This window comes from Oreochromis aureus, linkage group 7, assembly GCF_013358895.1.
Source record: "Oreochromis aureus strain Israel breed Guangdong linkage group 7, ZZ_aureus, whole genome shotgun sequence".
Classification (NCBI taxonomy): domain Eukaryota; kingdom Metazoa; phylum Chordata; class Actinopteri; order Cichliformes; family Cichlidae; genus Oreochromis; species Oreochromis aureus.
Window position 1 is genome coordinate 42,420,520 of NC_052948.1, and position 72,089 is coordinate 42,492,608.

The 72,089-nt window shown below is 39.0% G+C and overlaps 3 protein-coding genes across 4 annotated transcripts in view; 1 reads left to right on the top strand and 2 right to left on the bottom strand.

Annotated features, from left to right (window-relative positions):
* Positions 1 to 356, bottom strand: part of gnaz (guanine nucleotide binding protein (G protein), alpha z polypeptide) — a 42,071-nt gene extending 41,715 nt beyond the window's left edge. For both annotated transcript variants that reach the window (XM_039615040.1, XM_039615039.1), the window contains exon 1: positions 1 to 356. This exon is cut by the window's left edge. The gene's annotated coding sequence lies outside the window, so the exon portion shown is untranslated.
* An 11,312-nt stretch (positions 357 to 11,668) lies between these two features.
* On the top strand, positions 11,669 to 56,640 carry sppl3 (signal peptide peptidase 3). The gene is made up of 11 exons (XM_031742512.2): positions 11,669 to 12,261; positions 33,363 to 33,440; positions 38,891 to 38,982; positions 39,168 to 39,287; positions 39,508 to 39,586; positions 41,793 to 41,905; positions 43,349 to 43,455; positions 46,460 to 46,623; positions 47,772 to 47,962; positions 48,122 to 48,231; positions 53,433 to 56,640. The coding sequence occupies exons 1-11, from the start codon at positions 12,236 to 12,238 to the stop codon at positions 53,502 to 53,504; spliced, it is 1,152 nt and encodes a 383-aa protein (XP_031598372.1). The 5' UTR covers positions 11,669 to 12,235; the 3' UTR covers positions 53,505 to 56,640.
* Positions 56,641 to 71,822: 15,182 nt separating this feature from the next.
* Positions 71,823 to 72,089, bottom strand: part of nt5c2l1 (5'-nucleotidase, cytosolic II, like 1) — a 12,069-nt gene continuing 11,802 nt past the window's right edge. Inside the window, exon 17 of the mRNA XM_031742433.2 lies at positions 71,823 to 72,089. This exon is cut by the window's right edge and continues 1,855 nt beyond it. The gene's annotated coding sequence lies outside the window, so the exon portion shown is untranslated.

A 72,089-nucleotide genomic window follows, 5' to 3' on the forward strand; every position in this document is an offset into this window, starting at 1 on the left:
TAACTCATCCACTCCCCATTCTCATTGTTTCTTCAGATATCCAAATCTGGATCTGGAGATATCAAATCCTCTGTAAGCAAATAACCAGCAGTTGCCCAAATACAAAGGCAACCTGATCAGTACTCGGTAATTAAACCACCAACCTTTCAGTCAAGTTCTTGTCCTCCACAGTTTAACCCTACTTCTGTTTCTTCTGCCATGTCCCAGTTACAATGATTTGTCAGTCCTCAATGTTTCAGTTGGTTTACCATACCAATCCTCGCTGCACAGGATGATGAGATACCTTCTAGTTTTCTTGCATCACTATTACAGGGTCCCCTACTGAGTTGTTGTGATCAGCTTTTAAATTCTCTAGTTGCAGGCTCCACTCAGTCTCTTATTTCCATTTCCTCTGGGCAGAGTTCTACTTTAAGGCCATAATCATCTACATCTCATGCCTTGCAGAAGCAGCCAGTACTACGACCACCTACTAGTAGAGCACGTGTATACAGCTTGAATGACGTAATCCTTCTAATCGTGGCAGCTCTTTGCAGGCCCACACTTATTTACTAAAGATGAACATGCAGTGCAGAAGCAGCCAGGATATTGCAGATGGCACTGCAGTGCGGGATATTGCAGATGGCACTAAGTAACTTACTTGACCCTAATGAGACAGCACTTTAAATATCAAGCTAAGTGACTAGCTCTTGCCTTTTCTATTGCTTCTCCTCATAAATTCAAACTATTAAAGGCAGATATTCTTTATCTCCTTTTATCTCTCCATTCTTTTTCAGAGTAGGTGAAGGTCATGCTCTTGATAACTTTTCTTTGTTGTGTACAAACTCTTCTTCTAGGCACCAAGGGTGATCAAGGGCGTCCAGAACTACCCTATGGCTGCGATGTTGTTCGTCTCCTTGAAAAGGCACCTGCATAACACACTAGTCACTTTAAACGGCATCTCTATAGGAAACGGCGAAATAAAATATGACTTACCATTTTTCTCATCTTGGTTGGAAACTGTGTCAACCAAGAAAAGAGATTTAAACCAATCCTCATTACTATAACTCCATACTTCCCCCTTAAACAATTCTACGTGGAGCAAATAAACTTTGTGTTTTAGTGCAGCCTTCAGAGCCTTTTGCAATGTGTACAAAAAAGAGCAACTTGTGCATATTGTTACTTCTCTGAACACCACATTAGAAAATGTCCTAGGTTCACTGATGTGTGAAAAGATAAAAAGATGAAGTGAATAAAGGAAAACAAACATTGTCCGTGCTGTGCTACGACTCACCAGGCTGCTTCAGAGAACACCTACAAGTCCCGTGAGAGGTAAATCAGAGATCTAACAATGTTGCTAGCCTTATAGTGCAGATATTGTATTTTGATATATCAAGTAACCGTGACAGCATCAAAGTTGTGAAACGTTTCTGCATAATAGCAAAAGAACCCTTGAAACATGTGCTGTTCTTGTAGTATGTCCACCTAAATGGGAAAGCTGAAAGTTGTCACTCTTTTCTATTCACCAAGAAGTCGAAACCATTCAAGGTTCTTTAAGTTTCCTGATCGCTCCTGTTCTAAACCTAGATAAAGCATTCATGGTGAAAACCTTAACTGCAGGCCAACTAGCACTTTCAGACCTCACATATCTTGTATTGTCTCTTCATAGAAAATAAAAGCATCTTCAGAGCATCCCATTATCATCTATTAAGGCCTCTCTACTGCTTCTCATAGGCTTTGACCATACCCACCTTATTACTCCTGTTGCTCCAGTCAGATGTATTATCTTATGTCTTATGAGTCTCAAAACAAAAACAAAAAAAACCCTATCAAATCCAACCAGGACCCACAAGAGAAGCCTTAGAAGTTCAAGTTGGCAGTTACCATTATGCCACTCCCCTTGCGAGGCCAGCAACCCCCCCACACACACACACACACACACACAAACACACACACCTCCAGAAAGGTGTGAAGAGACTAGTACAGATTTCACATATCTTGTATTGTCTGTACTTGAGTATATATTTTTCTGACAACTTGTTACTTTGACTTCCTACATTTTTTTGCACAACTATCTTTACTTTTTACTCCTCACACTTTCAAAATAGGCTTGTTACCTTTGGTTTAACGCATCAAACATCAAACTAGTTTGAGCCTAAATGGAGGGAACAATAATACAGTACTATTGGTGTATCCATCACGGAGGCTTATCGATGAAACAACACATACTTTTATAGCATTTGTGGTTCTATAATCAGGGCTCTAAACGATCAGGAACTGCTCTTTTGGTGCAAATGTAGCTAGTGCTACAAAAGAGAAGTGAGCATAAAAGGAGTACTGTTGAGCTATCAGCTCAACAAAAATCAGTAAACACAGCAGCTGCTGTATTTACCAGAATGAGAGACAACTTCACTCAAAGATGGAGAAAGATGAAAAAGACTGGCCAGGAGAGGAAGAAGAGAGGTTATATTGAAAGGTATACTGATAAACTGAAAATTCAAAGCTTCCATGTAATGTTATAATTGTTTAAATCAGATATTGGCTTTGTAAATGATATGAAGTTATGGGTTTGTTTGTTTTTTTCACTGAAGTATAATTATTTTAAATTGCTTAAAGGTTGCATGAAATGCACGGTCTGAGTTAGGTTACATTAAGTGCAAAGATGAATTTTTATTTAAGCTGACAATGCTTAGATTCATTTGCTGAATTCAACCTTTATACCAACGTTATATGGTCCATTATAAAGTTAGTATAAACAGCATACTGTCAATGTAGGGAATGGAAATCAGCCAAGACACCAAATCCACAAAGAGCAATAAACCTGAAATCAGCAGCAGCAGCACAGTTCACATGAGCTCTCAGAAATTGTTGTGTTATGATTCTTTTCGATCGTCCAAATCCACTTTAAGCCCCAACTGTTCTCAATATTCTTTTTAAGCGTGGAGGCAAACGCGAAAAAAGTTTTTCAAGTTTTTTCCATTTTCAAGTGTTAATATTATTTCATTATTATATTAATATAGAACAAGGTTTATTTTGCTTTGTGCAAAGATAGCTGGTGTCCTTCAAAGCGCTACTTTCTTACTTGGAGTGCATTTCAGGGCCTGCACCTTTTTCACATTTGAGTAAAGAAGTTGAATCAGTTTTTCAACTTTTACCGGGGAAAGTTTTTAACACAAGTATTTGTATATGCATTTAGGTAAAGAATGTGCCACTGCTGCATGCCCTCTCTCTTATTTGTATTTCCAATCAAAGGAATCTTGTCTACAGACTGTTGTGAACCCTAGCTGATTGTTTATCCTAGATTAGTGACTGGATCTCCAACAATTACCTTTAAATTTCAACAAGCCTGAGGCCATGATTGTATCTCCTCATGAACTATATCCTTAAAATCAGTCAAGCACTCACTTCCTTTTTTTCAACTGCCCAATGTTCATAATCTTTATGCATTATCAGACTCCACACATATAAAAAAAACATTTCATGTCTCTGTCTTTCATTAAATGAACACTTTGAAATTGCAACAAATGCAAATCGCCTCTTTGACTGGAGTGGGACAAAAATTATAATTCTTTTGTCATCACACTTATATTGCAATGCCCTGTTTACTGGCTTAGATGAATCATCGGTCTCTCACCTCCAAGCTACACAAAATGCCCTTCCAGACTATTAACAATAAGTTCTAGTAACTGAGCTCACCTCCAACCTATTTTATACTTGTTATTGGCTCACAATTTATTTTAGAATAGATTTTTAAATTATTGTAATCGCATAAGGAGTATAAACAGACAAGACTATTTATCTCCTTATTAAACACACTGCTGCTCATTCTTTGTGATGCTAAGAATTTTTTTGTTGTTCCACATATGAGATTACAGACTCTGGGAAGACAGAGCCTTTCAACTGGTGGCACCAAGGATCGGGAGTAAACTCCCTCTGGATTCTTTTAAAGAGCAGCTAAAACCTTTTTTGTTAAACCAGACTTAAATGATAATACCCCATCCCATCTTTCATCTAGATGCTTGGTTAGCTGTGGGACTTCAGAGGCAGCTGACAAGTACTAGCAGCCCAAGCAGAGTACGGTTGTGGTTGGACGTGGTTAAACAACTGCACAGTGGCAGGGCCCCTGGGGATAGGATTTGCCCTAAGTTCCTGGGTGTTTTAGAGCTGTCCTGGCTGACACATCTCTCCAACGTTGCATGGAGGTCTACGAGACTGCCTCTGGATTGGCATGCTGGGGTGGTGGTTCCCATCTTTAAGAAGATGGGACCCGGGGATGTGCTCCAGCTACAGGGGGAATCACAGTCTTCAGCTTCCATGGGAAAAGTCTATGCCAAGGTGCTGGAGAGGAGAGTCCATTCGTTAGTCAAACCTTGGATTCAGGAGGAACAATGCAGTTTTCTTCCTGGTTGTGGAACACTGGACCAGCTCTCTATCCTCCCGAGGTTACTTAAGGGTGCGTGGGAGTTTGGCTAAGGGGTCTACAAGTGCTTTGTGGACTTTCAGAAGGTATTATGGGTCATTCTATCCCTGTATAACCATAAAAAGAGTTTGGTTCATATTGCCAGCAATAGGTCAGACTTGTTTCCGGGGGGTGTTGGAATCCACCAGGGTTGCCCTTTGTCACTGATTCTGTTCATAGTTTTAATGGATAGAATATCTATTCCGGGTATGTCCTACTGGGAAAAGGCAAACCCAGGACTCGCTGGAGAGGATATATTTCTTGGCAATGTCTCAGCTCAATATGAGTTGGAGGAGGTGTCTGGGGTGAGGGAGACCTGGGTTTCTCTGCTGACTGCTGCTCCCACAACCTAAATCCAGAGAAGTGGCAGAAAATGGATGGATGGAGGTGCTTTATAAATAAACTCTACTTACTAATAAATCAGTTTCCAATCCTAGAGTACACTGAATATGGGGTTAAGCTAACCCCTAAAGTGGATCACAGCACTAAAGAAGCATAATACAGTTCTCCTCTAACCAATGCTAACTAATGCTGGTAAAGATGATACAAATGGACAAGAGACAAATCCTTGTCAAATCTTATCAGCCCAAACAGATGAACCAGTGGCCCACCACACCTATCAGGTGGCTGCTCCAAAGTTCAATCCACTGAACCTGGCAATGATGAAACAGAGTTGGACAAGTCCTGTAGAGTAATAAATCTGCTAGTGGTCCAAGTTTCAACACTTGGATATCACCACCAAATCTCTTCATTCCTAACAGTAAAAATCTTCCAATTAACCCAAGAGCAGAATAACAAACTCCCCGAACACAAATGGCCAGCTTTAAAATTCTGGATCCCAAAGGAAGTGTGAGTCGCTTGCCTTAGTGTCTTATCCTGGCTCTGATCTCTTTGATCAGCGACACTGGCATCATGGACGAATACTAGTAGATCATTTGTAGGAACAGTTTATCAAATTTCTACATCAGGCCTATAGCCTGTCTGCCCTCCCTGAAGATATTTCCAATTATGGTTTCTTTAAACATTTTTCTTTCTAAAAAAATGGGAGTGTAATAAACTTTTCTATGTACCCTTTTCCTATACACGCCTCACCACCCTTGCCTCACTTCCTCTCCTCATTTTTCTCATTTCCGATTGGCTCTTGTGTTTCTTTATTTCTTAATGGAGCTCATCCGACACACATAATTTAAAAAAGGCACTCCCTTAACTTCCACATTGAATGATGGCTGAGTTATTTTGTCTCTTTCAGAGCTCAGCATGTTGTGCTTGTGTTCCCTTTGTTTAAACTACCTTTAATAAACCAACAATATTGGAGAACTCATTGATGAATGTGCTCTTTGCATTGTGACCAGATGTCCATGCTGATAATAATAAAAAGAAGAAGAGTGCATTTTCATAATATTTTCTCTCTCATTGTTTCATTTCTCATGAAATAGTTATCTCTTGTCATTATCTTGAATCTAGAAGTTTTCTTACATGGTAATGGGTGTCAGGAGCTGCTCCGAGGCCTGCACTAGGAAACAAGTTCTACATAGCTGGGATGTCTTTACCTTAAATGGCTTTATTTATACTCTAACGTTGGTAATCAGGCAAATGGTATCAACTTGATAATTCAGCCTGAGGTTTTTTCTACCTAGATGTGAGCATGTTAATATTAAATACGTTTCTTAGTAGCAGAATGATATTTATTTTAAATGAGTAGCTCAAAGTATAATATTAGAAGAATACAAAAAGCATACAAAAAAAATCATAAAAAGTATATAGGAAAAAAAAAAAAAAACAAACGGTACAGCTACTGCACCCTAAGATGTACACTAGCCTTGTATTATTAAAAGGCACTGTATTAATGTGTTTGCACTTTAATCACTGTGGTCAGTGAGACTTCACTGTAAGCTGACAGACCTCTAAGTAACACATGTGAGACTGCGATTCCAAATTCAGTTTTTAATTAAGTTAGCAGTCTATGTTGTTTAATGCGCTGAAATCACGGCCTTCTTCTTTGAGCTGCAGACCTGGAGATCTTAAATAATCGAAGAGCATGGAAAGTATTTTCAAAAAAGCTAAACAAACAAACAAACAAACAAACAAACAAACAAAACAAAACAAAACACATCTCCATATTAAGGATTATAAAACAATACAACAGAAAAGAAAAAAAACTTGTCACATCCTTACACAACCAGTTCCTGTGACCTTCTGGGAATAGTGGGAACACTAATATACGGGGAATTTATCGGTTAGTGGGTGTTGACATTGTACAGTCCTCCCATCTTGAACATAACCTGATCAAGAGCAGATAAGGCCTGTAGGAAAAGTTACCATGGCAATCTAAGGTGTGATGTAAAACGTGAACCACATTAATTAAACTGATAACCCCACAGTCAAACCTTGTGTTACCTGATAAGTCCCAGTTCTTGTTGGTACAGGCCCATAGTGTCCAAAGGTTTAACTGTTTATGCAACAACAGTGTTAAACCTAATGCTCAGCAATCGTACAGCGTGTTCTGTGACAGCAGGAGTTAAACTGCAGAAAGGTAAATTACCATGAAGCTTTGCGGTTGAGCGCAGCTGCTGGGCTCTCGTGAGCCGGTGCAATCTCCTGCTGCGTTGAAGTCCCAAAGGTAATTACCAGTTTCACCATTTACAAATACAGTTCTTTGAAGTTGTAAACAGGGGGATCTTCTCATCAGTAACCTACAATTCCCACATGACATCAATGCAGCATCGTAGGTCCGACCAATAAAGTGCTGTGAAATAATTAGCGACAGGACGGGGCACTTCAGGGACCAATCAGATCTCAGTTCTCATTGCCCCCGCCCGTAGACCTGCCCATTATTTACCACTAACTTTCAAGGCAATTCTTAGAAATTGATATAATTATAAGCATTTTCTTGGAATTTTGTCACTAATAGCAACCCCTTTTTTTCCAGGAAGCTTTTGACTACACCTGATTTCAAGGAACACAGAGATTTTTATCACATGAACTGCACAAAGCAAGATCTGTTTGACGTCTGTCTCAGTAAATAAGCGCGCCATGGTTACGGGCGCCAAAATACATAATTTAAGAGTTCTGACATATCTACAGTTACTGTAACTATTGTGCTTGGGATTGCAAAGGTTATTTAATATCACTTCACATTAATTCGCTGAAAGGCTGAGTGTTACAAGGTTAGCTCATAGTTCCTTCCTGCCGCTGTCATTCCTGATCTGAAAGCGAAACCACTCCAGCTGGTGTCAAAAAAAAAACATCCTCTCAAACTAAACCAGCAAGTGTTTTCTAAGAAATGAAGGCTAAACTAGCTCTCACGAAAGACTGAGGTAATCTCGTGTTTTACTTCACAGGGAAGTTAAATGTAGGCTGGTCGATTGTGCCCTAGAATTTCATCTGATTTTTTTTTTTAATACTGATTCTGTGACTATGTGTCTCTCGGCATGAGAACAGATTGTACATAATCTGTAAGAAAAGCAGCTCTTTATGGACTTTGGTAATCCCAGCACTCATCGGCAAGAGGGAGTCCCACTGCCCCAGTTATGACCCCTCATGGTATTTGTATCTAAAGCACAACCTCCTTTGCTTAAAAGTCTTCTATTTTCAAGCCTGGTTATCTTATTTTCCTCTGATGAATATATGTACAGTCAAGACTAAGTATTTTGACAGCTTGAATGTGGATGTTACAAATAAGCAAGAACTAAATAGGAGATTTTTAAGGCATAGTTTAGAGGTTCAGAAGTAATTATACTGATCTGCATGAAGCTCAAACAAAATTATCATCTTATCATCACATCTATTAAAAGGTGTCTGCGGTCATGCATAAACTAGACAAATGAGCAGACGCCCATACTCTCTCAAGCGTTCTCTGCAGCTTCTTTCAGTCTATGTTGTTGTAAGGTGTTAGGATTCAGCCACTTCACATCGTACATGTGTACCTAATATTCAAAATGGAATTAGGTGTCCACACTGGCATAACCACAATCCTCAACTTCCTCATCACATAGGGAAAAATACTGATAACAACAAGTTAGCTTTCCAAGACACACTAATAAAAATGAACAAGCCACACACAGATTTGGTTTACTTCAAATAAATGTTGTTTAAGTCAAACTGAATGTTAGACAAATGAAAATATAGAAAAAGTCAAACATGAAAGTCTCTCAGTTAGAAATGACCAAACATCAAATCCAAATGCAAATTCTTAGCGATAGAATCAAACAAAGACAAGGAAATTTGAAGCTTTCAGTAGAAAGTATGTACATCTGCATGAGTGAATGTATTCAGATGAGGGGAACACTTTGTATGGACTTGAGAGTGTCAGTGAATGTTTCCAGCAGTTCGTTTGAGAAGAGTAAGTGTGTATTTGTCAGGGTTGTAATGCCCAAGAACTTTAGAGGATGAGAAACATTAACGTGAAACAAGGACCCACAAGACAAAGAGGTCACTGCTGTTTCCCAGCAGGTCAGACAGGTAGTTTTATCCAAAATTGCTCCAGGAATCAGCTCATTTTCCTCTTTGTCTGTGTGCCAGGAAAATTCAGACAAGTCTGTGAGCTCTCTGTAACACTTACTGGTTTGGTTACAGTTTCTGAGTACTTCTGCTGCTTTTTCTTTCCCTATCTCTCAGTCTGGTTAACCTTCCTCCCTTCCCATCGTCAAAATGGAAAGGGTTGTTCTGGAAAGATATTCTTTGCTGCTTGCTTGGCATTGTTGTCGCAACACTTCTGTCAGCAGTAAAATTATCAATGAAATTAATGTCAGTGTGCCGGTTTTATTGGCAGCTGTAGATGCTCACTCTGTTACTGAACCAACAACATTTTTGACAGATTGCTTTATGATCTGGGCCATAAGCCGTTCCCCTTTCTTTTCTTTCATCAATCTATCATTCTCTTATATTAAATCTGGTGAATTACACATTCATGTGTCTTGTCTTGTTAGATAAGGTCAAGACCTTGTTTATATGCTTATTATTATAATATAATGTAGTTTTGTTTCCATGCACTCATCTGAATACAGTTTGAAGTATAGCTATGGAAAATTTCTAGTGAATATCAGACCCCTGCCATGACCCTCCTAATGCCAGGAAATTTCAGCACGACTGCTCGTGACAGTGTATTTCAAAAAAAGATAATATCCACAAGATATATCAAATATATTGAGTCATTGCCTAATTCTTCTTTCATCCCCATCAAACCAACATTTCCACCGTAGCACAAGAAATCTACTGAGCAGATTACCATTAAATTTCCTCACCACGCCCATGATACCTAAAGAATACGCCAGTTCTATTTTGGGCATCTGTCCTTTAAGACCCCATCTCATCAATTTGTACATTTTGTGTGGCCTTTGATGCCCCTCCTGGGGACTAAGTCCTTAATGGTTTTGGTGACCCCCTCTGACCTTTCCTCTCTTACCACCATCTGGCCAAAATATCCACTTGAGGGCTTCAAAGTCTAAAGGGCCGATTGTCATTCAGTTTACTAATCTATGCTATCCAGAGGATAAAAGGCAAAATTTGCATTCTTTTGTGCACCTTTGGTCAAAAACGCATCTTTATCAGATTGGCGTATTGACTGTTAGAAACTCTCACAAAGCCTTTGTGTCATTCTCAAAGCAACAAACCCTGGCTTTAATGATACAGCGGTCTTTTAGATATGTTGTGTACTGATAAGGCTTTTTAAAAGGACAAACAGTCTATAGATGCATCACTGCAATTGTGAGTGAAGAGAAAAAAATAAAGTGTTGAGAAACCTGGCTAGAGGAGAAATCATGTAAAAAAAAACAAAATTCCAGAAATTCACAAAAATCTGCACAAAAGCAGATAAAATTCGTTCAGTAACTGCAAATCAAACAAAAATAACAGCCAAGGGTTAAAGAAAAGACCCAGTGTTCATCCTTTATACAAGACTTTGTGGCTTTGTGTACAATTATAAGGTTTTGTGTACAATTATAAAGCCTGGACCAAAGTCAGAGACCGGCGGACAATGCCATCACTAGAGCCATACATTTAGCAGGACTAATAGTAATAATAATTTTGTGGTCTTTGGGTGCCACTTGGGCATTAGTCCAGTTGGGTATTGCAGTGTTTTTGTTCCCATAAAATCTCCATTCCATGTTCACAGAGGGAATCAATAATCTATTAGTGGGTAGGCTGCGGTATCACTACTGGGAAAGGACAATGGAAGGCAGCAATATGAAGTTACACAATGGCACCCGACATTTACTGCCGCATGACCGATATAAAACACTTAGAAATTAAAGCTGAGCCAGTCTTAACTTTTCTTTCATTGCTCCACTGGTGCAGGCAAGCATCAACCAAACATATGCTTCCATTGTTTGCAGACTCACACTGGATTTATACTTCTATGTTAAGTCTCTGCTGTAGTTACATTGTAATTGCCAAACCTATGTGGTAACCTGACGTTTACGTCCCTAGAAATGTAACTAGATGTTGCCATCGACACAGAAGCAGTGACATAAATGCTGGAAATGGTGTTGGCCACAGAACTATAAATTAAGCTATAGATAAGTCCACCCATGAATAACGTCACTGAGTGTTTGAGCAGAGATCTTGTAACTTGATCAAGCCTGATACATGTTGACGTTTATTTCACCTGCAAAATCCTAATCCTCATATAAGTTCATGTTCTTACCACTAAAAGGGGAATGACAGTGAATGCCCTACTATGGTCATTACATCGAGTAGCCAGAGGGGGCGACACAACAAATGGATTTATTTATGTAATCATCATCAATTAAAACATAAAAACATAAAACCAAAAAACAGGTGGGCCTTATATATATGTATATATATATTTGACTTGATTATTTCTATAAATATTGCTCTGTTGCACCCCCTTTAATTTATATTTTGATAAAGGGCATCTATGGGGTGACTCACATTTTCAATCAACACATTGTCCTGATAACTGTACAATATTTCTCTTATCGGTTTTAGGTCCTTTAAAAAATCACCAAATGAGTCGCTTTATGCAAAATAATAGTTTTTAATTCTTTTTAGAGTCTTAAAACAAATGTATTTTTTATAAGTATACACACGTGTTCAATTTAATTTGTTCTGAAAAAGTTTTTTTTAATTGTTAATTAAATTTAATTTCTTTTTGTCATAATACTAAAGTAAATTGGTTAAATATTCATGCACGGCCCGTTTTTTCTGTACTTTGTATGTCACATAATTCAGCAATTAACTGCAACAACTCGTTGCCTTTCACGATCGCTGTGTATATGATAGGCTGCACTGCTGCCGAGAGGGGAAACCATTACAAACGTTTTCGATGCATGAAAGCGTTTCCGTGCACGTCCTATTTGTAAACCTCTTCACTAGGGCGATTTTGCGCGCTCCCGTGGACTCGCCATAGAAAACAAAGCTGAACGTCTTCCATAACAGCTAGGGGTGCAGACTTGAGGAATACCCGAATTTAGTCTGCATACAGCGAGCTGAATATGGATTTACTGTGGGTGTAGCATCGTTGGAGACCGAGCCTTCTTGGCTGGGGTGACTGCAGGACATTAGCGAAACCACCGAAAATAACAGCTGTCTTTTTTTCTCGGGGTGCTTTGTCTTGTCCACCTAACGATAGCAAACCATCACTCGTTTCAATCGCAAGATATTCAGCTAGTTCTTACTAGCTGCTGCCGGGATGTATCATCATGTTGTCCCCGAAAAGTAACTGCTAAGAAGTCGGATTGTGAAAGAAACGCAAGAAAACATCTCCCGGGTCCCAACGGGTTGTCACCGGGACCTGAATCTGTGTTAGCCACAGTCGCGGAACCCACTGTTTTTGGCGATATGGCGGAGCAAGGCTACTCATCCTGGTGAGTGCGTACTGGCATTGCGCTACCGACTGGTAGCAGCTACCTAACGTTAGCCGCTGTTGCTATTGCCAAACCAGATTGCAATAGGTCATTAAACCAACGAACCGTATTTCTGTCAGTACACAGAAACCGTTGTCCCTTCACATCGACACTTTCACATGCATTTATCATTGTCTTCAGAGCAAAAGGTCACACATCCAGATATTTTTCCTTTAGCTTGTGTGTTTTTTTTTTTTGTTTTTTTTTTTGCTAAACCGCTAACTTGGGCTAGCCGTAGCTAACGAGCAGCCCCAGCTGATGGCATGCTAACGTTGTCCAGCATCGGTTAAATCCAATGGTGGCTGTTGTAAGGAAATGCTAACGAGTTAGCTGCCCTGCTAATGGCTAAAGCACAATGGGATGGTCATTTTGCGAATTTTTCGTTGGCTTTTTGGAGTACGGCTTGCTTTGGTGGTAAACGCAGTTGTGCACAATAAACGCAGCATTTCATGACAGTGTTAAAAGGCTTAGTTTCTTGTCCGTGCCAATAAATTAGCGCTAGCTGGGATTCGTCGTCGACCTGCTGCTCACACAATAACAAAGGTTCGTCTGTAGCTAAGCTAGCATCGGTGTCATGTCACAAAAATGCAGTTTTTCCATACAGTGACAAGCGATGGGCGGTCACAGATGGCACCATCAGGTCTCGAGGTATAGAAATCATAAATAACTATAGTGTCATGGTGAATTTGTGGTCGGCGAATTGCACGAAATCATTCAGAGATGATGTGATAAGTGAAATGCGTTGTCTTCAAAAAAGACCTCTTTTTTATGGCCTAGTTAATGTATAGTAGGTAGGTAGGGTTATACTTGTCTGATCTATGAGCTAAAGATTAAGTGTTTGTGTCATGTCTACTACAAGATCCTTTTGAGTTTAAGAAGGCCCAGTCAACCGGGTCTTCCCTAAGATAGTCCGTTCATTGAATTGTACGAGTGGACTGTGTTTATTTCATAGACTAACCTTTATTTAATGTCACACTTTCTGTGAACCTTCTCCCTCTGAAAATCCCAGTATTCATGCTCTTTTAAAAATAATCCCAATTGAATATCTTTCAGCAGTTTTAGATCAGTGAACAAAAGCCTTTCCCGGTACAGAGATATCTGTAAATGCAGATAAAACAAAGTTTTTCCTAACGTTTTTGCCTGCAGGGTGCCACTGTGTGCATGTAGCTTCTATAATCGGTCTATCGAAAAACTGTTTGTGTGGTAAATTTTTTGTATGAAAAGTCAAAATCGTAAAATGTTTAGTGTGAGGCCAAAGAAATAAATCATTATATATATTTTTTTAATACACTATTTTTATGACTGTATCCAATCCACAGGCTTTTACATTGAAACTTGATATTTCAAAGAGTTGTCATTCATTTTGTGTGCAGTGCGATTGGATCGCAGAATGCAAAATAGTATCCAAAAAACAAGCTTCATGATCCTGTTTGACTTGTCAACAACTGTGATATATCAGAAGATAGGAGAAGCACCGGTAAGGATTAATTAACATGGTAACCCTAATTTATGTGACATAGCAGCAATAAAGCCCACTGCAGATTGAGATGGATTTACACCTGGATGAGATCAGATCAAAGCACAGGCAAAACTACCTCCAGATGTGGTTAAGTCAATAGATTGATTCGTAACACAGCATATAATGTGCATTTACTCTTTTGTGCTAAATGGGGCTAACATTGAAATATGTCTTCACAATATTACAGCCCCCATCATTTTTCTTTTTTAATTAAATTTATAGAACTGAGATCATCTCTGCCTGGGAGGGGAGGAGGGTTAACTTTATGTTTGATTATTTATTTATTTATTTATTTAAAAAAAGGTATGAATAGAAACATTCAAGCATGCCGTATATGCCCCAAACAGCTGTTCTGACTTTGACACACAGTCTGCAGTAATGTGGGTGGATAACACTCCATCAACCTCACAGCCCAACAGCTTCATAGGGCTGATCTTTTTTGCTTCCATGTTTGAATATGAATTTTCATAATAATAAATAAAATATATATAGATAACAGGAGCACTGTTATCTATATTGTTCCGCAAACACAAACAAATGAATTGGGGTTATTTTATGCGCACTCCCACACATGACCATTTTGCATGTGTCAGTTTTAAATATGCTGATATTAAAATTATAGCAAGGCAGATTAAATTAAGTAGAAGCTAGTGATGATGATTTAATATGTTACTGGCAAAACAACCTGTAACAATCATCTTGATTGGTAAGCTATCTGGGATTGCTCTGAACATATTTATTATCATCTGTCCCCAGGCCTTGCTTTAATAGTGTTAATGTATTGTTCATGCTCGACTTTTTCACACTTGTTGAACTTGGCTTAGTACAAAGAGAATCTGAAAAACAGATAACCTCCATCCAAGAGAGTAAAAAAGAGGAATCAGAGACATTATACTGGTTGAAATTTATCCAGAACAGAAAAGATAGTTATGGAATTTTAACTTAGAGTAAAGAAATGTATATAAAACCTTGCTTCTGGGCGAAATCTGTACCTTATTTAATTATCATTTAGTCAAAGTCAAATTTATTTATATAGCACATTTAAAACAAATTTTGACCAAGGGGCTGTACAGTTAAGATAATCAAAACAAATAAAAACATAGGGAGACATGATAAAAGCTTAGAAAAAGAATAATAAAATTGGAGGATTTGAGTAAGAAGTAGGGCTGGGCTATATCATGCCGTTCACGGTAATACCGGTGTAATTTTGGGCAACGATAGAAAAATGAAATATCGCGATAGAATATGGGTAAAACGCGCATGCACAGTGCCTGTGTTTACATACGCACATGGTGGCGACGCAGAATGAGAAGAGCGAAAGTGGATCGTTAAATGAAACGGATGAACCAGAATTGGTTTGTAAAAATGCTGCAACTTCAGTGGTGTGGAACTGGTTTAGCTTTCGTCCATCTGATACACAACAAAGCGCTATTTTTGGTAGAGCATGCTAGCGGGCCGTCGTTATTACCGTGCTTTTTGGAAAATACGGCACACTTAAAATCAATCCTTTGATTTTTCTGAAAATCGACAGTGCCCCTTATAATCCCGTGTGCCTTATGTATGAATTCTGGTTGTGTTTACTGACCTTGAAACGATTTTATGTGGTACACGGCGCTCGAAAATCTGTCAAATGTTTCAGTACGACTTTGCTAAGCTACGAACCCGCACCGCTTGATGGATTGTCGAACATTACGGCAGGAGCCTCATGGAGTGATACGCATACTGTGCTTCAACATAATATTACCGTATTGTGTGTGTATAAGTTTTAAGTTTTGTGGATATTATACATGGTTATGCTGAGGATATGTCGGCCAATTTCCACTGGAAATGCCTTTTGGTTAACTGTCAGCAAGGAATTTGCATTTGCACTGTTAAATTTTTATATAACTTTAATGCACATAAAAAACAGCTGCTTGTTTAAGTGAAAATACATTGATGGGGTTTTTTGCACTAATAAAGTTGTGGAGTTGTAAAGTATTTTGTCTAGTGTCAATTATATCGTCAGTTATATCGTTATCGCAAATTTTCAAATGTATATCGTGATAAATATTTTTGGTCATATCGCCCTGCTCTAGTAAGAAGTAAGAGAAATGAAAGTAATACAAACTCATTCTGATTTAAAAACCGTGGAGTAAAAGTGTGTTTTCAGATGGGTTTTAAAAATTTTTTTTTTTTTAATTTCATTTAGTTAATTTGTGAATGCAGTTATGTCTCAATTGCCACTGAAGTTGGAGTTCATTTAGACACTTGCTTTAAACTAACTCCCCAAACAAGTGCCCAAAAGCTTTACCCAGATGCCTGCTCAGTTGCAAGACTTTCTTCTAGAAGGACTTTAGGGAAATTCAGCCACTTCAAAATTCTCTCTGGTCTAATTTGCATGTACATGAGTATCTTTTCTTCCTCTTTTTTTTTTTCTCAAAAATAACCACACAGATCCACACAGGCAGTTTATAGAGGGGGGAAAAAGAAAACCCACAGAAACACAACAGAAGCACTGATAAGAACATGCCAAGTGGACAAACCACAAAGCCATGTCGGCCAATCAGAACCACAGGCTGTGTGACGTCAAAAACTGTCAACCCTGCAAATGCCTTTTCTGAATTTCTTGACCCTTGATTTCCAAAAGACCAGTTTCAGTGACCTAAAACTGCGTGTGTGGCTAAAAGGATGGAGAAGTCCATGGAGAAGGAAAATCTGTTTTGTTTTTTAAACCCGTAGTGTCAACAAGGCTTTGCACATTTTGTGACTTAATGTTTTTGTGTTAAGCATGACTAAAGAGCTGTTTGATATAAGGATTCCTACTTAGAGGTGTATTTATTGTAATATTTATGATTTAACTCAACCTGCTCAAAAAAATTAGTCTAAATGGGGCTTGGATGCATAGTCGCTTGTGTTGATTTGCAAGCTCAGCAGAAAAACTTTAGACCGTGACTATCTATTGTGCTTGAAATAGCTTAAATGTCACTGAGGAGCTTCAGAGATGAAGAATGAGTAAATGTGGAATTATAGCTGAATCTCAGAGCTTGTGTGCTTGCACTGAATTTTCTTTTTGCTTTGCAGCCAACCTGAGATTTATTTTAATTACTACAGTGTGCACAGCCAACCATCAGGGCAGAATATCACAGTGTTTGTAGACATAAGCTGTTTTCAAACACAAATTTAGGACAGTTTTGGAACAATCTGGTTGGGATATTATCTGCTTTTCTCACTTGTAGTGAACAGCAGGAAATAATTCGCAAACCCATTCGCAGTGTGCTGGAAATGTTAGATTTGCTGCAGTATTAGGTGCTTTGTTCATACATCGCATATACTCCTGAAGCTGACAGGTTTAAAAAAAAAAAAAAAAAACAACCCAAAAACCAAACATCTGATCCAGTTGCATGGGATATTTGCATTCTGCCCTCCTCTTCTATCAGATTACAACTAGAAAAACTAAGAGTACATGCATGAAAATGGCTTCATCTTTTCTACATTTTTATTGATGCTATCTAGTAAGTAAGTGATGTTTTCTCTTCATATCAGCATCATCAGCATGTTAATATAGTTTAATATTGCACTAGATGATCTGCAGTAGTTTCTGTAGTTCAGTTTTAAATCATCCTGTTACAGTAGAGTAAATGACGCCACTTTTGTCCTCACCTCAGTACCCGTTTGTCAGAAGAGCAGCAGCTAGGCTAACCCCAGTGCAGCTACCTTGCACACTGAGCCACTGAGTGCAATGTGTTCCCAGTAACTTTCAGAAGACACCAGTAAGCACTACTGTTTTAAATCACATGCCTAAGTTTATTAATAGTGTTGACAAAGAGCAGATATTTGAAGACTGATCTCTCACCGCAATTTGTAGAGACATTTGTTAAATGTGCACTTAGAGTTTCTGTTGTGCGCAGCTAATTTTGTATCAAGTATATTGCTGTCCAGAGCAAATGACAGTGAGCCCCTTTCAACCGCACAATAACCAGTTGACCAATCTTTCTGAAGAGTCTTCATTTGTTGCCGCTATCAACTCTCACAATAGCAGCAATTTACTTTACAGTTAGTTTGATTACTAACCACTGGTAGTTGTTTTCTTCTAGTTTCTCTTCCTAGCTTTTAGTTGTGCAGCTGACAGTGCATGCAGTGTAAATGAGAAATCTTCAACCATGACATTTTAGACCCAATTATGAAAGTCACACTTCCTGAAGTGAAAGCACAGAGCAGCAGAACTATCCAGTTATCTTTTTGTTGTATGGCACTCTTTCTGACACATTGATAGGGCACTGCCCTATTTGTAATATACTGAAACTTTTTTTTTTTCTGATATAACTATTTAAGTCCTGCCACCACCAGAGAGACCCAGCAAAGATAAAAAGTATTGGAAGATTTAACATAACCCCTGCCCGCTGACTTGTTTAGGCTACTGATGGCGTTTACACCAGTTACAGTTATCAGTTCATCTACACAGAGAACTGGGTTAAGAATCACAACAGCAGAGAAGATGACGTTGTTGTATTTTATGGTAGAGCTGGAGCCTCACCTCTATGACACACATTCACTGAGCCACGAGCAAAGAGACAGCAATTGGGCTAAGATCGTTAACTTTCTTTCACTTAACCTGGGTTTAAATTTTTTTTCTTAAGTTGCCGACAACAATGCTCGTTATTATAATCACAATCAAGACCTATATTGGTAAAAAGCCATTAAGCTTATTATTTTAGTTTAAGCAGCCCAGTTGTGGGTGGAAAGAGTGACGGTAAAACTGTATTAGCCTTTTTTCTGAGTGTGTGTTATTCCTGTTTACATCATTTGGTATAATGTTTCTTCTGTCAACAGTACTGTACTGCTGCTGAAATATGACTGCAAGAAGAGTACTTACATCTCATTCCTCTGGAAACTAACATTAAATAGTTTTGTGCCATTGGCAGTTGAATTGCATGTAAATTCACATAATTTTTAAGTAAAGTTGTTTACAAAATAATACTGAGATAATAATAAGCTAAAAATTACAGATCTGATTAGATAAAGCAAAAGTACCAATAGCAACAGTGCCATTTTTGCCTCCGGACAAATCCCTCCCCTCACTAGTTACAAACACATGATCGGTAGTGAATGCTCACAATGCTCAGCATACTTTATGAGGAATTTTGAGAGGACAGCAAAGTTGCCATTTCAACAAAATTGTTAAGCTTTTTCATAAATGTTAACATAGCCAGAGATCACATTAACAGTAGATATTTCACTATTAGCAATTACCCCATAGCCACATTAGCTAACATCATTAAGCTAAGTACTAGCAGCTATGCCTAATAATAAGATATTAGGAGGATAACACAGTTATTTGTGTCCAATGTCAAGTACTCAAAGTTAATAAATGGCATTTTTGCTGTTAGAGTATTCAAGAAAACAAACTAGTGATATAGTGATATATATGACTGAGTATGATTATGTCTTAGGTTATCAGTTTTATTATAAATATTCTGTATTTTTATATGAACTTGTTCTCAGAAAACATTTTAAACTAAAATCCTCATTCAGCCCAGCAGGTATCATTGTGTTGAGACCCAATACACCTCTTTCTGAGAAGTCAAATCCAATGAAATGCAGAGTGGCAAGGGACTCGTGTTTAGCTTCTTGGTAGTGTTTGGCTGTAACCACTCCGCGTTCCCAGTATGCTTGAGTCTCAGATGTTCTGAAGTTCATTGGTTGACTGCTCTTTGTTCAGTGTAAGCTTGACCATTGGGGCATTCAAGAATACAGATTACTGATGTGGTCCTGTAGTTTAGTTTATGAATTGTTTGATAAGGAACTTTTTACCAATATGTGGATGGGTGAAATATATCTCAAATAGTGTTACACTGACTGCATTTACCACCTTCTTAAGTTTCCTTTTAGGTGACGCAAAGTATGATTAGGTTTGCTTGCCTGAAAACTGTGTGCAAGATTATCGGTGATTGTATGAGCTCTTTGAAATGATCGGAGAGGAGGCATTTCAGTGATTCCTCTTAGTGATGGTTCAGCTTTTAAGATGTGCCAGTGTCTGTTAATTATGTCCCTAGGTTTCTGATAATAGTGGTTCAATTCAGTGATGAAAGTTATTCTTTCAGTTTTTTTTCTGTCAAGGTTTTAAGGCTTAAGCACTTCATATCTTGAAGATGCATGGATGTAGGCTCTGTCGATTATGAAGGGATGGCACTTTCCTTAATTAAATCATGATTTCATCTCCTTTGTGATGCTTTTGAGTTCCTCCAAGTCTGAGAAGTTTCTCCAAAGGCATAAAAATTGCCCAGTAGGTATGTTTTCCTTCAAATGACTTGAATGCCGTTGCAGTGAAGAAGAGTGTTATGTTCCATGGGTTTCCTTTAAATTGAAATATGTAGGTTTCCATCCTCCTGTATAGACATGGGTAGATTACATTGAAAAAGTGTATAAAAGTAACTACTTGAATTTACATGTATCATCTCTCCATAATTGACATAGCCTACACCCAAGTCATGTCATTTCTGTGTCAGTGTGTCTGAAGGGTGGAGGTTGTTAAGGGTGATTCAGGTAACAAGTAGTTACCTGAATCCCAGCATATTATCTGTAGTGCAGTGCTGTTTATGCATAACAAGCCTGTGCAGTCATGACAAGTTAAAGGATGTCAGTATTTCAGCAAGTTAGTTCACTTGAGGAATTTAACTAGCTCGCCACCATGCTAAAATTAAATCCATATGTCTAATCTTTGAAACACTTTCAGTTAGTTAAAATACTTTCAGATTGTGGATCAGGCTAAAATGTTAAAATATAATACTATATATCTCGATGCAAACCCAATCATCCAGGTAAGTAAATCTCAAAAGGTTGATTCTGTTGATCTGGACGTTTCCTCACTTGGTTAGGTGACGAAATGTCCAGATGAACAGAATCAACCTTTTGGGATAATGTCATATAGTTTCAAGGTTATATTAACAGAGGCTGATAATATTTGCATATAAATTTCAAGTACCCATGCATTTCCTTTTTGTTACTGACAAATGAAAGTGAAAAGGCTATAAAGGCTCAACTTTTTTAGAAAAAAAAAATAATAATGTGGGACAGGATTAGGGAGCTGAAGAAAAATGAAGACAGAAGATAGTGGAGCTCGTAATAATCGTAAGATTTAAGTTAGGTTACTGCACAGTTTAATGGGCAAAACAGAAACAAACAACATAGGCGTACTTACCACAGAGATACATTTGCGGTAGAGTTAAGAGTGCGTGCCTGTTTTTAAAAATATCTGTATGTCTGAAGTGTAGCTATAACTGTATAGCAAGATGGGGCACTATGATATGCCACATGAATATTTTATTGCACATGTAATTAGGGATGCCACAAGACCCAATACTTCAGTGGAAAGCCAGTACAAATAAGGACTTAGTGGTACTTATTTTTCTGTAATTTATTGTAGTTGCAAGAAATATGAAGGTTGCCCCAAAATAATAACATAATGCTGCAGCATGTAGGTGTAAAGGCATGTGCAGCAGAATCTTTGTAGAGAATTATTTGTTTAAACTAATAAGTTAGGGTTTTTTTGGTGTTTTTTTTTTTTTTTTGTTACTCAGATAACAGACTTTAGATTGCGTATCTGCTGATTGTCATACCCAATTAAAAAAAAATTTAACAGCATATTAAAAAAATAGAACTTAACTTTTAGTAGTGTCAATCTGACACATTTAATAGTTGAAAAAAACAAAAGGAGAGGAAAGCAGAGATCAACTTGTGTGGGGATTTATTTCAACATATGTTGACATAAATACAAACCTGTAGAACAAGATTTCAACCTGACACTTCAGGTTTGGCATGTTAACCTAAAGTCTTGTAGCCCTTTTCCACTACTACCTGCTCGACTCGACCCTACTCTGTTTCAGCCATTTTCCATTACGATCAAGTACCACCTAATGTAGGTGGGATCATTGTACCAATGCCACTGAAAGTGCTGTGATGTCATTTGTATGTGACACCACAACAATGAAGAATGCCAAGGCAATGTATACCTGCTGCTCGGTGTATGGCTTTTTGTCAGAGTCTGTGCAGTCTGCAGTCTGTTGATACATCACTTTATTTTGGAACCCCAGCTGAATCACTAAAAAGTTTACCAGTTATCACCTGTTCCTTCGAGTTGAACCCCAGGCTAGTGAAAAGGGCTGATAGAAGCCTTTGGGTTTCCCTTACCATTTTACATGTGGAGCCTAAACATTTCCATTAAGTCTGAGCTAAATAACAGAGAAAATGTGTAGACTTCTCCATTACCTTGAATCAGAAAAATAATTTTCGCTAAATACAAATGAAGAATAAATTCACATCCCTGTCAGTGACTAGATCCTTCACCTGTGTTTCTGAACTGTTGCATGCTCCAGAAGCTCAGAGTTGGTAGTTAATTGACTGTTATTGCTGTCAGTTTGTCTGTAGTCTAATTAGTAGAAATGTGTGCAGCTAGTCAACAAGGGCTGCAACTGAAGATTATTTTGGTAGTCGACTAATATGCCAATTTTCTTCGATTAGTCAACGATTATTTTGGTAACTCTTATCTCCGCTTCCTTTGGGCAAACCTTCTGTTCTAGTGTCCAGTACCTCACCTGTGACTGTCACCCTCTTGTCTCCTCCCACAGAAAATTTAAATAATGTCTTAGGAAACATATGAATTTGAAAATAATCAAATGTATTTTTAACATTATTCAATAGAACCATCTGAATAAAAATTAAATAAAAAAATAAATTAGATAATAGAAGTTAAAGTGGTAGTAGTATTTAAACAAAAAATGTGCAAATAAGAAACTAAAAATGCTTCAAATTAAATAAAAAAGATTTTTTCCTGTCCACGAATACATGGTTACAATGGATGTGCTCTGGAGTGAGGTTGCTCTTATCTTTGAGATGATGTTATCAGCTGCTGATAACCACGCTAAAATGCTCTCCGTCATGATTTCAGCTATTTGAGCGGTGCATGAGCCTCTTTTCAGGACACTCATCTATATGCCTTTGCTTAATACTAGTAAAACAGAACAAAACTGAATTGGGAAAAGACTGTTACTAAGCACAAATTTGGTTATATAGCATAGTTTCTCAGGTGATGTAGTGTTCAGTGGCTACTCCTGTTTAATGGTTTACTATTGCATTTAACTCATTAGCTAACAAAACTGAAATGGTGTTCGCTTAGCAAGCATCATCCATGAGAAGTTTCCGACAGGTAAGCTAGCGTAAACATACCTGTACTTAACTCCCTGAAACTGACACATGCAGAGTTGACGTCACAGCTCCAGGGTCAGGGTGCTGGTGCTTTAAGTGCTTGTACACTGCAGTAGTGCTGTTGTCGACATTGATTTATGGTAACGATTCGATGCAGCCAATGTCGACGTGTCATATACTAATACATTTAAATGTGTTTTAAATGCAGACTGCATCTAGTCAACTAGATGTTTAAGCATTGCTGCTCTTGCTAGTCAGCACCAGAAGTACTTGTCAGGTAAACAAGTGATTCTTATTTTATTGATGTCCAAAATTACCTATTGGTTGTAATCTCTCGTCTTCCGTCTAAGGGGAGGCAGTGGTGCTTGCTCCCTCTTTGTGTTGAAAAGTAGGCAGACAGCTGTGAGAACTAGTGTGGTTCTACAATGCTTTGATGTAGAAGATGAGTAGATATGTAGAGCAGGGCGATGTGACCAAAAATATTTATCACGATATACATTTGAAAATTTGCAATAACGATATAACTGACGATATAATTGACACCAGACAAAATACTTTACAACTCCACAACTTTATTAGTGCAAAAAGAAAAACCATCAATGTATTTTCACTTAAACAAGCAGCTGTTTTTTATGTGCATTAAAGTTATATAAAAATTTAACAGTGCAAATGCAAATTCCTCGCTGACAGTTTAACCAAAAGGCATTTCCAGTGGAAATTGGCCGATATATCCTCAGCATAACCATGTATAATATCCACAAAACTTAAAAAGAGGTTATACACAATACGGTAATATTATTTTGGTAGTATGTATGTTGAAGATATATATCGGATGAGATATAAAACGTATCGTTTCATTTTACGCTGATCGGCGTGGTGTCGCAAAATAAACTGTTTACGGCAATATTTTTCATTATTTTGATGGTCACTGTAGTAGTGGCTATATTAACAATCCACACACACAGCGGGTGCGGGTTCGTTAGCTTACGACGGTAAAAAAGTCTTGTTTATTTTCCACATGAAACATTTGAGCTCAGATCCTTTTGAGACTTTTCAAAATAAACTGAATCCGTGAAAGATGTATTTACGGATGAGAAGCAAAAAAGAGCCGCCATAAAATCGCAGGCTTTTTTCAAGGTCAGTAAACATATAACCAGAATTATAAATACATAAGGCATCGTTTCATGCATCTGTTAAAACACTCGAGTCCAGGATTATGCCCAGCTGGAAACACTTCACGCAAGTCGAGGCACATTCACGAATTTACAGAAAATGTTACATTTTTGTGATTTATTCGTTAGAATAGATCTTAAAGGATTGATTTTGGTTTAACAGTATGTATCACTCCGCGAGGTGCCCACGATAGCCGTAATGCTCCGACAATCCATCAAGCGGTGCGGGTTCGTAGCTTAGCAAAGTTTTCCGCCGTGTACCACATAAAATCATTTCGAGGTCAGTAAACACAACCAGAATTCATACAAAAGCACGGATTATAGGGGCATGTCGATTTTCAGAAAAATCAAAGGATTGATTTTAAGTGTGCCATATTTTCCAAAAAGCAGTAATAATGCTAGCATGCTCTACCAAAAATAGTGCTTTGTTGTGTATCTGACGGACTAAAAGCTAAACCAGTTCCACATCACTGAAGTTGCAGCATTTTTACAAACCAATTCTGGTTCATCCATTTCATTCAACGATCCACTTTCTCCCTTCTAATTCTCCGTCGCCGGCATGGTTTTTCCGCCATGTGCGTATGAAAACAAAGGCACTGCACATGCGCATTTTACCCATATTCTATCACGATATTTCATTTTCTTATCGTTGCCCAACATTATACCGGTATTACCATGAACGGTATGATATGGCCCAGCCCTAGTTTTATGTTCGATAGTACAAGAGTAGACATAAACAAGACAGAAGCTGTGTGTAACCACATTCTGCACAGGGACATATTAGGATGCTGGCCTACAGCTAGCAGTGCTAATGTAACTCACACTTGGCAAACTGATCTAATACTGCACGTGTGTAGTGTTATACAGAGCACAAAATGTTCAGTGGTATTTAAAAGCACAATGTTATTATTAAATGTCAGTAATAGAATGTTAAATCGAAATGCAGTGATTTTATTTGCAATGTTTTAAGCTCATCTATTAGATGTTTTGTAATCTTAACACAAATTTGGGTTTTTTTATGTATTAAATCTTGTACATAATTACACTAATGTGATTATTTTAACCAGGAAGTCTTAAGAATACCTTAGTAAATTAAGTTAATAAATTAAAGAAAAAAATTTACACCTGGAAACCTGGTTTTTAAAGATACAAATACTGAATCCTGTTAAGACTTATCTATAGTATAAGTAGATGACGCTTAAATGTTGACTTCTGCACTTTTTAAATAATCCTGTTAAATCTTAAGGAGCTTTGAGGGCTTCTTCAGTAGATCTTACAGCTGTATAGACAGAGCTAATCCTGCTGAATTCTCTACTTAAGAGCACACATTGACCTGTTTGAGTTTGGCACACTACTAAGGGACCTGTTGGATGTGGTTCGAACAGAAGCACCACTAAGATAACCTCTCGGAGCTGAAAAGTTTAGTTTTTTAATTTGGAGAGACAGACACCTAACCAGAGTTAAATTTTAACATGTATCATGCAGTTACAAAACTTTAAAGCATGTCTTTTTGCAGGAGACTTTCTCTTTAATTTTAAATCGAAAATCATCATGGAAAGCAAATAAATAAATGAAAATAAACGATGGGCTGTGGGATTGTAACAGCAGAGGTAAAGCCAGACCAGAACCGCCTGGATCTGACCAGGATCCATTTCAATGCTAAATTCTCAAACAAACAAAAAATGTAAAAATACTCATTACAGTAGCAATGAAGAGGAAATATGTCCTTTTTTATTGGGTGTAGTCCACTGATGTCCATAATTGATCATAAAGGGGAGACATTAAATGCTACCTAATTGGATGTCAAACACCCAGTGCCTCGTCTTATGTAATTGATAGTAAAACTTGTACGGAAGATTAATGTTAGTCCTGGAAGACTTACCTTTTTTTCTGTTTAATTTATGTGACTGCCTTTGTGTATTAGACCAGATCTGAGTAAGATGTTAATTTTGCATGCTTGAATCTTCAACGCCCATACCTCACAGTAGCAAAAGTCTTTATTGTGGCCTGTTGACCTGGCCCTTAGTGGTCAGGTCTGCATGCAACTGCTTTGATTAAGAATGGTATTGGAATTGTTATTGAAAACCTAGTCTGTCAGTGAACAAGGACGTCTTATGGCACTTCGGGCTACCGTCCAGGCCTCAACAGTCCGGGATTGTATTTTGTTTTTAAATGTTCCATTCATCTATCTCACCCATGTTCTACAGGCTTCTGTGCACAGAATTCAGACGAACCAGTTCGATGCTAGAATATGAATTAGGTCTGTGGGAGATTAAACTAGCTGTCTGTCTGCTTGCTGTGTTGACAGTGGAGCAGTGACCTCATTGGTGTGTTGTAAAACAAAGTCAGCTTTCCCTTATCACTTTATGAATGCTCGAAACCAAACTGACCATATTGTTTTAACCTGCACCTAGAGTCAAATATACCAGCCCCCATTGTAATGCTGTATGATGCAGTGCTGTCCTAGTGTCCCGTTTCCACAGTGAACTATATGTTAGTGCTCCGGACTCAGAGGCCCTTTAGAAGTTTCTGTACCACTGAATAAATGAAAGTGACAACGGTCTTGCTTTTTTTTTTTTTTTTTTTTTTTTTTTTTTTTCACTTTTGCAGAGTAAGAACTGTGAAATCCTGTGTTAAAAGACACACCAGAATGAAAAATGACTTGAAGTTGCAAGTCGTCTTATGAGTTTATTCACCGAACTGGACACATAAACAGTGATGCCACCACAGTGCTGTCCGATTTACACCACCACTGAGGGTGCAAGTAATCACTGCACCCAGTTTCTTTTAAATGGTGGGTGTCGCCACCCAGATAAAACCTCCACATCAGCACTGGTATAGGAGGAGAAGTTAAATCTAGAATAAACCCAGTATAATCTGGAAATCTCTAGGCTAAGCACTGATGTATCATAAACATGGCAGTAGAAATCGATACAATCGTACACTTATCTTCAAATGGGCAGCAAATAGGCGTGGCCCTTGCATGAGGTGATAAAATTTGAAAGGTGCAAAACTGGCCAAGACAACAGCAAAGTGCAGCTTGTGCCAACGGAAGTGATGTCACTTCTGGCGTCCAGTGCAACTCGCAAGGACGAGAACTGAGTATAAAAGGCCCATTATGCTAAACGTTCTATCGGTGTTTGGAGGAAAAACAATTATACAACCCAACTGCATGCCAGCAGAAAATAAATCTTTGTAATTGCACAGCCAAACTAAAAATGCATCCCTTTTAATATCACAATAGTGTGTGTGTGTGATAAGCTTTACATTCAGGTCAGTTCAGGCCTGTAAAATAAAGTCAGCATGGGCCAAAAACAGCAGTTCCTCTGCCACTAGAGCCTTGTTCCAAAAGCAAGTCGGCTCCCATAGACTCCCGTCTTAAAATGTCCATCTTTCCAGCAGGGTCAATTTTACATCCCCCAGTTTTAATAGCTGACCTGTTTGAATTGTACAAAATCTAAATTCTGTTGGAGGCCTGACAGCATAGTCTGACAGGTGGCTGCCGAGACATGTGGGTATGGCCCGTAGATATTTCCTGGGCCGGACCTCAGCTAATTAATGTCGCTAAACTGGATCTCAGTTCATGTACGTGGTGTTGGAGTATTTCATCTATGTTGACATAGTGTGTGTTACACTATATGTACCAATAACCAATTCAAGGAAACTGTTCCTCATAATATTCAACTACCTATGGAGTTGCTCTCAAACTTATCAATATTCTGCTCAAATTTTGTTCTAAAGTTCTCCTGGCTTTAATAAAAAAAACAAAACAAACAAACGATACCCAAGTATTGTTTGATTTAATTAAAGCCGAGAGGCATTATGGTGCACGCTACAGAGATAACATCCAAGATTGCATTTTTTCATTGTCACTCTTGAAGTATAGCTCAAGAAATTTGCTTCAAAAATGCAAATTTTCAGTTAGTCATGATTGGTATATATTATAATATAGCCTCCACATTTTGCTGGTACTGGCAACACAAACGGAAATGTAATGTGTATAATACAGGATGTTGCAAAGGAAATCATTTTGCTTCCACTCAGTGTTGTTTCATAATAACCAAAGAGGATGTAGCTGCTGGCATCAGGTGTCGTAGCGTGAGAAACATTTGAAACACTACAAAGTGATACTATGGTATATTAGTTTTAAATGTCATACATATAGTCATACATATAGTTTCTGACACTGTTTGTTTAAATGTTTTCTCTTTTTTAACACCTTATTTCTTTATCTTTTTCTACTTTGTAACAATTTGTATATTTTCATTTCATTTACTCTGAAGTAAACATTAATTTCAACAGCACTTTTAAATGCACTCTGCATTTCTCATCCATGACCAGAGTTTGACAGGAGACACACGGGTCAGAATTTGGGTCACATTTGCACCTTGTACTAAAGGCAGGCAAATTACAATACCAGCCTTGTTTTTGACTGCATAATAAGGTTGCATGTCAAGGATGTGCCATGTTATGACGCATATTGATATGGGACGAAGATCAGTCAAAATACACGCCTGAGTAAACATTTGTTTGAAAACAGATGCCACTATTTAATGTGCAAACATCCCGATTAGATGCGCAACTCTAATCATGACTGATTAACAAACTGAAATGGATAGATGATATCTGAAGTTTTAAAACCATGCTCATGTTTTATCAAAGCAGTGCAGTGCATCTGCCATTGTGCATAACTAAGATTCCTGCTGCTTTCAATCTGAGTTGTGTGGATCATCTTTTTAATAGTGACTGAGCAGAGGGCTATTGCTTTGTTGTGCTCGATCTGTCCCCAGGCTATTTAATAAAACTGAAAAACATAAGTGCTATAGCACATATGGATACATTCCACTCCAGAGGCATTATTTCAGCAAGATCTGCAGATGATCATAGCTGGCAATCCCAGACTATAGAACATTTTCTATACAATCTTTCATGTTACAGAGTATTCCAGGAATCAAATGCATGATTTATATTTTCTATCTGGAGTGTTGGCTTATGCATTTAAGTCCGATCAGGAATTCACACAATGAAATTTCAGATGTTTTATGTTGATGAATCTTGACAGTTCTTTATAAATACGTTGCCTTGAAGGGCCTTTGTTACACAACAAATGCATACACTAATATAGGTGCAAAGCTAGTATTCAGTGCAAGCTCAGCTTTTATAAAACTGCAATGTTTCAGTCATTTGCTTTGAAACTACACCAATAAATATAACGCCAATTAAAACCTGAACTTAACATTAGTACAGTTCAGATTTTTTTTTTTTTTTTTTTAAATTCACACCCTCTTCTTTAGTATACAGTTTCCAGTGTGCCTTTAACTCGGTCCCATTTTCCTCATTGATTTTCATAATCGATAGCTTGCTTTTCCTCAGTTCTCATTTTAACATGCAGCAAAATTAGCAATTCAGATTCTGCTGTCGAATTGGTTTCATTCGCTGCTTTGGTGTGTGTGCATTATGAGGTCCGGTCATCTCAGGGGAACATATGTTCATGTCTGTGCGGCACAACAGCACCGTGCTGCTTCAGCGGGATGTAGAGTGGTCATAATTAATTTATTCAGGCTTTTTTCCAGTTCTGCTGCATGTTTGGTTGTGTAGTGATAAACTGGGATTTTTTCGTTTTATTCTTATTCTTTAACAGGCCACTGTGATGGTTAACTGAACTCTTGTGACCCAGTTCCCTTTGTATACACAATGCACAATGCTGTACCTTTGTATGGAATGGACATGCTGTAGTTAGTTTACGCTTGCTGGTACAATCTGCAGACTTCATTATTTTATTTCCAAGTGTTAAACTTGCTCCACTCAGTTTATCATTTTTGTGGTTGCTGTTGGTGCTGCGCTACTTTGCCAGGACAAATGTGTCTCGTGGTGATAAAATTGCCACAGCCACAGGTATAGAGTCAGAAAGGAGTGACACAAATTGCCATTTTCAGCTAGAATCTGTTTTTGTTGTGTTTAGAGTATGATGATTAAAAAAAAAATGCTCCATGGAAAGAACAGCGCAGCCATAATTTATTCGGACATCACCAGTGGTTTGTATGTCTCTATGGGTGAATTGATTACAGAGTAAAATCCAGCAGGAAAACCACCTTTATTCTCAGAGAGAGGCTTATTTACACAATTCACCACAGTCTAGCAAATCTAAGGGTTGAACTTTCTTCCCCTGTAATATACCAGCTCTGAAGCTCATATTTCCTCTTCCATAATTGAACTTTGAGTAAATTTGACTGTAATCACATGCATCCTGACTCACTAAATAACCCTTGTCAACTCAACATATTTTGTTTCATAACCTTTTTTTGGGGGGGGGGTGTAATGCTTGAATTTTAGTGAATATTTTAGTGAATATTTTCTTCTCCTTTAGCTAAGCTAGGAAGCGTCACAAAAGCTAAGATCACTTTTAAACAATTTATCTTTCAGTACGAGTTGTCAGATCACCTCAAGTGAGAATTCAACATGTGCAACAAACAAAAGTATATTAAAAAAATTGAAGAGTGGGCAAATTTTCTTAACTTCAAGGCAAGCAAAGCTGCCATAAATGAAAGCATGGGATAGCGCTGATTGACGTAAAAGTGAGTGGTACATTTAGATGGTTACCCAGGTAACCAGAGTTTGGACCAAATATGAACTACAAAGCATGAAGTTTCCTGTGTGAACATACCTTTTATTGATAGTGACAGTACTTATTTGTACACTAATCACAACTACTCCTATTCATATTTTGTGGTTAAATCAGAGACAGTGTAAAATGTGGATCGTGACATCACCCATTCATTGTGTATTGAAGTCAATTATGAAGCTCTGAGCTGAGTTTTTTGCCTTCTCCATCTTAGTGCTATGAAACAGGATGTGGGGAGCAAACAGTCAAACTCAGGAGGCTGGATGCTCAGTGGCTTTAGTTAATGAGCCTACCCTTAACAGATGTTTTATTTAAGATAGGTGGAATGGTGGTGAGGAAGGTGCTAGGGTTGGGCCTATGTAAAAACTTTCCAACCGACAAGTCCAATAATCGACGATGGGCACAATATTAGCACATACTCAGACTTTTTGATGGGCAGAGCAATGTAATCATGCACGGACTGATTTGCACATTTACAACACAGTCCAAACATGGATTAACTAATTGCCAAAAAAATAAAGCCGCCAATTTGGGATTTCTTTGGCTTTAAACCAGATGAAACGGGTAAACCTAAGGATGTGACCAAAGCGGTGAGCCGCTTGTGCAGACATATAGTGCGAGCAAAGGACTCAAACACAACTAACTTGCATGAGCATGTACGTGTCCACCATCCGAATGTTAAATGGTTGTTTGTTTTTTCTGAGCATAGGCTACTGCCTTTCTTTCTGTTATGAGTTTGAGTAAATGAATCGCTGAATTTGGGTGAACTCTGAGGAAGGTGCATTTGCTCGCAGATGAAAGAGGGTGCTGTTAAAACAGTGCTATTATTTTTTTCTGTTTACTGCATCTCTTAGCTCCATCATTATTAGCAAACTTATTCATGGGCAAATAAATAAATAAATCAATAGTCGATATATTCATCCAATTGCCCAACCTTAGTAAGTGCCATTGCCGATCCTGGTCTCAAGTCCACCAGCTACCAAGGGCCCTTTTGGTTGGTAAATGGTAATTGGGGTGGTTCTTATATAGCGCTTTTCTTCTCTATTTGAACACTCAAAGGGCTCTTTACAGCATGCCTCATCCATCCATTCATTTATACTTTTTGTATGTTTGTTTTCTACCTGAGTGCTTTTAATCTAACATTCACACATATTCCCAGTCTAATGGCTGCATCGGAGAGTAACTTTAGGTTCAGTATCTTGCCTTACTGTGGGATTAAATGTAAGCTGAATATTTGTCAATTTCTGTGTTAGTCCCGTGGTAGGCCTGTCCAGGGTGCACTTTGTATCTTGGCGAGATATTAAGAAAATGTATGTATGGACTTGAAACTAGTGATTGAACCCATAAAATCATCAGGAAAGTATCTTTATCTTAAAACTTTCCCCCATAAAGAGAATATTTGATAACATTTAACAACCTCCCTGTACCCTTAATGATGAGTTTGACACTTCAGTATATATCAATAAAGATGTGGTTTGATGACCGTTTTTTCCAAGGGTAGCTGCATAAGCAGAGACCACCTTCACTAACAGCCCTGAAACATTACTGAAACCATTCCTCTTTGGCTTTCAAGGGGTAAAGAGTTAATATTTTTTATTTTGTTGTGTAACACTGTTGTGTAAAACAGAGCGTCAGTGGGCACATAAAGGTTCCAAAAACGTTTGTCTTTTTCTTTGACTTTTTCTATTTGTCTTTTTTTCTCGATGAAGGATTCTAGCAGAAACATGAAACCACAAAAGTTTGATTGCTTTTACAGCAAAAGCAGTACCTAAACTCTTAAAAAAAATGTTTTTCACTTGGGTTAACTCCTCCACATTGCTGCCACATTGTTGTCTCCTGCTGCAGAAGAGAAACTGCATCACTGCATCATTCTGACTTTTGTTGTTAACCTTTGTGGTTAAAAAAGAGACATTAACGGAATTTGGGCTGTTTCCTTTCTTTTTGCTCATACTTTGAAGCATGTGACACTTATTTTCAGTCTCCTTTTCCTGGCTGCTGCATGTCTTAGCACTTATTAGAAATGTTTAAATAATGAAATATCAAGTCTAGTAATGCCAAGTGTTAAGAGTCCAGACCACTGTTTAACAAATCCCATCAGCATCACAGTTGTGAGACTGCTCTCCAGTACAGCAGCCACTTTGCTATAGCAGTGAAACTCATTGCAGTGCCTCAGATTCTTAGCCGTTATATTTGTGAGATGTTATCGAGGTTGCTGGCATTGGTCTGTATAATGCCTTTTTATATGCCATATATTGCATCACTATTAAATGTAGTGAATGGAGCCCAGAGTTTTACTCTGACAGCTGTGACCGGAGAGTACAGAACATAAACACACACAAACATGAAGTATAATCACTTGACAACAGCATCTGAGTGTTAGGAATTTGAAAACTTAAGCTGTGGTAAAATAAGCACAGTTATTTATCAGTTGAATGTGTCACTGCTCTTCAACAGTACATAACAGTAACGTTGTGTTAGTAATGAGACAGTTGTGCTTTTGTGGTTATTAACCGTCCATACATAGTCATTTGTTCAATAAGTAATGTTTGTATGTCTCTTTCTTCTATAGGGCGTACTCCCTAGTTGACTCCAGTCAGGTGTCCACCTTCCTCATTTCCATTCTGCTCATCGTCTATGGCAGCTTCAGGTGAGTGTTAATAGGAAAAAAAAGGGTTTTGTGCAGTAGATGAAGTCTTTTTTTTTTTTTTTTTTTTTAGTGTTCAAGTCAGTAAAAATACTGAAGTTCTAGTTAAAATAAGTAAAAAGTGGGTTTTATTTATTTAGCATTACAGATCAGATGAAACCTAAGTGCTACACTTGACATGCCAAAATGATACATTAAACATGTTAAAAATTAGAAAAATAATAATAATGTAAAATAAATAAAATTTATATATATAAAATGATTATTAAAATGACATTAAAATAAATAAAATTACACAAATAGCAAAGTAATAAAATAGTTATGATGATAATGTACATTTAAAACAATAAAATCAGCACATTAGATCAAATCAATAAAATCAGTGCAGACTACCAGGTAAAAATGGGTAAACGTGTTTTAAAAGTGGACAGTGAGGGGCCTCTCATGCAGATTGTTCCACAGATTAGAGCAGTGGTCTCTGAGCTTCCTCTTGACCTGGGTATCCAGGAGCAGCTTGTCAGCTGACCTGAGAGACCTGGGGGTGAGTCCTGCAGTCAGAGAAGGTTGGATTGATTTGAGGATTTTTGCTAAGATATAGGCAGCCAATATGAACAGGATGGGAGTTAACAGTTTTTTTCAGCAGAATTCTGGACCAGCTGCAGACGAGAGAAGAATGCTGACTAACTCCACAATACAGTGCATTACAGTAAAGCGACATGAAATAAAAGCATGGATTACCGTTTCAAGCAGCCTTATGGTTTTTCTTCTAAATGATTAAAAACTGGACTTGACAGTAGCCCTAATTTGACTACCAGGATATGTAATGCGGTTATCATGCTTTATGTGGTCTGGTTGCGATATGGGGAGGCTTCAGGCTTCAGTCCTCAGTCCTCAGTCCTGAAGGTTGGATTGATTTGGTTGCATTAGAGTATAACTGAAACATTTTTTTCTAAGAATCTACCAGCAATTTATTTTTCTTCTTAATGTAAACTGAGGTTTGGGTTGTGTTTTGCTCCGCAAACAACAAAATCAAAATCATCTCTCTAATTTATATTTCGTGATTAATCTGTATGAATATATTATCTTCTCACACCCTAGTAATAACAGGTATAATCTATCATTAAAACTAGATGTAATTTAATTGATGATCAAAATGATGATAACATTTTCACATAATATTTTACCAGTGAGCCCACAAGACAGGCTCTATGAATTTTCATGTACCGTAAATCCCGGACTACAGAGCGCACCTGATTAAAAGCCGCATGCTCTAATTGTAGAAAGAAAATCAATTTTGTACTTGTACAGGCCGCACCGGATTTTAAGCCGTATGCGTTTCACCTGTAATATGAGATATTTACACAGAAATATTGCACGTGAGGATTTTTAACGTTTAATTTAATCCGTAAGGTAACATAAACATGGTAACATAAACGTTATGGTAACATACAAAAATACATACTGCAAATGCTTTTTTTCCTCGAACAGCACCTGTAACACGGCTACCTTTAAGTATACGTACGTATCAGTAACACACAAATTACGTTGCTTATGGTTTTTTTACAGAACAGTGCACAAACAACATTACAACTCATCTCTTAACAACCGATAAAAATATATACCGTATATATACACTACTTATCATTTTGATTGGTCTACTGTTACCAGGCAAAATGTTTTTGGCCGCATGAAAAAAAATATGCATTAGCTGCACGTCAGTATAAGCCGCTGTGTTCACAGTGTGGGGAAAAAAGTAGCGGCTTATGACCCGAAAACTACGGTAGTCTAAATTTGTCTTCTTACTGGGGGCTTTACTGTTGACCGCGGCAGTCTTTAGGTGACCAAAGCAATCAGAAGGTTTTTAGTGTAGCACTGTATACCTCTTTGTGACCAATTTCGCCTGGTGAGAGCAAGCAACCTCCAGCAACTACTCACAACCACACAGGGAATATTAACGTTTCCCTAGTGAGCAGTGGTTGCCTGGGGGTGGGGGAGTGGGCTCCTGTGTGCCTGGTGTCTTATTCACACTCTAATTATATGATAGAAATCAAGAAGTCACACTATAATCTTTGAACCATAAACAATTTGTAACTCTAATAACTGCACATTTGCAAAATTGCACACGTGCTGGGTAATATTTGCTAGCTAGGTAACCTGACAGCATTAACATCTGGCAGGGAGTCCATCATTGCATTACACAAAGAGACTAGGAATGTGGCAGAAACATACAGCACTTGTCTGCTGTCTGACTTTTTTTTTATTAAAAAAACAAAACAACAATAACAATTTAAAGAAAGAACTTTCACTGTGGGTGGGTCTCAGGCAGCTTCTTTACACCAAGTATCAGAAAACCAGGTAAGGCAAAGAAAACATGTTACTTGAGGCTATGGAGTGTTCCTCCTGATAACAGGATAGTTTGTGCCACAGTTTCAGAATGAGTTTGTTTTAAAGGCTCAGTTCACATGCTAACCCGATTTTTAACTTTATCATGACTTCTTCCTTAAAATAGGGCATCACAGCTAACCAAAACAACAGAGAAAGCCTCCTAAAGTAGCCTCTTTTCCCCTTTTTTCTTAAAGGAGCTTAAGAGTTTATTATTTATTGCTGTTTTGTCTTATTTTATTTTTACTGCATTTCTTTTTTTTATGACCTTAAAATGTTTTATATACTTTGTGGTACTGACAGAAGGTTTAAACACTTTAAACCTTCATGTAGGCCCACTTGCACAGAAATAGCTGTGATTATACCATGAAACTGCCACTCAGCCATCACTCCAGCAAGCACACCAGCTTGCAAAGCATCAGACAAAATTTAGTTGGCTAATATTATAGTCATTAGTGGACTGCAGTCATTATTTGGAAATGACAGCTAAGCAGAGTGCAATAAATTGCACTTATTGCACTCTGCTCATTCTAGTCTGAGGCGGTTGCTGTTGGGAGGTGTTCCATTTAATTTTGCACAGTATAAATCTTTGGCAGCGATGACACAAATAAATCAAAATCTTTCAAAATTCAAAATATTCCCACTTGGCTAAGGTGAAAAACTTAATTAGAAACAAAAAGTGATAAAGTGCACTGGAAACAGATGTAGAGAGTAAATATAGACATATGAAAATGCATGTGACATAAATGTCACTGACAGTTCACCCGCATTGAAGAGAAAACCTGACGTTCTGTTTTCTCGTTAGAAAAAACTTTGTGGCTGATCTGGGTGGGCATATTTAAATCCGCAGCCTGCCATTATAGAGAGTGCACAGATGTGACGGTTAAGGACGGCCACATATATTTTCCAGACAGTCCATCAGGGTTCTTGCAGATCCTTAAATGAAAGCAATTACACTGATTAATCTCAAATTTAAAAAAAACCGCAGAGAATACCCTCTCACTCTTCCTCGGAGGGAAACAAAACAAAAGCACCACTGTATTTATTAAAGACAAATACATTTCAGCAATAAGCTGTAATCAGCGTAGTTTAAGACAAACAACAATCATGATATATAAAAGTCATATTCCAATACCAATTCCACTTCCAAAAGCAGAGCTCTAATCGCACAATAAAAAAACATCTGCTGAGAGAACCACTGCAAATCAACTGGCCATGTGGCAACAATCATAATCATAATGTAGTTTTTTCAAAAATAGGATCAATATAATACCATTAAACACAATTTTGTTAAAGACTCTGGAAATAGAAAAATAAACACAGAAAGATGTACACAGTAAAGAAGACTGACAGTTAAGTTAACATGAACATTTTCTATGTGAAAAAACCTGGTATGAAATGTCACAAGAAAGAAGCACAAAAAAACAACAACAACTTAGTAACAACTTAAATAACAACTAGTTTGTTATTCAAGGCTTTAGGGCTGTCTGTATGCATTAATTATATTAATCTAATACGTTTCCCTTGGTAGCATTAGTCTTTCTCAATAACTGCCTTGTTTAGGAGGAGGTATAATTTTTGTACCTTGGATTTTCAAGGAAGGATGGCCATCTGAATAAAAATGGCTAGCCACTGAGGAGCTTTATTTTATTTTTGGCTTGGAGAGCTTAAATGAGAAAATAATTGGTAAATTCTGTATTTTTTTTTAAATTTTTTATTAAACACAAGTAGACTACAATGAGAAAACCAGCAGCACTCATGTTTGTATATTAATAGGGATAAAAACAATCTGTCGATATGAAAAAGTGCTAATTAAGTGATAAGTGGCCTCAAGCTATTTTTGCAGGATCTCTGAGGCGAGATACGTTTTTGTGTAGGAAGTGTTTGAAATGCGACTTGGTGGGAACTGATGTTCCCAAACTTTGGAATTCCCCACATTTTCATGTAAATTTGAAAAGATGGTTTACATTAGCAAGTTTAACTTACTCATGCATCTCAGATCAGCTTGTTGCAGCTGCTGACGAGACTGTCTAAAGAACCTCAGCCAAACCACAAAAACAAACAAGTGGCACCTTTAAGTAACTGATGTCAGGGGTTTTTTTCCCTTAAATTTTGGTTACTGTGTTGTTGGTCTTTAAAACTTTATTTTTGTGTTTGAATCAAATCTGGTTTGAACTGTAGGATGCCTGCCTCTCCCATGTGACAGTAATTGTGCTGCACTTTATTAACATGAAAAGTACCATAGATGTTAAAGGATGCAAAAAAGAGAGAGATGGCAATGAGTTTTCAAAGATATCCAGTGAGCTTTTTTCAATCTTTGTAACAATAAATGATATCTAGTCTGCTGATAATAAACATGCATCCATACGTAATTTCCACTGTTTCTCCACATCTTCAGTTTGCACCCTCTTCTGGTAGTATGGCTTATAGTACCAGAATGGAAAATTGGTATCACACTATGACTTGAACAAGCTATTATACATATGCATAATTAATTAAAAACATGCATCAAGTTTAAATTTGGTCATGTTTAAGGATTACATTTTTTTTTTTTTAACTCAATGTTTCCAGTCACTGGAATTTTGAGTCAGACATTCTGACTCAAAGAAAAGATGTGCTTTTTCAGACGTGAGCTTTACACACTTCTGCCCACACTCTTTATTAGCAAGTCATCAGACTGGACGTGTGTGCAGACTTGGCCTGCACAATATGAAGAAACTCAGTACTGATTATCTGTTTGACATGGGACAAAGAAATATTAAAATGTGCATTTTTGGCGGTACAGTTCTCTTGTCTTTCAATAGTTATACTGCTTACATAGAACCCAAACATTAAAAAAACCTATGCCTGGTAAATGAAGAAATAAAATTAAACGCTTGCATGCTAAATCTGAAGGTCCTTTGCAACGTGCTTATCATGCAAAAGACCCTGAAACTGAGCTGCTAGAGCATCCGCAATGAGATCTGATTCGCAGAGATTGCATTTTCACCTTATGCTAGTGTACATGCTTTTGAGGAGCTAATTATGGAAGCCAGAATCACACATAGGTTTTCTTTCCCTCCCTTGTGCAGGTCATTAAACATGGATTGTGAGAACCAGGACAAGGATAAGGATGGAAACCCTTCAACAACGGGGTCTTTCAATAACAACAACACAAACAACAGTAAGTGTTACATACAGGGCAAAGTTTGAACTGTATCTGCTAAATGTTTTCTTGGATTTTCAGATAATAACTAATGAATAATTAACTTCTCTGCTTGTGCGCGTGTTTTTTAAAGTCACATATAATATCCATTTCTGTTTTGTGAATTTAATCCATCTTACATTAGTGTTTGAATTCTTTTTCAGGCATTCAGACTATAGACTCCACACAGGCCCTGTTTCTGCCCATAGGAGCCTCAGTGTCTCTGCTAGTCATGTTCTTCTTCTTTGACTCTGTACAGGTGGTCTTTACCATCTGCACTGCAGGTAACCGCCAGTCTTGAACATACCACACAAAAAATAAGCTGTAGAGTTATTATAAAGCTTTCATGTTACTATTTTACACACTGGGGAAACCTCTTTGCTGCATTGATTATCATAACTGAAGGCATTAGCTGCCCCATTAAACTGACAGGAACCACTGGAACAAGCAGCGGAGGTGAACTGGGCTTTGGATCTAACTGCTGTGTTTTGTTCTTCTCCTCAGTTCTTGCAACAATTGCATTTGCATTCCTTTTGTTGCCAATGTGCCAGTATCTGACCAGACCCTGCTCCCCACAGAACAAGTAAGAAAATCATGTTTCATTGCCTTTCTATCTGTTGCTCAACCGTTTTGCGTTTCTTCCACAAAGTATTCAAAAGGTCTTTTACTACTGCTTATCAGATGTCCCTGTCCTCTCATCTGTTCCCGGTATGATGGAAATGCTTTGCATTATTTTCACAGAGTAGAACTGAAATTCTATGCAAAGCTCAATACTGGTAAATTTATTTTGAATGTTTGGAGGTAGTAAAAATTAAATACGTTCTCTTCCATTGCCTTGCTCCATATAATTTCCATTTAAAAGTTCAGCATAGCCTCTAGAATAATCAGCTATTCTGTTCCACAAAGAGTCACCAGGAGAGCCCATCTACTCAATAAACCGACATGGAAAAAACTGCTTTAAATAAAAACTACTTTGTTTAAACATTCAAATCCCATATCTAGTTTTCATTAATTCTTTGTCTGCTTCTCTCACCCCAAAACAATTCCACACCTACCCAGAATCCCTTTAGACTTTTGTTGGGTTTTGTCTGTGTTAAGTAAATTCTGTCAAAGGCTGTTTCCATATTCTTATTATGATAAAAATCAATATATCAATTAAGCCACAGCATTAAAGCCACTGACAGGGGAAGTAGAGCTGGGCGATATGACCCAAAATTCATATCTCGATATTTTTTAGCTGGATGGCGATATAAGATATATATCTCGATATTTTTTTAAAGCCATAAAGTAAGAACAAAAAGAGAGTTCTTAGTCAAAGCTGTGTCCCAGATGTCACACAGGCACTTTTATTAACATACAGCATAGATGTACCTGAAAAAAACTACTCAAAAATAAATTATGAGCATTTATTAAATAATGATGCTCTAGAAATAAAAGAAAACTGTTGTTTTGTGCATAACAAAGAGCTCACAATTGTGCAGTCAAAATGTAAACTAAAAGACGCTGAGCATATAGACAGATTTCACAGCTGCTCTGTTCCCAACTTCTTCAAGCGTGACTGACAGCCTGGAGTTTGAAATCCGCTTCAGTAACCATGTCTCTGAACAGGAGCCATTTATGTCCCTTATACACACACAATACGGTAATATTACGTTGAAGCACAGTACGACATCACCCGAGGCTCCTCGGTAGCCGTAATGCTCCAACAATCCATCAAGCGGTGCAGCTCCGTAGCTTACCAAAGTCGCACTAAAACATTTTTTGACAGATTGCTGAGCGCTGTGTATCACATAAAATCGGTTCGCGGTCATCAAGCACAACCAGAATTCATACAAAAAGCCCAGTCAACTTTTGAGAAAATGAAAGGATTTCAGGGTGCATGGCGTTAGCGTGGCTAGCTCGTTAGCACGTTGACGCCGCCCAGCCCCACACACGGGCGATGCGCAGTAACTCATTAACGGAGATTTGCCGTGTCCATCTTGTCGCTGCCTGCAGGTGAAGCGATGGGGGAGGAGGGGAGTTGTGTTCAGTGAAGGAGAGGCGAGGTCGAGTAACGTTGCGTAAAGACAAAAGTGGACGAAAGAGAGGCAAACTTGCGGCTCCGCAACTATAATTATAACGTAACATAGACTATATCGATATAAAGGATATTGTCTCATCTTATATCTCGTATAAAAATATATCGATATTTTTAAAAAACTCAATATATCGCCCAGCTCTAAGGGGAAGTAAATTACTCTGATCCTCTTGTTTCTACAATCTGTGCCAAAACCTTGCTGTGGGTGTTACTTTGAACTAGTCAGCTTAAGCAATTTTATCAAAAAAGTATGATCATGATGGCAACGACTTCCCACATGACATAAATTCCTGACAGCACCCTCCCAGATCACAATCCATCAAAGCATCTGCTGAATGCCCCCGAGCAAGCTTGAACCACTGAGGCTCCACCCTACAACCCACACAATGTAATGGTTTCTCTGCCAGCGCCACACCCCAGGGAAAACTCCTAGGCCAAAGATGGACACCTGCACGCTATTTACCACAAAAACTACTATTAACTTGATCTGTAAAGCAGTTTACAGGCTTACCTTCCACTCTCACTCATCCAAACATCAGTTGTCTCAAACATAGTTCTTTGTACAGCAGTCGATACACAGCAGATCCTCAGTTATGAAATAGATCCACCTGTAGAAGTTTGGGGTAAAATGTAGTGCATACAAAGGCCTCTGTGGGATTTAAGTGGATCACTTCTGTGTATTTTTTTTTTTTTTTTTTGTGTCTCATTGCAGGATTTCGTTTGGTTGCTGTGGGCGCTTCACTCTGGCTGAGCTCCTGTCTTTCTCGCTCTCTGTTATGTTGGTGCTCATCTGGGTGCTGACTGGACACTGGCTTCTCATGGACGGTATGTTGCTCTGCCTTAACTTTTGTGTGAATGTGTCTTCAGTTCATATTACAAACAGAATGAGAATCCACAGCGATGAAATTTAAACACAAATGTTCAAAGTAGTCAGGTTTCAGAAATGTAACTGCAATGTGTGATTCGATGTTGTTCAACATGCCCTGCCAACAGTGTTGGGAAGGTTACTTTTAAAATGTATTCCACTACAGAATGCTGAATACATGCCCCAAAATGTATTCTGTAACGTATTCCGTTCACGTTACTCAATGAGTAACGTATTCTGAATACTTTGAATACTTAATATATTATCATGCTGTTTACAACTACATGAATGTCCTATTGCTGTGATTTATTACTGTTACTGAAGGTACCTAGTACGAAACGTAGTAAAGGGACCTCTGGCTAACACGTCCGGTTCCCTGTCGGGCTGGACGAAAACTAGCTTTACTTTGTTGTCTGGGTCAACTTTCTTTATGGAGACAGAGAGAGGCGTTGAAAGGCTTCTCCAATGAACTTTTTTTCCGGAGGAAAACACGAACACAGTGTACAGTTGAGTCTTAATAGCTTACTTACAAATGGGCTCCTCAGGCACTCTTCTTGGCTGCAGTGGTTATTATTATTTACATGCTTCCAGCTCCCCCGTTTTTGCTCCGTGACATCGGACTTTTCCTTTCTCTCCCTCCCTCGCTCACAGACACATAACGGGTATGGCAGTCCATTCTCCCTGCAGCACGGACTACACTGACCATCAGGCTAAATGCTTTAGAGCTATGCCTGTAGCATTCTGCCTTTAGCTTAGCACAACAACAACAACAACAAAAATCTCTCACCCAGGAAACACGCAGAGAGAGAGCGTCACCCTGTAACCATGGCAAGTAACGCTGCCGCCTGGAACAACAGAATGTAGCTGTCAAACAAACCCAAATAATCCTGACAATATGAAACAGGAAAGTGTATTCCATTTATTTCAACAAAGTTGTATTCTGAATACCACTTTTAAACGGTAACTGTGAATACAGTTACTCATATTTTGTATTCCGTAAGCGGTACATGTATTCCGTTACTCCCCAACACTGCCTGCCAAGCAGCATGCTAAAAGTAAAAATTAATCTGAGTCTTAAATAGGGCAACATTTTAACGTCTTCAGCTTGTAATGATTCATAGTTTTAAAGATATACCTCTTCTAACGGTGGAAATATTAGTCATTGGTTATATATTTTACCCACATGACTAACCCATGAACTGGCATTCCACTTCGCTGGGCTTTGAAAAAGGTAATGACAGACTCGCAGCTCGAGATAAGTGTATGTTGGTATTCATCTTCAGTTATGCAGCCCTGAGAAAATCAATTTCAAGTAGGAAAATAATTTGAACAGCTTTGTCATGTTGCTGTTTTCATTTATTTCGTTTGAAAATGTGAAATTATGTGTTGTCCTTTCCTTTCAGCTTTAGCCATGGGCTTGTGTGTCGCCATGATAGCGTTTGTGCGACTTCCCAGTCTGAAGGTGTCTTGCCTGCTGCTGTCAGGACTGCTCATTTATGATGTTTTCTGGGTAAGAAATGCTCCCAACCCAAATTAAACCTGCAACACGGCAGACATACAAGCAGCTTCCATGAGACGCAGCAAACAGACTGCGATATATGAAGCACACATTCATAGAAAAATGTCTCTGTTTATAAAAAAACAAAACAAAACATGGTGGTTCACGATTATGAAAGACTTTGTATTTATTCCTCAAACCTTCACCCCAGTGTCTGTCATTGCTGATTAAGTGAGGCACTTTACAATGAACAGTAGTGAGTTTGGGGGAGAACTTGATCAAATTGACTGCTGTGCAGAAATGAAATAAATCATCAAAAATTTAAAATTCATTTGACAGAAAACAAATCTGATCGAATTAACATGTTAAATGAGTCATGAAGGTAATCTTGCTACAGAGGGTGCTAGTCCAGGAAACACTGGATCACTAATTCACTGAGACATTTAAGCATCTAAGTCTCGTTAGCATTTTCTGGCAGACTTTTGGTATGTTTCTCCTCTTTGTTTAATAACCTCTAATTTTACGATGCTACACATCTTTCAACAGCCCCATGTTTGGTCAACTGAACAGTTCTTCCATTTTGTATGTAGTGTGTCGAGTACTGCTTAGAGCTGTTCAAAACAGAGGAAAAAATATATTTTAAGACACTAAAAAATAGTCGTGTATCTGTGTTTACATGCACAAAAGAAGGTTTACGCTTTGTGTCTATGAATACCAAAACGATATTTAGCTGTCTCTACAATAAGTTCATCTCGTGCGTGGTCTTCAGCTCCACTGTCTTAGACCGCAGTAGAAAGGCAGTCCCCGTTCTGCTCAGCAACCTAGATGAGCTGCAGCATCACAGCAGCAGCCCTTCACCTGCTGTGGGTTCAAGTTGTCCTCCAGCTCACAGCAGATCTCCAGAGAAGAACAACGACTGCACTGATGACACAGACCGTTTAAACGTGTTGTGTCATAACGCCACACATTCATGTCTTGATTGTGAAGCCTCAAGTTGAACATTTCGGCTCTCGCTTCCTTAATTGTAAAAAAAGAAACGCACACAAAACGTCACAAGTGTGACTGTGAAACCACATGCTCATTTTCTAATGACTTCTGATTCTCAAGCTGATCAGTGTGTAATTTCATACCACAGAAATTCCTCTATTTTGAAACATGCCATGACGAAGATTTACAAAACAGGCTTAGATTTTTTTTAATTCAGAATGACCTAAAATGATTGACTGAGCCCTAACCTCAACGAAAGTGTATACAGACATTAAGTCAGAAGCAGTTTTTTTTCCCTTAGACCTCCATAGGGCCAGAAGTCTTTTTGAAATTATAGCCATCACTATCTGGTGGCCTTCAGATAGAATCCAGGATTAAGACACTTCCCACGTCTGCACTGGCTTCATTTTTCTGACCCAGTAGCTACATCCATATTTTATATTAGACAGTTGTCTATCTGAGACATCTGCAGTCGAGGCTTCAACAATGAGAAAAAGAGTTGAGACATATATACATAAATATATATATGGATGAAACTGGCAGTAATTTCTACACAGATGATATAGCACTTTTTAAAATCTCTTGAATGAAAACTTATTAAACTACGCCTCTTTTATGCAAAGACAGAACTTACAAACAAGTGTGTTATGATCGAAATACTTACGTACGTAGTTGTACACTTGGGTGACATTCGGTATATCTCAGAAGAGAACCTGGCCAGTTTATTGGAGGGCCACTATTAAAAATGTTTCAGTCTGTTAGTATATGGATTTAAATAAAAAGAAGAGACAGAAAAACCTTCAACTATATTACGAAATCTGTTTATGTTTCATGTACCTGGAAGAAAAATATAGGTCAATATATGAGATTGGGGCAGCACAGTGGCGCAGTGATTAGCACTGTTGCTTCACAGCAAGAAGGTCATGAGTTCAATTCAACCACCTGGCCGAAGCCTCTTTTGTTTGCGTGGGTTCTCTCCAGGTACTCCAGCTTCCTCCCATAATCTAAAGGTTAGGTTATTTAGGCTAGTTAGGTAATCTGGTGAATCTAAATTGCCCATGTGAGTGCGAATGGTTGTCTGTCTCTCTATGTGTTAGTCCTGCAAAGAGCTGGTGACCTGTACCCCGCCTCTCGCCCTGTAGTAGCTGGAATAGGCTCCAGCCCCCAGTTCATGTGCAGGAAGCATTCAAAATAAACTTGATGGCAGCCCTATGAAATTTGTATTTATTTTTTTCTCTTTGTTGATTTTATTTTGTAAAGCAATACGGAATGGGTTAAATATGGATGTGTGCTCTCCACTGATGAAGCCGTTTGCTTTTCTCAGAACAATCAACATTTTGAAAAGTGCTTAAAAATGGTCAATTGTATTTTGCGCTAACTGCAGATATTTTTACACCAATATTGAGTGTTACCTTAATTCAAAGTCAAGTCAGTTGGCTTTGAATTTGACAAATCCCATAAGCACCAGAATCGGAAAGCAGTACAGCAGCAGCAGCTTTGCAAACAAACATGCCTCTTTCCTTCAGATTTATAGAAATTTGAATTTCACATGGGTAAAAAGGTGAGAAAAGCTCAGTGCCATATACATTTCATTTATGGCATTCAGCAGAATTTCCATTAAATAGTGAGCACGCACTCTTGAACAGTCTGCCCTGTTAGCTATGACTGGCGAGCACATAATGCAAACACACAGTAGTCAGACATAATCTCCTGAGACCGGTAGCTTTGTCTTTATTAAAGAGCTGTTATGAGTTGCTCTGTCAGAGTGAATTAAAAGTGTATAAATACTGATAGTGCCTCTTATCAGAACTTGGGTATTGACAAATTTATAAGCTGTACCCATCCCTGCTTTTGAATTTCAGCGTTACTTAATATCAAACTGGCTGCAGCCACCTTCTTTTAAGTGGAATTTTCTTACTTTTCATCACACAAACATTGTGTTTTGAGTTTTATGACAAAAGTAGTAACAGTCACCTTGGGTTGTGGTGAGGCCTGATATGTGTTAACGGCTGGCTCGCTTTCCTTCCAGGTGTTTTTCTCAGCGTACATCTTCAATAGTAATGTGATGGTCAAAGTAGCCACTCAGCCTGCTGAAAATCCCATAGATGTTCTGTCCAGGAAGCTCCATTTGGGGCCGGGGATGGGCCGTGACGTACCCCGCCTCTCCTTGCCCGGCAAACTGGTCTTTCCTAGGTAATACCGCTATCGATCATGAAGTAGTGCAGTGTGTGATCGGTACACATTCAGTCGTGATCACCGAGTCGTTTGCTTGTGATCAGCCTCTGCGTGTGCATGATGTGTGACCTTTAGTCAGTCACTGATGCTCACTTCATCACTCTGCTCAGGTTTTTGACATTTAAGTTTGCTAAATGTTACCGACCCTTGAAAAGACATCTTTCAGGTCCCACGAGGTGAATCCTAAAGTATTGTTATCTCACGCTTTTGGTGTCACCAACAAATTTATAACACCTTCAGTAAACTGAGGACAAACATTTTAACTACCTCTTAAGCTCAAGATTAATGCTAAAGGGTACATCCTTACAGAGCTGACAGAGCTGAAACTGAATTAGTATACCAGTTTGTGTTTTGTTTTTTGTTGTTGTTTTAGGGAGGGTGTTTTGGCAGACATGCCAAACATTTTATTGTCCCTTTGTCACAATGAGACAACCCCTAACCCCTAATTCTTTGTGTTGGATGACAACCTGAACATGAACTTAGACACCGTCAGACAAAACACGTGCTTGTGCTTAAGAACGTTTTGATGTGTTGTATTGATGTGTTGTATTTTCCTCATACTCATACCAGAGGTTCATCATCTAAACTGTAAATCCAGCTATAATTTTGTTGCATGATCCTGTTAGCAAACAAAACCAATCACACGTTCTGTCTTATTCTACATAACTTTCTTTACTGAGGTAGGTCAGAAGAAACTAGGCTTAAAGGGAGAGCCACAATTGTCTTCCAGGTGTAGGTTGAATTAAGTTGCGGCATGAAGACCCCATATAAATTAAATAGTGATCATTATTATAAAAAATAGCTGGTAATAAGCAGTTATAGGTCCCCTTTAAAATTAGTGGCACTAACAGAACTGCAGTTAACGTAATACAGCTGAAGCTGACACTCTGGAGCCGTACGTCTCCTAAAGCTGTCGATCAGTTTCTTCTCTGTTTCAGTGAACATAGTAACTGTCCGCTACCATGACGACTGACTTTTGTCTGATTTCAGTCTGATATTTGCTCAGGACCTGTGTTGGCGTTAGCTAAGTAGTGATGAAATGGAAATAAAACACACAGGAATTGATTTGCCTTCATCTCTTCTTTTTCGCTCTTGCTTCTGCACAGTTCCACAGGAAGTCACTTCTCGATGCTGGGAATAGGAGACATCGTGATGCCAGGGCTGCTGTTATGCTTTGTCCTGCGTTATGATAACTACAAGAAGCAAGCGACCGGGGAAGTCCCAGGGCCCGGTAACATGTCTGGACGCATGCAGCGCGTCTCCTATTTCCACTGCACTCTCATCGGATACTTTGTAGGTAAGCAGTCAATGAAAGGATGGATGCAAAAGGTCAAGGTTATATTGTTTCAGTGTTAGGCAATGGTGATTTTTTTTTTTTTTTTTAAGCTGTGACCTTTTAAAATGTTTTGTCTTAAGTATTTGTGACATTTCTGTCATGTTGTTGATGTGTGCTCAGGACTGCTGACTGCCACTGTGGCCTCCAGGATCCATCGTGCTGCACAGCCCGCTCTGCTCTACCTGGTGCCCTTCACCCTGCTGCCTCTGCTCACCATGGCCTACCTGAAGGTATAATAACAGCCATGGACTATGGCAAAAATCTAGCTGTTGTAGTTCTGAATTAGAAATAACAAAAGAAAGAAAGAAAAACTAAGTGTGGGAAAAAATAAGCTCTTTGCTTTGTGCTGCTTTTAGAGAAGTGTGAATCTAATTGTTAAGTGAAACTATAAACTGCACTCAGTTTCTATAAATGGTAACATTTTCTTCTAAAGTGTTAAAGGCTTGCCCATGTTATGCATAAGTGTTTAATAAACTGGTGGTTACTGGGACTTTAAACTGGGGAAAATCAGAAAACAATAAAATGTCAGCATGCTTTTTCGACGCACATTCATCTGACTTCAACAAGAAACTCATACTTGTCTATTTAAAGGTACAGTATTTCGATTTTTGAGTTTATTTAATAGAAAAAACTTGTCATTAGGGATGGGTACCGGTGTCCGGTGCCATGATGGCACCGGTTCTGACATAAACGGTAGTAACCAGACCGAAAAGCAGCGCACATTTTGGTGCTTTATTTCGGTGCTTTTTTTTTTGTCCTGAGCCAATTCTAGCCAATCATTTTACGTTTCCAAGGATAGTAGGCGGGGCCAGGTACGTACGTTCTTTTAGAGCAGAGCTACAGATTAAAAATGCCCAAGGCGAAGCGGTCAAAAGTCTGGCTGTACTTCACAGCAAAAGATGCAAACTCAGCAGCCTGCAACAAGTGCTTTAAGCTGATACTGTGATACTGTCAAAGGAGGTAACACCTCAAATCTGATGAAACACCTGGCGACGCATAGCGTTTTTTTTTTTTTTAAAGCCGAGAAATGCGCCGGGTTTGATACCTTGCTGCGAGACCTCACACCGTGCACATCTACTGCGGGTGTGGTGCCTGTTATCGGACCCAGAATTAGCAACATCCCCCAAAAACCCGAAGAGTAGAGTCCTGGCCCCTAGCCCTGTCAGTGTAGCAGAAATGATGACGGATGATGATGGCAGCAGCAGCCGTTCTCCTCTGCGTGAGTAACTTAATGTTGTTCGTGTGTAATTAACGTTGAGTAGGCTAACCACATTATTACATTAATGCATGGGTGAACTAGCAAACACCGTCGAAGTTACATGCGGCTGTCTTCTTGTTTGATGGCAGATACTCCTTCACCCTGGCCAAAAGGCTAAAATGACCAAAAAAAAGTGGAAAACAGTTAAACATGAGAGGTTTTTGGACAAAGTTTGTGTTTTTTCCATTGTTTAAGCACTGCTTCCAGCCAAGAGTGATACCATATATGCCCTATAGCTGCAGAAAAGGCTAACATTGTTATCTTTTTACAAAAAAAACAGCTGAACATGAGAGGTTTTTGGACAAAGTTTGTGTTCTCCATTCTTTAAGCACTGGTTTGAGCACTGTTTAAGCACCGATACCGGTTTGGCACCGGTATCGGATAAAACCTAAACGATACCCATCCCTACTTGTCATACTCATAAATATACATTAATTAGTGTGTGTATGCCTTCAAACAAACTAATGCATACTCTTGAACTTAAAATTAGTCCATTTAAAAACAAAAACATACAGTGGCTTGCAAAAGTATTCGGCCCCCTTGAACTTTTCCACATTTTTGTCACATTACAGCCACAAACATGAATCAATGTTATTGGAATTCCACGTGAAAGACCAATACAAAGTGGTGTACACGTGAGAAGTGGAACGAAAATCATACATGATTCCAAACATTTTTTACAAATAAATAACTGCAAAGTGGGGTGTGCGTAATTATTCAGCCCCCTGAGTCAATACTTTGTAGAACCACCTTTTGCTGCAGTTACAGCTGCCGGTCTTTTAGGGTATGTCTCTACCAGCTTTGCACATCTAGAGACTGAAATCCTTGCTCATTCTTCTTTGCAAAACCGCTCCAGCTCAGTCAGATTAGATGGACAGCGTTTGAACAGCAGTTTTCGGATCTTGCCACAGATTCTCAATTGGATTTAGACACCAGACAGGTCAGGGATAAAGTTATTGAGAAATTTAAAGCAGGCTTGGGCTACAAAAAGATTCCCCAAGCCTTGAACATCCCACGGAGCACTGTTCAAGCGATCATTCAGAAATGGAAGGAGTATGGCACAACTGTAAACTAGAGATGGACCGATCCGATATTACGTATCGGTATCGGTCCGATACTGACCTAAATTACTGGATCGGATATCGGCGAAAAATAAAAAATGTAATCCGATCCATTAAATATCAAAAAAGCAGCTCACAAAACTTGCAACATGGCGTAACTCGGCTCATAACCGTAGCACGTTGCAGCAGTATACGTCATGTGATAGAGCAGCTGTGTGTATTTGTAGCCTCGCTACCAAACCAGCATTTCATCTCCGAGGAAGTTATCCCAGAGAGAAGTAAAGCAAGTGTGCAAGTTCATCTCTGAATGTTTGTAAAGCATTCCCACATTAAGCTTAACAACCGATATATGGGCGACTGATTCTCTCTCCTCTCCTGCCTACTTCAATCGTGAAACTGCTTAACGATCAGCTGATCGGCTTTTCTGTGGCGAGTCCGTCTCTCTTCTTTGTTTTTGGCCCACTTCGCGCCAGAAAGAGGAAACCAGCGGCTGAACAACAGCAGCACGTTTAACCTTGATAAGCTGTTGTTAGAATATATTTAATATTACTTTCTACACCAGGATCCTTTTCACGTAGCTAATGGCTGGTAACTGTCGGGGCGGATCTAGCAAAGTTTAGCCAGGGGCCGATAGGGCATGAACAGGGAAAAGGGGCACAAAGACATACTTTTCTTTCTTATTCTCATTTAAAATGTCTAGCTTTTAATAAATAATTATCTGAATCTTACACCCAAAGTTTTAATCTGATGTAAAATGTATAGAAGTCCATTACTATATATAGTAACTCTTAAGTCTAATATACCCTAGTAAGCTATAGTACTTTTTCCTTTGGGAAGGTACCATCTGTGCAGTCTGCAATTCTGTTGAAGAAAGATGTTGAATCTATTTAATTATTCTTGAAAAATAATTTGTTTCTGTGCATTTTACCCTGCATCAAATTAAAGTTGATTACATCGATTAAGCATCATGAGGTGGAGGGTGGGGGTGGTTCCTATTTTTTTTTTTTTTTTTTTTTTTTTTTTTTTTTTTGTTGGGAGTTTGCAACCCTATTAGTTAGGTTGCTTAATATTTCTGCTAAGTACTCTTTAAAATACCAGAATAGGGCGGATGGAGTAGGTTTAAGTTTATTAGATTGATCAGTGTTGCTGAACTATGAAATATTTTGGGCGCAGTGTATTTTTTACACACAGGTATAACAGAATAGCTTTAGTGTTGTTGTTTATTTAAACTTGAGTATGAACTTATACAAAATGCAGCAAGATATTAAAAAAAAAAACAGTTTTATTGATTAAAAAGCACTATATCGGATTCATATCGGTATCGGCAGATATCCAAATTTATGATATCGGTATCGGACATAAAAATGTGGTATCGTGCCATCTCTACTGTAAACCTGCCAAGACAAGGCCGTCCACCTAAACTCACAGGCCGAACAAAGAGAGTGCTGATCAGAAATGCAGCCAAGAGGCCCATGGTGACTCTGGACGAGCTGCACAGATCTACAGCTCAGGTGGGGGAATCTGTCCATAGGACAACTATTAGTCGTGCACTGCACAAAGTTGGCCTTTATAGAAGAATGGCACGAAGAAAGCCATTGTTAACAGAAAACCATAAGAAGTCCCGTTTGCAGTTTGCCATAAGCCATGTGGGGGACACAGCAAACATGTGGAAGAAGGTGCTCTGGTCAGATGAGACCAAAATGGAACTTTTTGGCCAAAATGCAAAACGCTATGTGTGGCGGAAAACTAACACTGCACATCACTCTGAACACACCATCCCCACTGTCAAATATGGTGGTGGCAGCATCATGCTCTGGGGTGCTTCTCTTCAGCAGGGACAGGAAGCTGGTCAGAGTTGATGGGAAGATGGATGGAGCCAAATACAGGGCAATCTTGGAAGAAACCTCTTGGAGTCTGCAAAAGACTTGAGACTGGGGCGGAGGTTCACCTTCCAGCAGGACAGCGACCCTAAACATAAAGCCAGGGCAACAATGGAATGGTGTAAAACAAAACATATCCATGTGTTAGAATGGCCCAGTCAAAGTCCAGATCTAAATCCAATCGAGAATCTGTGGCAAGATCTGAAAACTGCTGTTCACAAACGCTGTCCATCCAATCTGACTGAGCTGGAGCTGTTTTGCAAAGAAGAATGGGCAAAAATTTCAGTCTCTAGATGTGCAAAGCTGGTAGAGACATACCCTAAAAGACCGGCAGCTGTAATTGCAGCAAAAGGTGGTTCTACAAAGTATTGACTCAGGGGCTGAATAATTACGCACACCCCACTTTGCAGTTATTTATTTGTAAAAAATGTTTGGAATCATGTATGATTTTCGTTCCACTTCTCACGTGTGCACCACTTTGTATTGGTCTTTCACGTGGAATTCCAATAAAATTGATTCATGTTTGTGGCTGTAATGTGACAAAATGTGGAAAAGTTCAAGGGGGCCGAATACTTTTGCAAGCTACTGTAGAAGCAGGCGCCACTTTGTGGAAGCCACCATGTTGGCCTGCCATCTTGAATACAGTGTTCGCCATTCTGCCCAAAAACGGCGGCGCTTACTGACAGAAAGGTTCAGGATATCCTCGATAACTCGCCTCAGTATCGCTTTCATGACATAGAAGTGAGCTTCACTGAGTCGTTGCCTCGTATCAGACTCCTTTCACAAAGTTTTACAGCCTCCTCCTAAATAGAGGTGGACACCTGGCATATTGACAGCTGAGGTAAACAGCGGACTGACCATCTACACTCACTACGGATGAACAGCAGCGAGAGTTGTTTGTCCTACAGGGGCCACCGTAGCTTACGCACTTGAATTGGGAGGGGTAAGAAAACAGAATTCAGTTGACTGCTGTCTGCAATCTACTGACATCTAGTGGTGAGATTTTATACACTGTACTTCTAAGTAGTGAAGAATCATTTTAGGTGTTGATTCATCTTCCAATAACATCTCACAGCCTATGTGCACAGCTGTATGGGGGCAAAGATATTTATTTTTACTTTTCCTGTTCTGATCTGATCATCATCTAGTCAGTGTCAGTTTATTAGGAAACATTTGTGTGATTCACTTAAAGACTCTTAACTTGTGTTTCTCTTGGTGTTTGTGGCCCACAGGGGGATTTGCGGCGCATGTGGTCCGAGCCGTTTCACGCCAAGTCTAGCAGCTCTCGCTTCCTAGAGGTATGATACAACTTGGGACAAGCGACCAGCACGGAGAAGTTTTTTTTTTTGTTGTTGTTGTTGTTGTTGTTGTTGTTTTGGGTTTTTTTTCTCCCTAAATTCGAGGGAAGGAGAGAGGGCGCACTCAGTGAGGCCATGTTGTCATCACTCGTTCATGCTTTCCACCAATCTTCTGAGAAAACCCTCCGAAGGGACACCAGTGTGTGGATCACAACGCCCTGACACAACTCATCTTTGGTCCCTATATCCTCCCTGTTTCATCTCTGCTTCCTCTCTGCTGTTTATTTCCTCTTCACTACAGCACATCCTGCCCATGCTGTTTTTGTTCTGCCCCTCCCTGTCTTTGTTTTTGTTTTTTTTCCTCCCCACTGCCTTTTTCACACGTGTATAGTTGGTCTTATTTGCCACTTCCCTCACATGGCCTCGTCTCATTCGTCAGGCCTCTTCTCTCTCTGCGGTTTCCTCCTTTTTCTACGTCTTTAATTTCCTCTGCATCTCTCTATGTCTATGACTCAGATGAACTCGAGGGCAAGGCCTCCCCTCCCCCCTTTTTGTGGACTTGCAGTTGTGAGACATAGCAGGGGTTTATATATATTTTTTTAGCATTGTCGTGGTCATTATTATTAATATTATTATTATTATTATGGAACAACTGAAAAAAAATGGAGAAGAGGTGGAGTATTGCAGCGACACAGGAGAATGCCCATGAGCAGCGACACGGTAAAGGAGAAGTCTTCCCCTTCCATCCGTCTGCCCTCGTTCACCTTCGCTTTCTCCCATCTGTTCCACCATCGCTCCATGATGGCTTCTCCTCGGCGCTCCTGCTCTCCTCTGACACTCCCTGCGAGCTCCTCCTCTCTGTTCATCTGCTGTCCTCATTCCCCACCCTCACAGATAACTATGTATTTTATTTAGAAAAGTTTTATTCTTGGCATATACAGAAATGATGCATTATAAATTGTTGAGCTGCCTCCTCCCCCCAGCGTCGGCAGGGGAGGCGCTTCTATTTGTATATATGTGTACACATGTATTTGCGGTATCTTGAGTTTGTATTTGTGTTTGGGAGCATGTTGAACAGGGTGGGAAACTGACGCCAGCCAACAGCCGAATTTTTGGTGAATTTTGGTGAATTTTGACTGCCAGCTGCGTCGACAAGCGAGCGTCCATCTATTGGAGACAGTTTTCTAAATGTTTGTTGACTTGTCCAATAGAATCAACAGATGGATTTTTGTGTGTGTGTGTACGGGTGTGTGGTTTAAAAAACAAAAACAAAAAAACAAGATCATTTGTTACTGATCAATGGCAAAGTTAGTTTCCTGTTCTAGTGTTAAAGTGTGTGTGTGTGTGTGTGTGTGTGTGTGTGTGTGTGTGTGTAAAAGAGCTGAACGAATGAGTGAATGGTTGTTTTACATGGTTTTAATTTGACATCACGAACATTTAAGTTTTGAAACAGCGATAATAGTCAGGTTTGCATTGAGCTGATTGTGTTCGATCAAAACTTGCATGAACTTTTACACAGAACTCACCAGAGGTCATTTTTCTTAAGACAGGTGGAAATGTAAACAGTGTTGTTTTTGTTTGTTTCAAATAAATGAATGTTGAAGTAAATTGAAGGTATGCTACGTTACTTTTATCCTGAAACTACATGTTTCAGTGATTTTGCACATCCCAAATTTACACATTTTATATATGGCCTTGAAAACACACTTCTTTCCAGCATACACAGGTCTTTTTGTGTTTTGGCAAAAAAAAAAAAAAGAGAGAAAGAAAAACAACAACAACAAACCACAAAAAGAACAAATCAAACGACACATCTGATCTGAACTCTGTAAATGTCAGTGTTTGACCTCAGTCAATGAAAACCTGACTATTGTGAGGGTTTGAAATCAAAGCCTGCTGCAGAGGAGGGTCATTGGATATGAAGGCTTACTGAGATTAAAGTAGCTACAGATTAAAGGTTTTGTGGATGGATTGTGTGTGTGTGTGTGTGTGTGTGTGTGTGTGTGTGTGTGTGTGTGTGTGTGTGTGTGTGTGTGTGTGTGTGTGTGTGTGTGTGTGTGTGTGTGTGTGTGTGTGTGTGTGTGTGTGTGTGTGTGTGTTTGGACCTGTTTGAATCCATTGAGCTGAGTCATGAATCAGTCACACCATTCAGAAATCAGTGAAATAATTGAGGTTGAAGCTAACCCACAGGATGTTTTTACTGTCACCATTAACTGACGTTTTTTTGTTTTTCTTTTGGTCTTTCCACTGTTTTGTGGTGCTTGTCAGTTAATATCTAATGTATACTGGAAAGCGTGTGATTGAAGATGTCTGGATGCATTTTGCTGGCTTTTTGGGTTTGGTTTTTTTTGTTGTTTTTTGTTTTTTTTACTTTTTTATGCTACCTGGCCGTGCATGTTAAGTGTACAGTGTATCATTTCTCAGACTGCATTACACAGGGCTACTGCAGTGCTGAGCTCTGCTGGCCAACACAGAGACATTGGACCTATGAGCTCGTGTCAGTGGGTAGGACAAAGGCTGCAGGTCAGAAGGACTTTGATTGGTCAGCTCTGACTGAAAGTTTTGACCTGAGAACTGTCTGGTTGATCTCCGGCAGTTCGCTCATTGCAGTCGTCAAAACTGACATGGAACTACAAACCCCGCCCTTCACCTCTTCATGGACAAGGCAGAAAATATATAGATTTATATACACATATACATACGCGTCTGTATGTATGTATATGTGTATATATGCATATATAAATAACTAATGATGATCATGGTGGTTTTTGGGGGGTTTTTGTTGGGGTTTTTTTTGTTTTGTTTTGTTTTTTTTTTTATAGAAATTTGTTTTCTTTTTAGCCCCTCTGTATTTTTAGTTTAGTGCTTTAGTTTTTGTTTGTTTTTTTTTTTGTTTTTCCATCTCTCTTCCCCTCCAGCAGCGCACACGAGCTCTGTTGGTTGCGTTGATATTACGGCTGAATGGATTCTGTATAGAAAATGGTGAATAAAATAAATTAAGAACTGTGTAGTGAAACATGAATCCTGAAGCGCTTGATCTAAAAAACACTTTGTCTCCTTTTAACCCCTTTTCCCCGCCCCCTTGGCTCCTGTCCCCCCTCATTCAGGATTCTGCTGTAAATAAACATGACTCTAACTGTAACGAGTGCATCTCTTTCTTTGGGTCACCTGTTAGTAACACGGGTAATTGCACTGTATCTCCTGTGTTGGTTTGTCATACATGATCGATATAGTGTCATTGAAGGAGGAGGAAATAAAAAGGTTGTGCTTCTACTTAGTGATTAGGCACACCTTACTAAATACCAGGTTGGTCCTTTTTGCCTTCAGAGGTGCATGATTCTTCATGGCACAGATTCACCAAGATGCTGGAAGAGATTTTGGTCCATATTAACATGAAAGCATCACACAGTTTTTGCACATCCATGAGGCACATCTCGTGTCATCACAAATGTGCTCCACTGGAGGTCATTGCCATGTTATAAAACACTATGAGGTGATTTGAGCTTTGTGACTGGGTGTGTTATCCTGCTCGAAGCAACCATCAGAAGATCAGTACACTGATCCTAGTGAGATCGACGTGGTCACCAGCAATACCTCAGGTAAGCAGTGGTGGTTAAATGATGCAGGGCTGGTACTAAGGGGCCCCGAGTGTTGCAAGAAAATCTCCCACACCATTACACCACTACCAGTTTGAACTGTTGATGCAAGGCAGGATGAATTCATATCCCAAATTCTGATCCTACAGTCGGAAAGTTGCAGAAGAAATCAAGACTCATTAGACAAGGTGAAGGTTTTTCAATATTGTCCTATTGCTCATGTGAGCCTTAACAAATTGTAGCTTCAGTTTCCTGCTCTCAGCTAACTGGAGTGCTACCCAGCCTGGTCTTCTATGACTGTAGGCCATCACCTTCAAGGTTCGACGCGTTGTCCATTCAGAGAGGCTCTTCTGCATACTTTGATTGTACTGAACGGTTATTTGAGTTACTGTTTTCTTCTTCAGCTTTAAGCAGTCTTGCCATTCTCCTCTGACCTCTGATAATAAACAAAGCATTTTCTCTCCAAGAGCTGCAGCTCACTGGATATTTTCTCCTTTTCAGACCATTCTCTGTAAACTCCAGAGATGGTTGTGTGGGAAAACCTCAGTAGATCAACAGTTTCTCAAGCACTCACACTTGCCTACCTGACGCTAAGTCATACAAAGTTCAAAAGTTACTTAAATCACCCTTCTGCTCCATTTCTGATGCGACGATTTGAACTCCAGCCAGTCATCTTGACAATGTCTGCATGTGTAAATCCACTGAATTGCTGCCATGTTATTAACTGATTAGATGTTTGCATTAAGGAACAGTTATACAGGTGTGCATGATAAAATAGGTGAGCATAATAAACTTTTTCCTATGCAACAATTTTACATGACATGCTAATATTGACTAATTAGTGGGTGTTCACACTTCATCAGCTCTGTGGTTTAAATCATCCACTCACACAAGACATGGATGATGAAGGCATCAGCAGTACAATCAAGTAAAGGTAACAGATATCTAACAAAAAAAGTCTGTTTTTGAAGTCACCCTCAGCTGAATTTCAATATACAGCGTTTAAAAAAAACACCGGAGGAAACGTGTGTGTCAGCATCCTGTAATATCCACAAGCTCCACTGGCAGAACAGAAGCCAACTAGAGTTTTTGGTCAAAGTAAGGTACCGCGTAAAAAAACAAACAAACAAACAAAACACAGCTTTTCCCATTCACGTTAGATAAAAATGACGAAAAACATATTTGTCAGCCTGGAAACCTGGAAATTAGAAGCCATTTTTAAGGTAGAATGTATGTACTGGTAATAGATTCTGGTGGTTTTCATATGCAGCTGCAGAATCGACCCCATCGTCTTCCTATCGCGGATGAAATTTTCCATTAACCATCAGTTGCATAATTCTATGCAATATGAACATCGCCCAGCAGATGGCAGCAGAGCACAAATATCTGAAAACCCTATGACACAAGTCAGTTTTAAAAGGCATGTTCTAGCTTTTACTCTTAAAGTCAGCGTGCTCGATGTATTTTCACTTATTGGCCGATGTTATAAGCTTGTTTTCCAGTGTATATGAGCAGCTTTCATCCAATGTATCAACACGCTGGTGAGCCGCAGCGTTATGCAGTTCACATTTTCACAGCCAGGCTTCAATGGGAGATGTGGAAAGCTGCAGAATCAGAACAATCAAAGAGAGAAATCATCCGTTGATTAAGCAGTTAACAAAAATGAAAGGTGTGCTCTCATCAAAGTACAGTAATTGGTTTCTGCAGGGTTCTGTAGGGAGATCCTAATGGGGCGGGGTGCAATGACTGCCTCAATGACAGACCAAAGACGCTGAGTCAAGACTTTAGAATAATGTTGAGATCTTCACTCAGTGCTTGTTTCTATAATGGATGTGAGGCATTTTGCCTGATCTGCTGTGGCAGGTCAGAGATAAAATATTCGAGTACAAGCAGGGTCCGGATTGAACTACAACGTTTATGGAGAGGAAGCCAATTTACTCTAGCAGGGACCAGTTTAATGAAAAGATGCTAGTATAACATTTGGCTGGGGTTTCGTGCTGAAAGAAAAAGCTCCATATTGAGTGCTCGTTGTTGCTTAAAGACACCCAGAAGACCTTCAAACTGCCACATAGATGAACAGGCTGACCCACTGACTGACTGATTGACTGGCTCTGTGGATAGGTGGATGGTGTGGATGGTGAGGGGGTGGATGAAGGGCAGGACACTGAGTGTGTGGCTGGGGGAGGTTTTTTGGGGGGAAGGTCTCTGAGGTCAAAGCAGGCAGGGTCCATCCCCCTCCACCTATTGGCCAGAGCAATCCACGATTCCTGCACAGCTTTGAAGCCCTGAAGTGGACAGAATTCCACCACAGTCATGGGGATTGTAGCATGTCATTTGTAAGATATTTTGGCGAGATGGTCCTAAAACTCGGGAGGCTGGCCCTTGCCTGGAATGCAGGGTTTTGTATTTAGAGGCGCTCGTACCGCTCTCTCCTTTTGATCCTAAAATTAGAGACATGCAGGTCAAGGCACAGTCCCAATTAGCCAGCAACTGCTGTAGGAATCAATCCTTTGTTTTAATTTATGGGGACAGAAGATCAATAAAATCCAATGAACTTAGAGGATATTTGTCTAGTATCAAGTGTGAAAGCTGCACATGAAATAGAGACAAATGTGGATATAAGCTTAGCTGGTGTGTCTGTAAGAAGTCCCAAACACAATTCATATGAAAGGTTTTCCGATTATATCAAACATATTTGGATGAATTCTGCACAAGAGTTTTAAAAAATGATGCAAAAGTCATGAAAAATAGATTTGATTGAGCATAACTAATAAGAAATTAACCGCAACAAGCCTATATACTGTCAGTATGTATACTAAACTCAGTATAACGTCTATATGTATTCATTGTCCAACTTCGGAGCTTCTCTGTTTCAGAGGTTGATTGCACTTCCTCAGTCTGCACGGCACATCAGAGCACACATTGTAATTTCACCTATCATTACAGGAAGACTCATCTAAGCAGTAAACATCTAATGAGGGAAAGCTCGTAATAAATTTCAGAGTCAGTAGCAGATGAACTCATCCAGTGCGGGTAATTTAAAAAGTGCTGGCATTCATTGGCAGTGGCCCCTTAACTCATTTTAATGGGATAGGAGTTCCTTCCCCTTCTTCTTCTTCTCCTTCTTCTCCTCTCCTCAAACCAGGCATTCCTGGCTTGTTTAAATAAGGCCTGCCTGCCTGCCTGGGCGGGGGTGGATTCCCCTCTGGCCCTTTGCCCTTTGACCTAATGTGCATTCCGTATGTAAAGTGAGGAATTCCTCTGAAGTTCAGCTAATGGGGTTGAGTTTTTTCATCCTTTGGACTCTGCTCCTGCACTCGCCCGGTGGAAGTGAGGGGGGAAAAACAAGCCTGACGTAGCCTTCGCTGTGAGTTATGGACGAGGTTTGTTGTTTGTTGGCGGTAGGAGAGGAATCGATGTCTCCCACCCGCAGGTTTTGAGCTTCAGTAAGTTTCTGCAGTGATCCTCATGACTAATTGATTTAATGGAGGGTGCTGTTGAGTGGAAGCATGAAGGTCTGTGGAAACTGAAGACTGTTGGGTGCTTCCACTCCCTGCTACCACTACAGCTCAGCTGTTGGGTTAATATGATGACAATAAAATTATTACTGATGCATATGAAGTCACAGAGGAGTTTTTTTCCCCCTTATTTATTCCAAGGGGGGCTGGGAGTCTCCGGGTAGGGGATTGAGCCCCTTGTGGCAAATTTGTGACACTGAGCTGTATAAATACAAACAGAACATGTGTCAACAAGCAAAATCAGAAATTATTAACTTGCACTGACATGATTCATAGCAGACTGGTGAACAGTTTCTATAATTTTTAGTTGAGCACTGAAACGCATTTTGTTTATTTTTGATATCCCCTTTACTTCTTCATAAACGCCACTCATCTTTTTAAAAAATACCAACCTTACTAACTTTTATAAACCTCACCCTAACTTTTATAAGACCGCCATAAACCTTTGATCACTGGTTTTCAGTGCATGATAATGTAGTTGTGACCAGCTATAAGAACATTTTTTAAGCATTTATAGGGTTTCCTGATGTTTATCCGTCTAATCTGTAATGTTTCCCCTTTGTTTACAGGTGGTTCTATAATTTCCTACATTGCCATTTTTTTAAATATATTTTTATATTAGCTTAGTGTTATAAACGTCTACAGGAACAATTTTGGGCAAAATTTTCTTTATCTTTAAATTTCAACTTACATTCAGTTGCATTTCACTTGTTATGAAGCAGGTGTTAAATGTCCGTATGGAGTCTAAATATGAGGTTAAAATTAAGTGCTAACATCAGCAAATTCAACTCCTTTTTTATTTGAATATATTTGTTATTACTAATATGTACTCAGGCTGTCCCGGTTTCAGATTTTGTCTTCTTGATTCCTGCGGCTGAGTAATTCACTTTAATGACATTATCATGATCTCTGTTAGAGAAAAAAAAAATGATGGTTATGCCTTCAGTCAAATTTCTATTCACTAACTTTATTCATTGTGTGTTTTGTCTATTTTTTAACAAACGAATTACACTTAAAACAAAAGTATAGTGAAGGCGAGGGAGTCTCTGACATTAAGAGTACAAAAAGTGCAGTTAAACCTTTGAGCGACTTAATACATGTGCATGCTTAATGTTATTCCACTATTTCCTTCCATTAAATATCATTGTTATTGCCATTACATGAATATACGGAGAACATTTTCAAGGTGAACTAAAAAGCAAAATGAAAAGTATTGTGATTACACTTACTAAAGAAATAGTTCAAATGTTATATATGATATGGAAATACACTAAAAATATGAGCTTTCTTTAAACACAAATGTAGGTTCCAGACAAATGTACACACTGCTGTAGATTCTGACTCTACTTATGAGACATATGACCGGCTATTAAATACTTCAAAACTTGAATAATGGAAAAGCTGCATATTAATCACAGATACAGGGCACATGAAAATCTTTCATATTAAATTGTGTATTAAAGCTGCTGCCTACAGCTATTTCCCAAAACATATAACTAATTAGAAAAATCATGTTTATAACAAAAACATATTTTTGAACAGCCATGAGGTATCAAGGTGATAAAACAAAATTCCAGGAATGCTTCTGAGCTCCTGAAAGCTCTTAAAACACAAAATTAGGGTTAAAGATAAAGAAGAGGGGAAAAATGTGCCGCCTTGTGACTTATTCTTTCACGTGTCCTGCCCTGTGAACTTTTGGGTCATCAGATAACGAGCCATCAACATTTGTGATTACATTTCTCAGGTAAAACCGCGGCAGAGAGCTGAAGTGATGAAGTGTACGTGAAGATGGATCGTGGGCTCCTTTGCTGTTGTGCTTTAGGAGCCATGTGTACTGTTGGAGAAGCTGTAAAGGCTGTGCCACCCACACAGCTGGAATGTCATGTATGCAGTCCATAGAGTCTGTTTCAAGAAAGAGGAGAGAGGGGGGAGGTGAGGTGGGGAAACCTCTTTTTGGAAGGGACCCGGTGCTCGAGGTGGGGTCTTCTACTACTACCTCTTCCACTACTACTACTAATACTACTACTGCTACTTCATGAAAAAGGATGAAAGAGAAAACACCTCTTTCCACCGACCAAAACCTTCTCCATTAACCTTTTTCTGTGTGTGGGAAATTATCAATGACGATCCATCACAGCTGTTTGGTCTTCAGCCGACAAGAGGCGAGAGGAAATGTTGAGGGGGAGAGACACGTAAGATGGAGGGATAGGGGGTTGGTAGAGGTTAAAGGGCAGAGGAAGAAAGGAGGTACATTTTCGGAGGATGGGAGGTTGGGAAAAAGAGAGGGAACAATAACTCCCATGTTTAAAAGGCTTTTCTCAGCCCCCATCACACCTCACACAGGCAGCAGTTTAAAGTCAGGCCTTTTTTCTTTTAGCTTTTAGCTGGTAATTTTCCCCCAAGCTCGAGCTCAGAAGAAACATTTTGTGAAAAATGAAACATTTTTTTAATGTTTAAAAATATGTTTTTTTGCTTGTGTTATTTGCTTAATGAAAGGAGGATTTGAGTGCACCACATCCTGTTTTTCTATAGGTGTATTCCTTCTTTAATGTCCTCTAGATTAACCAGTTTAATTAAAGTGTAGCCATCTCAGTTTTGGGAAATACTGATCTTCCTAATGTTTTTTAAAGTTGAACCAAAGAAGAAAAAATATTTGAAAAACAAAATCTGATTAAACTGAATTGTTTGATCCTTTTAACTCATAGTTTATTTATTAAATTATACCAGATGTAATTAGCTCATTTGGTGTGAAAACATCAGCCCTAAATGTCAGAAATGTAGATAAAATGTCCTAAAAGGTGTAAAATTAACTGCTAGATGTGTCAGGAACTGCTGTATATATATGCATAAATGAATGGTGACATTATTGACGTGTTTTCAGTGATAGCTGCTTTATGAGAAACTGTAAACGAATTTGCTTTATTAACAGTTTATAGTTTAAACCTAAAATGTAAAGTTTGAATTGTGGGATCCTCGTAAATGTGAGTCAAACACTGCATTTAAATCAGGAAACACATGTTTGAAATAATCATAAAACATGTGTTGTTTTAGTCTTTGTTATTTACAGAATAAATTATTCACTTCTATAAATCTCTTAAATTACAGTTATTCAAAAAATCCAATTGGATTTCCCTGAACTGAAGAATGCAAATCGTCATATCTGAATTAAACACAACTGAAAGTCAACCTTTGGTAACCACAAACCTGATTTGAGTTCAGCTGTAAAATGGTTGAAATTGTCCAATCAATAAATGTCTTTTAGCTCTTTTTGTTTGATGTTATTTTATTTCAAAATATAAATATGTAATTGTGTCACATTTTAAATGCACAAATCTGAAAAGAAAGTATCTCTTTGTACTTTCTAAATTTGATTCCTTTTATTTTACCAAAGGTAAACCAAGTCTGAACAGAGTCTAATGAAGTGTATTCAGTTTTATAATCTTACAAAATATATACATATAAATTCATTTTAACAAATAATCAAGTCGTATCATGGCTTAGTCGTTGCTGTGTAAAGGAGAGGAATCAATGTCTCCCACCAGTAAAATGTTTTTGTTTTTTTTGTAAAAGTAATTATGTCTCAATCCTGTCAAATACTTATTAATCTTTTCTCAAACATTTTTGAAAATCTGCTTATTAATAATAATAATAATAATAATAATAATAATAATAATAATTCATTTTAACTCCTTGTGAAACCAGATTTTTATTTTAAAACCAGCCTGAAGCAGCAGTGAATCAGCTCATTTCTCCAAATTGTTTCTGAAGCTATTTCCTTTTAATAAATTAATTTCTTTAATGTGAAAAACAGGTCCATTTCATACATCCACCTAATATGGATCCACTCATTTTCACATATTGCACGTCAGTGGGTTTTTTTAAACAGTTTTCCAGTGTTCATGGTGTATTTATCAGATTCATTAAAACTGCTTTCCTCTCTGTCTGTTTCTATTGGGTTATGAATGAGGACAGAAACAATGTGTGAAAATGGGCTTCAGCAGCAGTGATAAAATCAGAATATATATACCATAATTGGTCTTTATGATCAGTTTCAGATGTCGTAAACTTTGACAGGACTCGGTCCAGCATGCGGACAGTCACAGGAGGGGGGGGGAAAGCCTCTCTGTGTGGATTCAGATGGGACATCACTGGCCCAAACCTTCACCGGATCCATCATGCCTCGCCTTACATCAAACATATTTTGCCGACTGGCTGCACAATCAGATCCCTTCTGAGTGGGCTAGAGTCGGGTGGGTGTGTGGGGAGTAAAAAGTGGGCCCTCTCCCACTGGATAATGCCATTATTTCAGCTCCTCTGGCCAGGAATGCCAAATTTCACAGCCCGCTACTCCTCTCTGTGCGTCAATCAAAGCTCTGCGAGGGGCCGAGGCGCCCAGTAGGTCCGCCTCCAGCACCGTGTGATCCGATCCAAGCATTGATCCCTCACAAGCTGATCCATACAGGCTAATTATGGATATTCTTTAAAAGAAAAACTGTCGTAGTGGTTTAAAGCCTGTCCAAGTTGAATTTATTATTCTAATTTCTTTTAATAAAGGTTGCATATCGGTGTCCACTATGGACTACATACTACTTCCGCCTTCCTGTCATAATTATATTAAATCGATTATTTTAAATTTTGGGTCACTCCAGTTGGTCTGATCCGAGCTATCCAAGCCGTGAGAATAAGCTGGACTTAGTCCACATTTCAACTAATGAGAAGCTTACTGTCCCCTCAGAGACCAATTACACACCAACCATAATCTCCTTTATAAGCGCACAAAAGGTTTGTGCGCCACGCAGTAAACGCAATAATTAGTGATTAAGTATCCAGATAGTGTGCGGGGCAGATGATGAGAAATTTGTGAATGGGAAACATTTAATCAGGTATTCGTTGTACGCTGTGACGCTTCCACGCCCGCAACCAATCCCGTGCGCGCTGAAAATGTCGAACACGCCGAAACCAAACCAATGGCGCACCATATAGCAAAGACTAGCGCAAGAAGAGGCCAATCAGCGGGAGGCATGCAAACGAGGAATTTGCTCCGGCAGGCTCTGAATGTCAAGTAGTCAAAGATGGAGTCCGGGTCTGCGAGGCCGTGTGCTTGTGCATGGAAGACTTGCGATTTTTTCTGACTCTCCGAGCTCCGCAGATTTGATCCGTATCCGCCCGCAGCCTCGCAGGATGACGGCCCGAATCCTCAAACTAGCGGACCGCGAAGTGTGGTTTGTGGAGAGGGCTGCTTTTCTTTGTTTTATGGACAACTTTTTTCCCTTTTCTCCCCCCTCCCCCCCCCCTCCCCCCCTCTCTCTCTTTTTTTTTTTTTTTTTTTTTTTTGCCCATAACGGATTGTCCCTCCCTGGCTTGATACTATTCATGATTTTGGAGGAGGAGGTTATGGAGGTGGAGAAGGTGGAGGAGGGGGAGGTTGTCCACTGTGAGTTGTAGCTGATTTTTATTTATTTTTTTAAAATTCTTTTCTTTTTTGTGTGCGTAAATTGTCAGGAGCTCAGTGCAAACTTGGAAGTTGCAAAGGTCGAGATACGAAGATTTTCCTGTTTCTGTGACCTAAAGGAGCAAAACGGCGATAAGAGTTGAGTGAATCCCGCGCGCTGCGCATCTGGAAGCTCGCTTCAAAACTTGATCAGGACACGATTTAACGCCTTGTGGACAGACACCCCGCGTCCTGCACCTTATCGCGCCGTTATCTTAGTGCGGTGGGTCTCTCCGAGGGGGGTTCGGTGGGTGGGGGACATTTTCACGGTGCTAGCGTGTGCGTACGTTTAGTGCAGCCTATATGCTGTTGTGCAATCTAACAAGTCGTCAGTATGGTTCTGTGGGTTTGTGAGAGCTGGCCGGAATGGCTCGTACAGCAAAGCCAGCGCTTCTAGAAGGCGTATAGGCCGCTCACAGATATGTATGGCGGATAAAGCTCCCAAGAACAGGTAAAAAAAAAAAAAAAAAAAAGAAAGAAAGAAAAAAGGGGGGGTGGGGGAGAGGAACACCTTGAGGTGTATTTATAGGAATCGTCAGATGTCTGAGGAATGAGGAAGCTTCGCTGTGTTCTGGACGCTTGCAACGCCTCTTTCCTGTCATGCTATAGATTCTGTACGTTGTGTAACTGCGCACCCATTGTGTAAACTTGCAGGATTTGCTTCTCTTTTATTTCCAGGGCTTGCTACAGTTTACTATTTTTTTCCTGTATTGATACAAACTTTTTTTTTCAGTTTGAATATGTTAAATAATTTAGCTCATTTTTTCCCCCCACCTTGTGTTCGTTTTGCACAAAACTAATATTTATTTATTTATTTTTAAAATGTGTTTTTATAGTTTGGCATTATCAGCCCGTGGCTCTTTGAATCCTTTGAGAGAGAGTGTGTGTGTGTCTGTGTGTGTCCCCCCTCCCCTGTTTCCAACCTCCCATTTCTCCACCAAAATTAGAATGCATGTCATTCACTGGAGAGAATAGTATGGGCCCACATGCTGGGAAATTCCCATTCTCCCAGGGTGAGAGTAACCAATGCTGTTTAATTTGGGAAGTTCATTTAACTCCTCAGTTGAAAAGCTATACTGTTAATCTGTGACATCCTAACTTTTGTCTCCAGGACATGCACGCTTGCAGGGCTGAACTTTTTTGAGCTAAACCCATGACTTTGTGCGGAAGTAATCATTTGTTTCCGGTTTAATTTAGTTAGTTTGCAAACTAACTTCCCCCCCTTTTTTTCTGATCCAACTTTGTGTGTGTGTGCCTTTGTTTTAATTCATTTGTGTGATTTATGCGACTGTTTGTTGCAGGGCTGAGAAAACAAGGTGGGTAGTTGAGTCAGTATGTGCAGTGGAGGCTGATGGTGTCCATGTTGTTGTCCACTGCCCTTTTTCTGTTGCACTACTGGACGCTGAGATGAGCAGTGCAATATTAAAAGGGCATTGGCTGATGAAACAGACACCCACACCTCCCTTTACTGCCTTAACTCTTAACCTGCGTGTGGAGCGGTTTTTTCGGGTGTGCTTAAATGTGATGCAACTGTGTCTCCTGCTGCACGGAAACCTGTAGACTTAAGTCCACACTCGACAGACGTTATCAGCCACATGGAAGAAGAAGACAGGTAAATTTGCATTTCAACACCCACCTTCTTGTTTTGTTATAAATAACACCTTTGCTTCTTATTTAAGCGTAATTGGAGTTTGGCTGTGAAGAATGGCTGTAACCCCCCACCTTCCCCCTCCCGCACCCCACTCCCCCCCATGTCCACGTGCTGACACATGCTGAGGTCAGCTGCTTTGACAATGTTGCACTACTGTACCATCCATTCTAGCAGTGCAATAGTATTGTCATAGCATTTGGCCTCAGTTCACACTAAAACTGGTGCTTAAAGGGCTCGCTTCAGACGAGCTTGTGTAGAAGTAAAGCCAGTGTCTGATAGCAGGTAGTGGCAGAAAGCTTCCTAAGCTGTTTACCCTGTACTGTATTTACAGAGCAGAGTTTACACACATTTTCTAGGCTGACATAAGTCCTTGTGACCAGAGTTTTAGGTAATGGTACTCAAATAAGGCACATGAAGGGAAGAAGACACACATATGGTACAGTTGGGTTTTTCTTTTTTTAGGAGGGGTCAAGCTTGTGATGGAAAATATCACATATTCACATCAGGCGCCAAACAAAGTGTGACTTTAACTTTAAAAAAAAAAAAAACACAACTGTAGATGGATTTGAAGTGAAAGCAGAAACTGCAGTTTATTTATGTTAAAATAATTAAATGATCAAGTCTTTCTCTTCTTATCAGACTTCTACCTTCTGTATTTTTTTCCTCATGGTGTTCTGTTGTCAATGAGATGGTGGGCATGGATGATGGGGTAAAATAAGCAGATGAAAAAGAAAAGGAGGAGGGGTTGGGAGGTCAATGTATGTGGGGGTTTTTTCTTTCTTTCTGAGCATCCTCGGTGGTAGCAGGTCGATGGGGGGAGGGGACGTTTGTGAGGAATGTAGGGAGCAAGGCCCTCTCACCCTCTTGCCTTTTGCCTTCCCTTTATTTTCTTTCTTCCTTCTCTTTCCGTGTCGAGATTAGGTGTCACTGCTCCTGTGTGTGTGTGTGTGTGTGTGTGTGTGTGTGTGTGTGTGTGTGTGTGTGTGTGTGTGTGTGTGTGTGTGTGTGTGTGTGTGTGTGTGTGTGTGTGTGTGTGTGTGCGCGCTCGCCCGTGTGCCTTGTGTTTGAACCCTGAAGTAGGAGAGCAAAGACGTTTGTTTTGATGACTGTCAGCGGACCTTTCTGGGTGGAAATGTTTAACCACAGTCCAGTTGCTGTTACAAGCTGCTGCAGAAGGATTCAAGGCATTATTAAAAACAGACAGGAAGCATATTTTGGGGCACAGATTGCCCCGCTGCAGTAAAAGGTTTCAGGTGAAAAGAAGGATTGCTGCGACTGTGTAGTAAAGCTGGTTTATAGAATCTCATTAGGTCTCTCCAGAAAGGAACAAAAAAAAAGACAAAAAAGAAAACGTATGATAGTAATAATACATTTTAAATGGCGACAGAGGTGTTTCAGACGTAAAGGTGGGTCTTTGTGATTGCTCACCAGAGGGAACGCAAAAGCAGGCTTCAGTCACTTGACTGTGTGAAATTCTTCCTGAGTAAAGAACGTGACTTGTTTAGGCTTGCTTGCAATGCTTGCTGGGAAATCCTGGAATGTGTGGAATGGGGGACGGTGGTGCTTCTGCAGTTATCTGACTGCATAGAGCAGCAAGTATCCTGCAGTGAAACCCAACATGTCAGCAGTGCTTTTTGAGCAGCTTAAAACCTCAATCAGAGAATGCACGGTTAAACTCCAGGAAAGAGAAGCTAATTAAATGATTACATGAACTCAATTACAGAGCAAACGCTGTGCTTGTTTTGCTTGTCATTTATTTTTGGAGCTACTGCTCATGAGTTAATGTGTTTGATTTAGTTTTTGGTAATGTAAATTTCTGAAAAGGAAAAAAACAAGTTAAATTATATGATGCATTTATATAATTGATCTTTAACCCAACTAAATGTGTATTTGTTTTAAATAATTTATTTAACAGGTTTATGAAACCTTTCTCATTAATCTGCTCTCCTGTTCCCCTGTCACCCTCTCTCTAAATAAAGTCAGTTAAAATTACATCTTTGTCTGTTTTTTCTTTTTCTTGCAAAAATATGGGTTTAAATGAAATCACACAATTGCATAGCAGATGCAGCATTCTCATAAAAATGTAAATTGCCCTTTATACTCCAGTGACAAAGTTTAAAAAGTAATTAGAAAGTAGTAGGTGAAAAAAAACCAAACAAAACATGAAATTTGTCTGTTTTTGTACCTAAACTTTGAAATACTTGCAGGCCTTAAATGGACTGTTTAGCAGGGTGCACTTACAGCTCCGACAGTTTTGATGCACAAACAGATTTTCCTCTGGATCTTGTTGCAAAATTGTGTTGCATTTATTTTAAAAACAAATTGATTTTGATTTTTTTGCAACACTTACAGAACTTCATTTTTAATTTGAGAGGGAACTAGAAAGTTTACAAAGATAGCAAAAATCCCGCCTTAAATAATCAACTATTGTGAGTACATGTGAACTGTATCGGTGTTATTGTTTCGTGGAAAAAATAAAAGCATATATTTGGGTTTAAATTTTACTTGGTGTAGACTATCCACTCAAGTGGAAGACGGGGGGGGAAACGGAGCTTCACACGCAGTGAGGAAAAATGTTTGTAAATGCAAACACAAACAATGACAGAGGAAAGGGAAAGGATCAACAAAGTGAAAATCATTAGGTTTGAAATTCATATGGTAAACATTAGAGGGTCAAACTCATCTGAGTTCATGGGCCTTATACAGCCCAGTTTGACTGTAAGTGGGCCGGAGCAGTAAAAACCACCAGTAACTTTCAAATTACACCTCCAAGTCTTTCCATTTGTTTTAGTGTTTCCATTTATTTTTTGTTTATATTTAGTGTAGATGTGCATAAATCGTTTTTTTTTTTTGTATATGCATTTGTATATTTTTTCAGTGTATATTTTATTCTATTTTATTTACCGTATTTTATTCCATTCTGTAAAGTAGATGTATTTATTCTTATTTTATTTTATGAACATAACTTTTGCACTGTCCACTTCCTGCTGTGACAAAACAAATTTCCACGTGTGGGACTAATAAAGGTTAAAATCTTAGATGACATATGAGATATCCCAGGAAAAACTTAGATACATATGAGTACAGCCAAAAAAACAAAAAAGACATAAAATATGATTTTTTTAGTTTGTTGTGAACAATAGTATCTTATTTCTAGGCTCAGATCTAAAACCACTTTGGCATTCCATACATTTTCAGCAGTGACGCTGCTTTCGCTGCATAACACAGCAAATAACTGGAATTATTAACGATTTCTTTGGCATTTTCAAACTTTGCAAAGCCATTCAGTGTGGTGACATTTTTCACATTCTAATAAATGCAACAAACAGTTCAGAAGGCCTCCAACTAAAAGCACATTAGCCACTGTGTTTAAATCAAACAGCGGGTTCTGGATGCTTCGACAGTGTGATGAGCTCTCTGGAGAGCAGACATGCTGTCATCGTTCAGCCGGGGTGCCATGTTAACCCTGCACTGATGATAAAATACATCTAAACTGTGGCAGTAATACACATGTTGTATATATTGTAAAATATTTGCATAATTGTTCCCATTGTATGCTTTTAGAAATTCATAACCACACACTCTTTCACTACGTTTGTGCATTTGGATTTTGAGTCACATTAATTTCCCCCCGAAACAGAGAACACATAAGCATTTAAATAGATTTCACCAACAGTATTATGGCTACTTGTGTTTCAAATTCTCCTTTAATATCATGTTAAAAATCATTGCTGTGAATTTTGTTTGCCAATCTATAATGCTGGTGTGAAACTCTATTAATGTCACAGCCCTATTTTGGATCCTGATGGCACTCCTCTTCCTCCTATATTTAAGCAGTTAGGCTATTAAAGGACTGATCAGACGCTACATTATTTTAAAGGCAAACAGTTATGATTCACAGTTCTTCCATCAGAGAGTGGTATGGTGGCTATTGTGTGATGCGTAGGGTAGATTTGTACGTTAGTCTGATTTTTGGACAAGTCTAAAAAGGAAATTATTGTATTTTAGGCAGGGAACGAGTTTCCTATTTTATATATTCTCTTTTGTATTTCAGCAGCTTTCAAAATATTTGAAACAGGAAGCAATGCTTTATTTTCAAATTAAAAATGGAAGCTGGTACATTTGCAAAGCAAAGCAAACTTGTCGTTTCTCTCGGCTCTTTTCTTTGCCGAGAGATAAATGAAGATGCACAGCCTCTCTGCTGATGTGCTGACAGTGCCCATCATTTAACCCTCTTCAAAGATTCAGCCGTGCTGCAGAGAGGCAGTTTAATGCCATCCAAAGGACAGGCGCTGTAGTGCAGAGGCAACTAGTGAATCTGACACAGTCACAAAA

Bases quoted from the DNA above. Each gene is read 5' to 3' on its own strand.
- sppl3 (XM_031742512.2), top strand. From the start codon at position 12,236: ATGGCGGAGCAAGGCTACTCATCCTG. The intron at 33,441-38,890 runs GTGAGTGTTAAT...TCCCTTGTGCAG, and splicing joins ATCGTCTATGGCAGCTTCAG to GTCATTAAACATGGATTGTG. The intron at 47,963-48,121 runs GTAAGCAGTCAA...ATGTGTGCTCAG, and splicing joins TCTCATCGGATACTTTGTAG to GACTGCTGACTGCCACTGTG.